The 69353-nt window shown below is 45.2% G+C and overlaps 4 protein-coding genes across 13 annotated transcripts; 1 reads left to right on the forward strand and 3 right to left on the reverse strand.

Moving 5' to 3' along the window:
* Positions 1–269: 269 nt before the first annotated feature.
* Positions 270–11430, reverse strand: MIIP (migration and invasion inhibitory protein). Of its 7 annotated transcripts, none has more exons than XM_062012723.1 (10): positions 11350–11430; positions 6227–6414; positions 5389–5871; positions 4669–4771; positions 4124–4235; positions 3859–3923; positions 3292–3421; positions 2826–2922; positions 1866–1973; positions 270–1582 (listed from the first exon to the last, which is right to left on the reverse strand). In XM_062012723.1, exons 2-10 carry the CDS (start codon positions 6395–6397, stop codon positions 1418–1420), a joined length of 1434 nt encoding a protein of 477 aa, XP_061868707.1. In that variant the 5' UTR covers positions 6398–6414; positions 11350–11430; the 3' UTR covers positions 270–1417. The 7 variants fall into 7 exon arrangements, with proteins under 7 accessions (XP_061868707.1, XP_061868708.1, XP_061868711.1 ...); XM_062012724.1 differs by having other exon boundaries at positions 6227–6438; positions 11350–11417; XM_062012727.1 differs by lacking the exon at positions 11350–11430 and adding an exon at positions 8477–8503.
* On the reverse strand, positions 8524–21031 carry MFN2 (mitofusin 2). 3 transcript variants are annotated; one of them, XM_062012720.1, is made up of 19 exons: positions 20972–21031; positions 20508–20652; positions 20085–20263; positions 19322–19457; positions 18842–19004; positions 18190–18314; positions 17760–17868; positions 17558–17665; positions 16995–17148; positions 16685–16752; positions 16404–16525; positions 15986–16112; positions 15282–15386; positions 14709–14811; positions 13974–14194; positions 13699–13848; positions 12642–12838; positions 12148–12282; positions 8524–11487 (listed from the first exon to the last, which is right to left on the reverse strand). In XM_062012720.1, the coding sequence occupies exons 3-19, from the start codon at positions 20257–20259 to the stop codon at positions 11418–11420; spliced, it is 2268 nt and encodes a 755-aa protein (XP_061868704.1). In that variant the 5' UTR covers positions 20260–20263; positions 20508–20652; positions 20972–21031; the 3' UTR covers positions 8524–11417. The 3 variants fall into 3 exon arrangements, with proteins under 3 accessions (XP_061868704.1, XP_061868703.1, XP_061868702.1); XM_062012719.1 differs by having other exon boundaries at positions 20965–21026; XM_062012718.1 differs by having other exon boundaries at positions 20508–21004.
* Positions 21032–21751: 720 nt separating this feature from the next.
* Positions 21752–38703, reverse strand: PLOD1 (procollagen-lysine,2-oxoglutarate 5-dioxygenase 1). The gene is made up of 19 exons (XM_062013094.1): positions 38446–38703; positions 34059–34150; positions 33830–33966; positions 32474–32637; positions 31960–32072; positions 30234–30297; positions 29501–29598; positions 29076–29177; positions 28829–28960; positions 28439–28560; positions 27685–27789; positions 27125–27250; positions 26184–26325; positions 25550–25663; positions 25217–25282; positions 24766–24870; positions 24238–24384; positions 23815–23940; positions 21752–23528 (listed from the first exon to the last, which is right to left on the reverse strand). The coding sequence occupies exons 1-19, from the start codon at positions 38528–38530 to the stop codon at positions 23373–23375; spliced, it is 2196 nt and encodes a 731-aa protein (XP_061869078.1). The 5' UTR covers positions 38531–38703; the 3' UTR covers positions 21752–23372.
* A 2040-nt stretch (positions 38704–40743) lies between these two features.
* On the forward strand, positions 40744–45886 carry KIAA2013 (KIAA2013 ortholog). Of its 2 annotated transcripts, XR_009820223.1 has the most exons (4): positions 40744–41838; positions 42562–43415; positions 44901–45387; positions 45489–45886. XR_009820223.1 is itself a non-coding variant. In XM_010198840.2 (3 exons), the coding sequence occupies exons 1-3, from the start codon at positions 40863–40865 to the stop codon at positions 44925–44927; spliced, it is 1857 nt and encodes a 618-aa protein (XP_010197142.2). In that variant the 5' UTR covers positions 40744–40862; the 3' UTR covers positions 44928–45886. The 2 variants fall into 2 exon arrangements, 1 of the variants encoding a protein (XP_010197142.2); XM_010198840.2 differs by having other exon boundaries at positions 44901–45886.
* Positions 45887–69353: the final 23467 nt, after the last annotated feature.

Genomic DNA, 69353 nt, shown 5'->3' on the forward strand with positions numbered 1-69353 from the left:
CTCACCTGTTTATGATGAAGGAAGAGTCATAATCACACTTGCAATACTTTCAAAAGTGTAAATGATTCCTAGCTACCAAGAGACAGAGTTCAGCATTGGTTCCATCCTGCATTCACCAGATCTCACGTTTCATCCTCCAGTGCTTCATTTTCTCTGTTTATAAAGTGAAGCAGGTTTGCTGTAATGCATTTCAGGATAAATTCAGAAGAGCTTTATGACTTCTAATGTTTTGGATTTGAAGGCAATGTAGTAAAAACCTTGATTTCAGCTATTTAGTAAAACATTTGACAGCTGGTGTTTTTTATTGACTGCATTAACTTCTTTAAATAAGGATTTTCAATACAGAAATAACATGACCACTTCCATTCCCTTTACCCCACATATGCCCAACCAAAAGCTCAACCAGCCATGCTTTTCCATTCTAAACCTTACATTAAGATTTCATAAACTTGTAATGTTCCTTCCCTTGCTTTAAAAAAGTCTATTCATGCATTTGATTTCATAAGTAATGTAGTTGATCTATAAATAACAGTGAATGCCAAGAAGCTGAAAATATCTGTAGCCTAAACCAAATTCCTTCTGTTGAGTTAGCTCCCAGAAAGAAATTTGAAGCAGGAATTTCTGTTTCAGGCTTATTTGAGGGAAAAGAAAACATCAGTTTTATTGGTTTTAGACAAGGAAAGTGAAATCAGCCTATAAAGTTCAGACAAATCACATTATAGTTTGGTTTGGTACCGTTTTAAAACTCCAAATGTTTTGATTTATCTCTGAAAGAACTTGGAAAAGCAGAGCAAGCATCACTTGCAGACATTTTAAGGCACTGTCTAGGTTTTGATGAATAACATCTCATTTTAACATGGTTTTTCACATTCAGAATGACTGAGGTAACGCACCCTGTGGCTACAGATATTGCACTGAAAAGAAACTGGATCTTTTCTTGCTTTAAATACATTATCGAGTAACTCAAGTTCAAGGCACTAGCAAATTATGCATCATGCTTCCAACACTGTGAAATTAAAATATCTGTATGCATTCCACTGAACCAGGCCACTCACAGGCCAACTCCTCATGGCAGTCAGAGTTCACGTTATAAACCGGTTTATTCAGTTGAGGTGGCAGATGAACTCCCTTGCTACAGCTGTCCTAGTGGTAACAGTACTAGTTAGTCATCCTGCACACATCACTTTATCAGCACTAGGTGGGAAAGCTCATGCACCTGCTTAGAAGTGGCTGCAAAAGGGAAATTAGAAAGGGAAAAACCACAGATGAAGATACAGACTCTGATTTACGTGTACTGCTTGCTCACGTACACACACGACCTCGAGAACTAGGAGGAATCTGTTGAAAGATTTATTTTGATCCCGAGTTGCTTCCACACCTTGCACCCATCTGTCCCCAGGGCAATCAAGTCAGTGCTTCACAGAGTTGAGGCAGTCAGGTTTGAATTTGGAGGTGGTCTGTGGTGTCCCTGTTTGTTTTGCTCCCTCTGCTGAGAAGCACTGCTCAATCTGAGGCGTGTCAAGTGGGTCAGGTTCAGAAGCTGGTCAGTTCTGGTTCCTCCTGACATTCTGGACCCCAGCTTCTGGAATTCAAATGAAAAGAGTATTAATCCAAGAACACCAAAGTGACTTCTTCCATTTTGATGAAGACTGGTGAGCTGATCAAGCTTTTGCCTGTACCCAGCTCCATTTGCACACTAGTTTACACAGCAGTGGAAGGAAAACGTTTCCCTGTGGAGATAACCTTCCAGGCATTTCTGTTTGCTCAGCCATTGGTGATTTTCATACCCTTAGGAGAATCAGGATTGCAATTCCCATCTGTGCAACTCACAGCATCTCCAGGGACTCTCAGCAGGCTGTTCTTACCAGGTGAGGATGGTGAGAAGGCTGCTCCTCCAGGGAAGCCCACAGATCCAGGCTGCTGAGCGGGGGGTTGCTGGAAGGGATGACATTTTCCCAGCCAGCCAGGCAATGCTGTGGAAAGAGATGGGAATGCTGTATTGGAGTGCTTTACCTTTCCATCTGTCCTGGCCTATGAGCTCTAAATAACTTCTGCACAGGGAGGTTTTAGCACATCATTGATTTATGAGGAGTTTTACATGACTAACAGGAAAAAGAAGAAATCTCTGCTGAAGCAAAACTGCATTGTCTCAGCTCTCACCTGCTGGCTAATTATTTCCAAACCAATGTCCTGCTTCATGAACTCAAGCACCCAACCTCTCTGAACCCACCTCAACTGACTCACCCAGCTCCTTAAACCTCAAAACCAGTCTTCCTACCTCCTCCCTGGAAATCTCTAGGCCAGGGCCAGGTCTGATTCAATAATGTGGCCTGCAGCATTGTCCAGTCAATGGAATACAGGACCAACTCTACAAAAACAGTTGCAAATCCACCCTTGCCACTATTGATTTTGCCTGGCCCCTATACACTCTGAATACTTCACATAACCTTGTCTTTTAGCTTCCCTGACATCTATGGAAAGAAACACAGGCACTCTTAGGTATGGTTTACCATGTTGAAAGGTCAATGCCTGAAATAAAGTCAGCTGAATCATACCCTAGAAGTATACAGCTCCATATGGTTCTTTCTTTCCCTCAGTGTAGGCATCTGGAGATACATCCTACACTTCACACCAGTTACTCCAAGGTATGAACTCAGAAACATACACCAACGGTTCTTTTCTTGCTATCTCAGTGATGCAGATCAGAAATTTTAGTGGAAACCTTGCCAGGAGGATGAGTCAGAGATTCCCTTTCCTTGAGCTGTAAAACTGGCCAGCCTGGGCTGTGCCATCAGTATCAGCAAGAAGACTGATCAGCAACTTACCGAAGGTAGTGCCAGAGTGTCAGCTGGCTCAAGGCTCTTCCTGCGATGGGCTCTGTACTTGTAGGCAGGCATAAGGGTAGATCTGGGAATGCTGACCCTGCAGCCACACAAGGGAAGTAACAGCCTACACCTCTGACAAGGCAGAGGACTTGCCTTCCCCACCTCAGAATCCAAAAGTCTAACCCCAAAGTGAACCAAGCAAAGCAGCTTTGGGTGAGGGCAATAGACACTTGACATGTACATTCAGATTCTGGAGCAAACTGAGGTAAAATGTGGATTTCTCAGTGACTTCAAACCCATTTCTGCTCATGGAAAAAACCAGTAGGGAATTTTTAAGCAAGAGACATCTCTGACTTGAGAACAGCAGCTTTCTACAGAGCTATTTTCACGCTGCTTTCTCCTTCACATGGGCATCTTTTTCTTCCCATTGTTTCATTGAGTTCTGCATACAAAGCACAAACTCTACCTGACAAAGGCTGGCTCTTCCAGGTTCTCCAGGGGCTGGTGAGCACGTGGGACCTTACACACAGGGCAGGCAGATGCTGAATCCACAGGGACAGGGAAGAGGCGCCGGTTTAATCGGTAGCAGTAAACACCTGCCGCAGAGTAATGAACCATCATGGTATTTCTGGTTTGTCAGAAGGTTCCTCACCCAGCCAACAAATCTTTGTTCTACCACAGTGCCACACATGTATTCTATAGAAAGACCTGCCTTTCCTGAAATATCTTTTACATTTCCTGCCCCAAAATAAGTTCCTAAAAAGCAAAACCAAAACTTCAACCTCCTCAACTTAAAAAGGCAACATTAGCCAATTACAAGAAACCCTGAGAAAATGAGATGACACTGATTTGAGAGAGGATCCCTAGAGGGCTCAAGCATCTTTGGAGCAGGAAGCTGACCCTGGTTTAGAAGCTGCAGCTCAAAATAACACATTCCTCCTTGTCTTGCACGATGTGGGACTCTCTCAGAACAAGCAAAGACTCCTCAGTTGTTTGTTCACAGAAATTAGATTAGGAAGGAATCTGATCTTACATTTATGGGAACTGGTTATCAAATCTGCTTCTTGTTCAGGAACTGTGTCATCCAGAGCCTTGGGCCTAAAGAAACACACAGACAGCTCAGTTAGTGACAGGGATGTAGGCCCCCTGGATAGCCCCACCTTTTCCAAGCATACATTTCTGATGGGAGGTAAATAAAGGCCTACCAAAGGCATCCTTACAATGTCTCACTCCCATCAGACTACGCTTCTCGTTACCCTGAAGGGACAGATTGCTGCTTCATCCCTTCCCCCACTTACTCCAGGTGTTCCTCATGGATACACGCTGCTTTGTTGGCCTGTCGGAACTCGTGCAACTCAGCAAAATACTGGTCAGATTTTTCTGTCACTGAAGAGTTTGTATCTAGGAGCCCTGAGAATACCAAGGAAACAGAAAAGTTCACTGAAAGCACCAAAGCAAGCCTCACACAAAAGAGCTAACCAAAGGTCTGAAGCACTAACATGGAAGAGCACGTCACCAAGTAAAGACAGAGATTTACTGTGAGGTTTGGGTTTTGTATTGCACTTCATTCCTTTCAGTTACTTTGTGTCTCCTCTTGACTCCATTCAGCTTTGCCATTTGCTGGCCAGATTCCCACACCACTGCCACTTCATTCCAGAAAACCCCAGGTCACCTCTGGCCTGGCCAGGACACAGCTTCAGACAAAACTGCAGCTTCTCTCCTGGGGCCTGCTACATAGGTCCACAGTTCTGTTACAAATCAATTTAAAGGGGGTTTTAACTGTGTTTTAACTCCTCCTCTTACCCCATCACATGGAAAGCTTTGCTTTAGGTTTAAGATTCACCTGCAAACCAGTCATAGCCCAGGAAAGGACGTGCAGACCAGCTGCTGACAGGCATGGTGTATTCTTCAGGGTCAGAATGAGAAGTCTCATCACCAGCTTCCTTCTGGAAAGAAAACAGTTCATAAGGCCTTCTTCATCTAGCAGGCCATCCAAATATATAGCTTAGCAGACAGCTGGCAGCTGTTCAAATGGAACAAGTGTGGCTGGGTTCTATCTATGCCTCTACGAGTAATTTGCTTTGTCTTCTCTGTTCATAAAACAGAAAAGAGGAGGCAGGGGACTTGCCCAGGCTATGGCAATATTCCTCAGGGCTTTAAACAAAGTGCTGACTTCCCTGCATCCCACATCCCCAAACATCAGGCCACCTGTGCTGCCCTGGAGGATGAGCATGGCAACAGCCTGTCCTCTGTGCTGAAGGAAACACACCATCTAGCAGCAGCACCACACCAAATTGCTCTCCCCAAGATTATGAATCCCACATGCAAATAACAAGCAGTCTGACAACAAAGTGCCACAGTTACCTCATCTTTAGGTCAAGGGCTAAGGAAAGCAGGGCCTGAACAACTGCCAACAGCCCCTGGCTGCTGAGGCTGGGAACAGTTCTGAGTCCAAGCTCCAATTTACACAGTAGGAACAGGGTAAGTCATGTTCCCCAGGCCCTTTCTCCCCATCCTGCTATTGACTTATGAAAATAAGCAAAGCATTGGTTTCAGCATTTACCTTTGACTCTTTGGGCTGAGATGTCAGCAAGAATGATTTAGGGGTTGTGGGCTCTCTAATGACCACATGCTTCTTTCTGGTCTCTTCACGCTGTATTCTGTTCAGTGATGGGTCTGGATGAACCTTAAGCTTCTTTTTCTCATGGAAATCATGTAGCAGAGTGGACTGTTTTCTGTTCTCTCCGTGTCCTAAATGGAAGGATTCTTCCTCTGGATTTCCTTGAGCTTCACCATCCCTACCCATTCCAGAGGTCTCTCTGTCCCACTTAATGATTGCAGAGGCTTTCTTCTCTTTCTCAGGAAAGCTGGAATCCAAACCTACTGCTTCCTGCATCTGCACTTCTTGTTGCTGTACCCCTCTGTCACTGTTGTTGTGTTTAAGAGATGAGCAGAAGGTGGCTCTGGCTGCATAAGCTCCAGGTTCCACAGACACCATCATGGCAGAGTCAGCCGTAGACTTCACAACATCAATCTGATGTTCCTTCTGCAAAGACAAAGACTCTCACACCACATGGCATCATTCAGATTACAAACACATTTCATTAGGACATTCCACTCAGTAACAGAAAAGCAGCCTTTCATTCCAGTCTGTTTACTCCTTTAAATTCCTCTGGGGGAAAAAAAGAAGCAAAACCTACCCTTCTTAGACAGGACCTGCAAAGAGACCACATGATAGACAATAAACAAAACCTAGCTACTTTCTAACAGACTCCACATTTCATATCCCACTTTCTATCAGCTGCCCCATGCCCACACATCTCCTTTACCACACCACTCTGCTGCCCAGCATGTAAGTTCCAAGTGTTTCGCAGCACGCCTGGCACAGACACAACACGTACCTCTCTCACGGGCAAGGGGACAGATCTTTCAGCAGCTGTTATATTATGAAGAGATGTTGGCAAGAGTGGCTTGCTGTGAAGTCTTTTTCTGATCTCTTCCTGCTTTATTCTGAGCCTCTGTAGAAGATCCTGGTTGGCTTGACGGAGCTTCTTTAGGTGCTCTAAATCCATCCTATGGAAATATTTTCCTGGGAACCCAGAAGAAGGGTGAACTACAGAAATGGAAGCATTAAGTGAAGAAAGGACTCAAAAGCGCTTTCAGGGGACTTCTCATAAAAACTACCTACAGCTATTGGAGTGTTGGCAGTTTTGACCACTGATCCTCAGAAACAGGCCAGTCTCAAAACTCTTTATGCCAAGAACGTCTCCCCTCCTTTCTCTCATATTTGTACTGTCAAATACTTTGCACTCAGAAACCAGTGGCTGACTGAACAGAGACAAGACACAGAGCAAACAGCACACATGCAAAAGTCCCATCAAAAATCCAAATAAGGGACATTTGATTCAGAGGATGATATTTAGGACAACCTTCTGTAACACTGCTTTAACGTTCTAAGCATCAACATTTATAATAATGCTAGTATGGCCACAATATAAGTTCAAAATAATGATCATGAATGTGTTTACCTCCAAAATATTGAGTCAAAACTGTCCCCAGGCAGGAAGACTTCAAAAGGTTCAATTATGACTCAGAACTAATGTTCAGGTTATTCCAATCCCACATGTTAATCACTAAAGGTTATTGTCCATTTACTAAGGGGGGGCAGGGGGGAAGAACCTAATAAAGAAATAGCTAAATCAAACTTAGTTTGACTTGAAGGCTGTGATGCTGCTCACCATGTTTATAACATCCCAAGCTCCTCTAAACTTGCAGAAAGTGGGTTTAATAAAATCAAATGCTAAGCCTCACCCCTCACATTTTGCCTAGAGTGGTCAATCACATCCTCAAGAAAACTATGTGCTGCTCGAGGATCTTTTGTTCTGAAGGATCCCTAAACCCTTCTTCAAAGCTCAGCCAGTTTGTTATTGTGACTGCTACCTCGGCAACGCGACAGGAGGAATCAATTGCATGGGGTGTACAACAGCACTGGGAGGAAAAGCAGTGCTACCAATCAAAAACCTACAACATTCCTTTTTTGTTACAAGAAACAAGTGAGAGGTGCACTACTGGACATAAACTAGAAGTAGCAAATTAGAAACATCAACAAATACCATTTTATAAACACTAAATCTGAGCTCATTTGAACAAAAGAGAAGTTCTCACGGTATTCACAGGACAAAGCTAACAGTGCCCTCCCATCATTGCTCAGCAGAAAGCACATTAGTCAAGGGACTTTTTGCAAGGGTTTTACCAGATGAGATACACCCTTAGCATAACCTACAAAGAAGATACTGGTCCTCTATGCTCAATCAACCCCAGCGGCTCAAGCTTATGAAACTGCTTTGGTCAGAATCCTTTGTGAAAAGGAGCTTAGCTCCTCACAGCTCAAAGCAAACAACGGCCGTCTCGGGAGCCAGCAACTCTCATCTCTGCAAGAAAGTTGTCTTAAGCACCCACACAGAGCTTCCCAGAGCTGTTTGTACGCAGACGCGCTGGTTGGCCTCTCCCCCGACCACGAGGAAGGGGAGACGGCCACGGGCACGGCAAAATCCCCCTTCCCGCTTCCAAGAGGCCAGCCCGGCAGCCGAGACAGCGGGTAAACCCTCCCGCCACGCTTCGCGAGGAGCCTGCGGACGGTCACAGCCCCCGCGCAGACGCCCCGTTCCCAGGCCCACCTGCGCCGCCCCGCACGGCCGGGGACGCCCCGGGCCCGCCGCAGCCTCCGCCGGGCTCCCCCGCCCGCCCCGCGCTCCCGGCATGCGCGGAGCCCGCCCCGCCCCGCTCCGCCCCGCGGCCCCGGCGGCCTCGGGAGGGCTGCAGCGCCTGCCCGTACAGCGCAGCTTCCCCGGAGGCGGGGAGCGCCGGTATGAGTCTGTGACCTGAACTCAGCCTTTCCGTCTTCCATCACCCCAATTAACCCGATTCGCTCTTTGCTGACCGTCGCTTCCTACAACACTCTCAAGCAGTCGCACTCAATAGCAACGTTTCAGTGTAACTCTAGAAGGAATCTCTCAACCTTTCTCCGAGCTAATTCAGTCTCAAGAGTTTCCCTGTCGATTTCCACAGCAGAACCCAGATAAAGAGGTCAATACTGTCAAACGTGCAATTCACTACACCATGCTGGCAGATCAGCACCTGACTATACTTACACTTGAAGGCTGTATTGTGACATGCAGAACTGAGCAGGAGAAATAGGTTTTTTCCAACTGTTTTATTTTGGTTTCCATTGTTTACAGCATTGATACAGCAATAATTCATGCAAAATTACCACCTTAAATACAGCAGAGAGAAAACTCACTGGTAAGAGTCACTTTCAAAGAGCTCCGTCAACATAACACAAAGAGAAAAAACAAGTAGCAGCAATAAGATAAAGTGCATTTAGCTGACCTTCTTTAATTAGAGCTGGGGGAAGGCTGGTTTTGGAATTGTCTAAGGATGAGCTTAATATTCTTCAGGAAAACTGGAAGAAAGCAGCCTTCCTGCTGACAAGTGTTCATTCCTCCATCACTCTGAATTAAAGAAGTACAGCTGTATTTTCTTTAAAAAGAACTTTAAAGGGCTTCTAGGGACAAAGGTTACACACATACCTAAAAATTCTTCCCTCCCATGTTAGCAGTTCTGCTGTTTAAGAGGTTCAAGTGGTTCTTTCCCCTGTTCTACAGGTTAGGTTTCAGCACTGCAGTGAGAATGCCAACGTCACCAAGATCTCAACGGTGTCAGAAACACACACGCTGGGTTCTAAGAACCCAACAATGTCTTTTCCCTTTACAGATCAGTCACTGGGCTTGAAGATAGCTCATGTGTCAGATTTCCCCTAAAGGCCTGCTGAAAAGATGCTAATACCACATTTTCAAAGCAAGGTCAGCATCTGAGGCAGCCTAGAGCTGCTGAGCAGTAGTGCATCATCACCTCCCTCTACCTGGAACTGACAAACAGGTTCCTGGTCTATCAAGGGGTGTGCTTCATGCTTCAGCTCAATAGCATTGTACACAGCCCATTATAGAGACTAGGATCATGGTCACATAGTACCTGCAGCAGAGTAACAGTGGACAATTCCACTTACTGTGGTATACTTCACCAGAAGCCTGGAGAGCAGATTTCCACAGGCAAGGCATTCTCAGATCTGATCCAAGCCCTACTTATGTCCTGGTGGCTGCCTGAGGAAACTGTCTGCAGCCAATGAAGGTCTCTGATGAAAATGGTTTTTCAGTTTGGGTTGGATTCTAGCTGTCTACTGGAAAGGTTTGCTTGCTTCTTGCATTCCAGGGACATAACAAGAGTCTTATTGCGAGCTCCTATGTGACCAAGATGGTTCAAGCCTCGTTGAAATCTTAGTAGAGTCAAAAGTACTTACTGACGATTTACTATTTTAACTCCCTCAAGTATCAGGCAGCTTCTCTTTTCTGGAACTTTCATGACACATGCAACAGGGAACTTGTCACAGACATGTATATTCACACCTGGGTATGAATGAGAAATCCTACAGCCTGTTGATACCATTCTCAAGTGAAAAGTCTCGTTGTCCATAAGAAAAAAGCTCTACTGCTTAGTAGTTCCAAATCCAGCTGAGCCTTGCTCAAAGACAGCCCAGATTCTCTCAAGTTTGATGCTGAACAGATTTATGTTGTCACTGACCTCAGAACTACAGGATCTGATTCCGGATTCCTCAGGGAACAGAGAGGTTGTACCTGACACATAGGAAAACACTGACCCACCAAATGGAAAAGCAACTGCAACACGGGGACCTGGTACTATCAAAAGCAGAGGGAACGTCTCCTCTAGCAATTCCAACAGGAAGAGACTCAAGTGCTTACAATTCCCATATATTAGAATCCAAATTAAAAAATGCCTCAGGGCAAACCCCAATGATTAATTTCATCTGTTTGCAAATAAAGAATGTCTTTCAAAATTGCTTAATGCTTAATCAACTAATGCCTTAACGCATTCTTTACTGGCATGAAATACAGAGGGACAGGTCTCTCCCCCGACCCTAGAAAGGCTGCACTTGCCAGCTCTTTCTCATCAACAGAAGAGAAATAGCATCAAATCATATTACTGCACAGACTGTCACATCCTATGGGAACTCTACATGAAGCAAAATCTCTTACAGCTTGTAATCCACACGCTGCTCTTGTGGCCAAGTGGTGGTAATGGAATTCCAAAGGCCTGCTTCCAGAAACACAGCTGTGCATTTCCAAAACAAAAAACCCCAAAAAACCCAACAAAGCCACCCCCACATTCATCAGCTTATAAGGCAGTTTGTTACATTCTGTCAACTGTCTTTTCTTCCCTTTCTTCCTCAACAAGATGCCAATTATTAGCACTACCTCTTTCCCAGGAGTTAGTTATCTCTGCACATTTGTTGTCCATGACATGGACACTATTCACTATTTAAGAGCTCATAAAAGGAAGAAGCTAACTCAGAAGACAATAAACTTACCAAAGCAAAACCTTAGTCTCTCTTGCTCTGGCAAAAAAACTGGAGTTTGTTCATAGGTTTACATACTGATAGCAATAAACCTTTCTATGAAGGGACAGAGTGATTCTCTTGGCATGTTCTATAGTAACAGAACATTAACCTAGGAGATAGGCCTGAATGGGCAATAAATACATTGTCAAACCATCACTACATCTGTGTGCATGGGATCTGTGTTTAGACCAACAGCTGCTTGTCAAACAAACATAAACCTGGGGCTTGGAAGTCAAAAATACCATGTTCATATAATAAAGTTAATGACTTCATAATGAGGTGTCAGAAAAGCTTTTAACCTGACCAGCACTTGTGTTTGTTTTACAGTTGTTACTGTACTTGATTTTGCTTCAAAAAGCCCCTTGTAAATGCACGAAGCACACACTCCTTCTGAAGTAGCCTGGTCTCACATGAAGGAAAAAGTAGAGTTATCACCAGCTAGTGTTTAGAGGTGGGACACAAACGAGGAGGCAGAACCCTATTGTTTATACAACAACTGGAAACATAGCAATAGGCTTTTGCTCATTCCCTTGAGGGAATTCCATCACCCACCATGTTCTCTGCAGTAATTAAGAGAGCACTGAAGGAAAATAAAGTGTAGTTTTTCTCTTCTTCCCACACTATCTGCTTTGCTGCAGGTACTGATGGGTGAACATGTTGAGCTCACTGTCAAGCCAACCTGCTTTATTCCTGCAAAGACAGAAAGTCTCTGTTAGGTAAGTAAAACGCAATCTGAGAGCAGCTTTTAGAAGACTAAATCTTTTAGAAGACTAAAAATGGGTGAAGAGCAAGGTATAGAAAGGAGTGCCAGAGGCCCATCCCAAAATGCAGTTGTCATTCCTTGCCCCTTCTTCAGGGAACACTTGCCTGCCAACAGTCTCTGGGCTTTGAGGTTCAAGCCAAGATCTTGGTCATAACTTGACATTGATTTCAATTGTATAGATAAGGAAAGTTTGAAAAATTCTCCCTAACTGCCTTTGCAGAGTGAAGAAAAACTGTGTCCAAAAGGCAAAGGTGAGACTCCCTGCATCATCTGCAATAGCCTGAAGCAGGCTGTAGGAGTAGAGGACTGTATGTTTTGATAAATGGAAAGTAATTGTTGTTCCAAAAAACCAAAACCAAGAAGGAAAAGGTGTTTTATGAGACAGAAGACTTAGATGACTGTTGATAGTAAAAGGGAAAGTACATGGTGAATGGGAATATGGCTTGGTAGGGACAGATGCTGATGTCTGCACATCAAATGCTGTGACAAGAGAGACTGCACTCAAAGATCATCTGAATATCTTGGGGCAATCACATGAAAAACAACTGTATGCACATGTCTGTGTACATGGGATAATAAAATCTCACCTGAGCAGTTTTGCTTTACTCTGCAGTGAATCCAGAACTTCGATTTTCTTATTCATGGCAGAAATTTCCTGCTCAAGATTCTCCCGTGTGACATCCACTTGCTGACACAAATGAGCGAACGTCCCAGCAAGCTCTCTGTGAAACAAGGGGAGATGGGTACAATGAAAGGCAAGATGAAGCATCAAGTTCAAGGAATAAATCCCTTTGATATGTAGTGAGGATGATACTGACTCATGTTCATCTTCCCACTTCTGCACAAGAATATGGTAAAGCATCAGAGCAACCTGAGACACAGAAGTACACTAAGACCAATGCTTAACAGTACTCAAATGCTACATCAGTGATTCCAACAGCCACGATGTTCCTTTCAAACATGGAGATGATTATCTGGAATTCAGTATCCACACTTCTCTTGTTAACAAGGAATATCACTTAAAAACAATCCCTCACCAGCAGCATTTAGGTAAGGTTTTAGCTGAATATAGGCAACTCACTGTTGGACTTGGTGGCTGCAGTTTGAACCGGTGTAGCTGACGATGAGCTGCAGTTTCTCACCAGCATACTCCACAAACTGCCGTTTGAACGCTCTCTCTTTCGCTTTTGTGGTCCAGGTGAGGCGCTCATATACATAAAGGAGCCCATAAAGGCCAAAAGAGAGAGCAATCAGTCTCCAGCCCACAGCTTTCCAGACCTAAAAAAGGCACAAGGGAAAACAAATTGACATGATCTCACCAAGGAATGATGCAAACTCCTGACAGCAGCGCACAGAGCGTTGAACTTACACTATAGGCACATGAAAATAACCCTGACTTGGAAATGGTTTCACTGGTCAGCTTACCCCTGATGTCCAGTTTACAAGATAAAAATACCTAAACTAGTGGGGTTCTGTACGGATTAACCTTTCCAGTACCTTTAAATAGCATCTGCAAATGCAAATGAACTTTGTCTGGCTCAGAGAATCCCTGATTCTGAAGGAAAATATGTTTTTAAGCAATAATCCCCCTCTTTGTCCCCCCAGACACTGACACTAGAATAGCACATGGGTATGAACTGGCACTACAGAAATTTAGATTCTTCATGTAACAGATCTGCAACTTGAGTTAGATCTCTTATGCCTCTGCAGTCTGGGGAGATGTGAGATTCAAAACATGGATGATTTTCCAAAGACAGAAAAATAAGAAGTGCTGATTTTCTCTGAAATAAATTAGGGGTAGTGTCTGAAATTAAGTGCTCTCCTCATCTTCCAGGAAGGAGGACACACATGATGAGAGGCTCTTGGTAGATTTTTCTGTCCTGATTCCTCTGTAGTGGGAAAAGTACTGATTTTTCTTTAATTCTCACTAAGGAATCTGAGACTACTTAATGCTTTTGTAACCTACTTGGAATGGTTCTCCTCACAACAACCCTGGCTCTCAGCCTATCAATCATGCAAAAGGAGGGCAATATTTAATCTCAAATCAAAGATCAAAGGGAACTGCTGTGAACAGCAAATATCTACAAGATTCAGCAGTACAAGCACTTTTCAAGTCAGTGCTCAGATTGCCAACGCACCACGCCTCCAACCACGATGATCCCCATGGAAGTTCGGGAAGTTAACGAGGCCAGTCCAGTCACCATCGACACCATGAGCTCTTCCTGGGTCATAGAGCCCTGAGGCAAAGGAGGCAGACTGGGATTTGCTGGTGTTAAAGGGCGTTGAACCTAATTAGAAAAGCAGGACAAAACAAAAACAAAGGACAGAATAAGTGAAGGCAAGATTCCCCAAAGAGACTTCAGCAGGCACTGAAGTGATCCCAGCTACCTGCTCCACTCGATGAGTCTCTTACCTGGTCGTTATAGCCCATTAAGGCTCTACGGCCATTCTTTGGTCCCAAAAATCTGTTCACCAGCATTGTCCATCCAAGAGAGAAATGGAATTCTATGTCCTCTTGGAAGTCAGCACAAAGCTTGTCACAGTTCAGATCATAGCTGAGCGTGAAGCACTGTCGGGGGATTAACATGTCTATCTGGCCCCGCAAAGTGACTGGGAGAAGGGGTTTTAAACCATCTGCACAGACAGGAAATAAAACCAGTCATAAAATGGCTGTTGAATTAACTGGATTTGTATATTAACTGCATTTGTATTCTGTAATCGGGGTGGTTACGAGTTGTTCTGGCCTCCATGGTTATTTTTCTTCCTACCTTACATTTCCTAAATGCAGGCATGTTGCCAAGTGAGAGATACGTCATGAATTATTCAGTTCTTCAGATCAACTCAGATGGAAATCTTTCCACTGACTCTCCTAAATGCTTAGAGGTAGCTGGTGAAGTTCACAGTTTAGCAACAGAAAACAGAATCTGAAGGCCAATTCTAGAAGTGTTTAGACACCACACTCCTATTCAAACTTATATGCAGGCAGGCACCTAGGTACAAGTCACTCGCATTTTCCTTAGGATTTTGGTCTGAGAATCTCCCAAGTTTCCTAAGTCACAGCCATCAGATTAAAGAGAAATCTATGCCACCTACCTAGTTATTTTGCATTACAGTTAAAGGAAAGGGAAATATTGTGGGCTGAACTGACCTATCATTTCTTGTTGCATGGTCTGCAGGGAAGCTGTGATTGCATTGGAGCAACGATCCGACATGTTACGGCCCAGACCTTCCTCAATGTGTTTATGCAGCTCCTGACAAACAAAGAAGAGGTTATAAAGCTGAAAACAAACTTAGGTAAGATGCAGGCTGCAGGTGCTAGAGCTTACCAGATAAAAACAGGAGCATGCATTCTGTTTGCCTACTGTTTTAACATTAATTTTTCCCCTCCATTCTTCAGTGAGGGAGAGGAAAAAGCACATTAAAAGATCTCACACGTGCTCTGTTTGATCTACACAATGTGACACATCAAATGTGTAGAAATTTACCACTGAGATGATTTTTATAAATCCATTTTTATCTTTCTTTAAGGTATTCACTTTTTACAGAAGCTTTCCCATGCAAGAGACATTCCTACAGATTTTTTTTACAATATGGAAAGCTTAGCTCATATCCTGGTTAGAAGAATGTCAAGCATCTCAAAGAGCTGACATGATTACTGAGAGGAAAAAAAAGGCCTCTTTAAATTGCTTGAGTAAACTCTAAGAAGCAAAACGTCACTTACACTCTTGTAAACCTTAAGAACTACTTGAGATGGGTGGAAGTCTGCTTGGTATTCATCTACCAACACTGAAAGGCGTCTGATTTCTTCTGCCATTGCATTTGACACCTAGAGAAACAGCACAGGACACAGTTTCTACATATTCTCTCCTATGGACAGATAGAAAAACATTACTGAAGACATGTAGTTCTTAGTGAGCAGTACTGTGACCGGGCAGTGCCATGCAGACACTGTGTGCCAACCACAAAATACAACGTTGGTGACATGCAAACAAAGACAGTTGAGAAGTACAAAGATCTATGCTCTGTAGCACAGACAGAAAGAGACTGAGGCAATACAAGACTTGTGAAAAATGAACAGGCCTTTTCTGTGTATTTGTAACACTAAAAACAGTGTTACTGATAGTAAGAAGACTGACATTACCCTAGATTAAAATAATAAGGCAACTTATGTGAATCATCTCAGTATTTTAGGAAGCATTTAAGACTGAAATATAGTGACAATAATAATTCAAATGTTAACTAAAGTCTCACTGTTTAATTTAAAGTAACTTGTATGAGTCTCTGTAAGTTTCCCCCAAGTATTCTACTTCACATTTTATTAACCTCAAGGTTAAAAACAGAAGAGAGTCAGCACTTTGCATTTTTTCCCACCAAGCTGGGAGCTGTTTCAGACAATCCATTTTTCCTGCAGCTACTCCTCCTTACCTGTCTCTCCACTTCTTCTGTGATCTCTTTGATTTTCCGCTTGTAGTCTTGAGTGAGGAGCTCCAGCTGTTTGTCAATGAAACCCAACCGCTCCTGTCGTTCCTCTCGTGTTTCCAGACAGTAAACCCTGGTGGAAAAGAAGCACCCATCAAAAAGCCAAATAAATGCATTTTTGATCTACAGATATCATTTGAATTCCAGAAGCAAGACAAATTCTCCTGCCCAAGAACAAAATTTGTCAGTATTTTGTTCAGGCACAGGACAAAAAAAAGAGGTTCATTTCCCAATACTTTCACTATCTGCTAGAAGCCAGACTACTGGTACACGTCCTCTCCCCTCCCACACAAGCTGTATTCTGCTTTGTATTTTAGATGCTCATATTCCCTTAAATCTCCCCCAGAATACAAGCAGTTCTCACCGTTGCTCCTGGGCAGCCACATGCACAGAATCCATGATGAGACGAACATCTTCTGCAATCTGCTTTGCTCTCACCGTATGCTGCTCAAATTTGGTTTTTACTGCTGACTGTGAGATACATTCCTGGACACAAAAGGCAGCCCGTGGTTAGTAGCAGGCAGAGGGACGCTAACGACTTCTTCCTATTACCAAAATGTGGTCCCAGCCCCATGTTTATAAACTCTAATCCCCAGCCTTTCAGGAGTAAAATCTAACTGGAAGGTTAGTGCACGTAACACTCACCTCAAATCTCCTCTCAAAGTTCTGAAACTCAAACATTCTCACTTGGAATCCATCTGCCAATGCTCCACCTGAGAGAAGGAAAGTATAAAACAACCACTTAGGTTCTGAGAAAGCAATCAGAGGTTGGACATCAGAAAATGCTCATGGCTTTACCTTGAAGCCAAGGCAGAAGTGCTGCTAAGTCATCTCTTTGTTTTTCACTACTCTACTAATAATCTGACCTGCTCTGATTTTATCCATTTTTTGGAACAAGATATTCTCTACTTTCTTCCCTGTAAGAAAGTGGTAAGTTTCTGTTAGCTTTCCTCACCTCCTTCTGGCATTCCTTGAGCCCTCTGAATCCTGGCATTCAGCACTTCTTTGGCTGACACAAAGAAAATTCGATCCCCTGCCTGGGCTCGATCCACCACACCCAGCTCATCTACCAGGAAACTGGTACATCGCTCCATGTGCTGCCGCCGCACCTGAGGATAAACAGGATAAACCCCACGTGCAGTTAAATCCACTTTACTCTCCATCTGGTAAAGGGTAGACCAGGCATCCAGATGCCCTCTGCTGGTCTAAGATACCAATACAAAAGAATAAGGAAAAAGCTTTGCTGGTTTATGGAATCTTCCAGAGGTTATCTAAGTGACCTAACTTCAAAAGGTCCCTGTAAAACTCTTTTATTTCCAGAGTTTTGAGTCAGAAATTTCAGGAGTCACATCCTGATCCCTGGTCTATATTCCCCTCTAGTCTCCACACTATCGTAATAAAAACCCAAACTGCAAAATAATCAAATTTAAAATCACGATTCTACCTGCAAGAACTAGAGCTTCAATGGACTCTGGAATATCCATGCAAAGAGAAAGGGTTTAAAAACACACCACAAACCTCTTCCATGTACTCTGGCTCAGAGGCTGATGCATCCCAGCGGTTATTTAAAATAAAGATATTGGGTCGAGACAGGCGTTCGTTCACCTTGTGAAAGAACTGCTTCTCCTAAGCAGAACAGAATAGAATCTCTTCAGGTTAATAGGTCAGTTTAAAAACCCCCTTTTAGCTAAATTCAGTGAACAAATGGACTAGAACATACAGTTTGCATCAGTGTTGATTCGGAATTCGCCACCAGGACAAACACATCAGCATCAAGACAGAATTTGTCAATCCAGCTGTCCAATTCTGTGGTTACATCAATGCCAGGACTGACAATAAAAGGAGAAGAGACATTATTATGCTGTAGAAACAGCAAAAATAGAATAAAAAGAGTTAATAATAAATGTGTTTCAGCCTTTCGGGCCATTACTTTCCCACATCTGATCTACACTGTTCTGAAGTGACAAAGAGCACAGACTCAAAGGAAGTACTGATCAAGAGAAACTCTGACTGCTAAATACAGCAAAGGACTTTAGTCACTGACCTAGATTAGGACAGGCTTGACTTCCTTGATGTTTGCTAAGTTTGTGTTAAGACATTTCTGTAATCAATCCACGATAAGCAGGAAAGGAAAGAAAGGTATTTCTCACCTGTCCATCAACACCAAGTCATCTTTTAACAGAGGGCATTTGGAATTTGGCCACATCACACTGACGAGGCTGCCAGCATTCAGAAGTTCATCTTGATGAAGGGCATGAGCCAGCTGGTTTACTGTCTATTAAAAAGGTGGACAATTTATAACATTTCCTGTATGCTAAGAACCAATAACACAATGATCCCCCCTTCAGAGCTGTTTGCAGACAATTTAAGATTAAATCCATCTCCAAATCACTTTCTCCTTGGGGGCCTTTCCACATAAAATTTGCTTGAGTATCTTAGTCAGGAACTGCCTAGTTAGAGTTTATGACAAAATGTCCTATTAAGAAAATCTACTGAGGAATTATCAGGAAGCCGGTGCCTTCAACCTGTCACACACAGCTCAGAACTTCCTGAGTCATCGTTCTGGATCCCTGCTACGACTAACGAATACAGCATATCACCTCTTTCATAACACGAACAAGTTCTATCCTTGCTCCATTTTCCCCTTCCTACCTCTAACAAAAACTCCTTCATCTCTCCTCCTTTAATGATTAAAATCCTTAGCTGTAAACTTAGTCATGGTGCTTTTTGGTTTTACTCTTGTTCCTTCCCTTCTTTGGCACTTCTGAAGAGCTCTTTACCTCACACTTAGGGAAATTGTACCTTAACACTTTTCTTTTCCTCTGAGCCTTCAGTAAGCAGGAAAGCTTCATGTCCATCTGTCCCTTCTACACGCAGGAAACAATTAGTGGTGTGTCCAATCCCTGAAGGAAGCACTTTGTCCCACAGCATGGCATTTATCACAGTGCTTTTCCCATTGCTTGTCCTGAAATCAGATTAAAAAAAGGTATAGCTGGGCTTCTGAGATTTAAGTGTGCTCCTTTTCATACTATAGAAAGCAAGTTCTCTAAATCCAAGCAGTAACAATTTAGGTGCCATAGGAAACTCACCAAAAAAGACCTGTCTAGACATTTTCTTGTTTCAAGAAATCGTGCAAATCAAAGAATTATGTGCTACAAGAGGGTTAGCACCAGAGACAAGTGAGCTGGAGCACTAGTGCTTCTATAAATATTTTTTACTGGCTACAATCCTAAAGATACCAGTTACATTTCTGAGTGTAGGCAACGTAAGCACGTGACTCACCTTCCAAAAAAGGCAACTTTCATGTGTCGTCTTGCCAACACTTCACTTATGCCACTGACTTTTGACAGGTAGCCTTTGACTTCCAGTACCTGCTCTTCTGTGGTGACAGGATCGAGCTCTATATTCCTGTGTGTTTCTGAAACCAAAATACACGATGTCTCTGAACTCTACAAGTCACTTGTCTCTTCATGATGTAACATGTGTAACTAAATGTTTGTGTGGGTAACCCTGACACGTGCAATCATGCCCCGAGGCAGTTTCGCATCACCATTTATCAGATGGTCTCTTTTCTGCAACTAATAACCACTCTCATCCTTAAACTGCCTTAAACAGAACTCAGCTAACATTTTAAACGTCAACACCCTTAAAAATCTTCTGTCTTAAGCTGTTAAAGTCAATTACTGGCATATGCTACACATCACTAGCAATGACATGTCTAGACAAGAATATAGGCAAAAAAATCCCTTAACAGTGTTGTAAAGTTTATTATAAAACTCCCAAATGACATAGAAACCAAGCACAGCTCACTAACTACCTCAGGTTGCTAACATGTGAACTTGTCACATATAGCCCCTGGACTTCATCTAAATGCAATCAGTTTTCTGTTCTTATAAATGATGATATATATACACAAATGCAGACACAAACAAGGACAGGTGTTGCAGTTCCATTTAAGTGTCTTGAGGGTTTTCTGGTGCATGTTTAGAGGAATTGTCAGTGGGTCAAGTACTGTCACACGCTTCAGTTCAAGAATTGAGCTTACCTTCCAGGAAAGAGGCACTCTCATTGATGTATGCAGCCAACTGTTCAAAGATACCATTGATCTTCTTCTTTGCAGTGACAAAATGTTTGAGCGGTGAAGCATTTACCTCAGCCATGTGTCTTTTATCCTTCTTCACTGCAACTATTGAGTTGGAACGAGTAAACAACAGGGACATTGCGCTACAGGGAAAAATCCAGCAAATACAGGTGTCTCACCAAGTGCCAACAGCTATTCAGTTAAGCATCCCACCAAGAACTAGGTAAATACATGTTTTTAAACCAATCTTCTTTCCTTCACAAAGAAGCTGGACCTTTCTATGGTTGAAAATTCCTCAGATATCATTAATTTTTTAAAAAATCATCTTAGCCTCCTCCCTTCCAATAAATTTGTCCCCAGGGGTCACTTCTCCCCTCCTCTGCTTACTTTCAGGAGGAGTTCTGTTTTCACCAGTCAGGCATGGTCAGCTCGAGGCCCTCTTGAACGCGAATGACTGCAGCGCTCTTGCTCTCGCCCTGGCCAGACGTCCCGCAGCTCTTTCAACAACGTCGAATCCAACCTGTCCCCGGCCCTGTGGCAAAGGGACCAAGGGATGAGGGGCAGGGGCTGCCGAGCTCCTTCATCGGCCAGGCTCTGCCTCCTCGCCAGCCCAGGGCCCGGGAGATGCACTGTGCAGATGCTCCGGGCGGCCGCCGTCGCCTTCTCCTCAGCCCTCAGGGGACCCGGCGCCAGGCAAAGGGCGGGAAGGGCCCCGCTCCCGCTCCCACAGAGCGCCTCGGCGGGGCTGCAAGGCCCTGCCCAGACGGCTCCCGCCGCTGCCCTGCCCCTGCCGCCCGGCAGCCAACCCCCGGAGCGTCCAGCCCGGCCTCCAGCAGCTCCTCACCTCTCACCTTCACCGCCGCCGTGAGGCCGCCATGTTACCCCCGCGCCCGCGTCATCGCGAAGCGGCGGCGCCGCGTCATGGCCGCGCGACACCCGGCGCCCTCTGGCGGTAGTTGAAGGCCCGACGGGAAGCGGCGGCCCTGAGGCGAACCCCGAGGCGCTGCCTCTGCCCCACGCGGGCCCCAGTTCACCCCCACCAGCGCACAGGCTGAGGCTGATGCCCTCAGACAGGGAAACCCCCACGATGCCTTTTATGGCCGTGTTTTGTGTTTGCTTAAATAACCACCCGTAAGCACAGAGAGACTCAAGGAACCGAGAGCTTCACCATTATCACTATCAAAAGCCAATTACTTTGCAATTATAACTAATAAAAGCCAATTTGCCAAAAAAAAGATGACATAAGCCATATAGATTGTCACACAAATCAAAGTTCTACTAACACACACCAAGAAAATGACCAGCAGAGGCTCGTGAAGGTCCTTGAACCCACTGGAGACCCTCACAGATGAGCCCCAGAGACTCAAGGCACATGCTGAAGAGAGATGCAAATATTATAATTAGCTCCAGGAAATATGAATGTGCAGATGTATGTGACAGGGCAAGATCAGCTTCACATGTGGAAACCTGGCAGTATGCACACACCCTGAGGAGTCATCCCCTGTGTGTCCTGCACTGCAATAAAGAATGCCTGCTTTCTAAAACTCAATATAGAGTCTCAGAGAGTTCAGTACAGTATCAAAAAGAAACAACAAAACAAGTAAAAAAACCACCCAATAAATACATACACCTTTTCAACATCTTCTCAACGATTGGCCCATCAAGTCCCTTTATTTGGTAACACATAGTTTTGGATTTCACTAACAAGATTTATTATTGTTTGACGTTTCAAACTGATTGTCCATGCCTAGATTTTTTTTGGGCACACATTGCCTTGAAACAGACCTAAAAAGCACATAGAAAGTAGCTTTTCTCAGGTCTGTTCGAAGTGTATAAAGTTCCCTGCCAGAATTTGCACATCTAAAACTATTCTGTCTGCATTAACGTGACCAATCCAAGATGAAGGGGCTCTACACCTGACAGTAGAAGCTGGAGACACAGAGAGCTAAGAGGAAGATTTTCTTTTCCTAAGGACAATCATGATGTGAATTTACTGCTTGTGAAACATACTAGTCTGGCAGACCTAGAGCATAACAGTATCCTGTAAGCACAGCAGGTATCTCATAGGCAAGGACAGAAAAGTCTTCTCTCTCTTCCCTCTCTAACCGTGGGTCTGGTCAAAACAGGTTTTTATACCTACCAGTTCACCACAGTCTCTCAGCACTTTCCAACCACTCCTCTCTACCAGCCTGGACCCCACTGGAGAATTGTCTGCAGTGGAGTGTTTTGGTTTGGAATCTCAAATAACAGACACATTGAATAATGACTTCTAAGCACCAAAGAACAGCTCTTAGATGGCCCATTTACGTTAGATGCAGAGAATATTATCCAAACACAGTCTCTAAGAACTAGAATGAGGCCACAAAGACCACTGGAACCTTTGGGTTGTTATCCAGGGATTGATTAGAGCTTTTGACAATCTTAACATGGGACAGAACAGAGACAATTCAGCGGTGAAGTTCTCCTGACTGACCTAGTTAATCTCAGCCTTCCCTTTCTTAGATATGTCTACATATACCCATATGGTGTGAATTTGTCTGTGTATGCACACTCCTCAGCTGCAGTAACAGAAGATAGGGAGGCTCTCTTTTATCTCTTCAGTCTGATCCCAGAGGTAAATAAAGTATCATTAGCTGACCTTCCTTTAGCTAACCAGAAGCACTTATATTGCCACTCATGCTGCTTTGAACATTGTGATATGCTTCTAAAGACTGCAAAGAGGTAAGGAATCAGATGATCTTCAGGCTCTTATTACTGAGTTTCATCTGGTATGATATTTAACTGTTTTGACTCCTGGAGTCAGCTCCCTGATTGGTTTATATTTGGAATAATATCCAGGAATTATTGTCTCATATCCAGTCCCAAATATGCTGTGGATGAAAATGGGCTTCCAGCTACTTGGAGAGAGAGTTGTGACTTGCCTCCAACAAGCTGGATTTCCAGTCCAAGAAAGCATTTGTGTGAAGCCAACCAATCAGTGAAGGTTCAAGTAAATCGCATTTCCCAGAAACAGCGGATGAGGAGCTGAATCAAAAACGAAGGCACAAAATCTCCTTCCAAGTTCTACAGCAATATTCCTAGATATTGCCTGCAGTGTCAGAGGGAGATCTTCCAGTAGTGGAGTCTTAAAATATCGTTAAAAATCAATATCCAAATAGCTTTGATCAATGCCTTAGAAACTCTCGGCAGCATTCCCTGTTTCCACTCAGAGTCAGCAGTGAGCAGGGCCAGGGAAAGACCCTTCCTTTGGCTCTAGGGGTCAACAAAGGACACTGCAATATAACGGGTTCCTTTGGTGGTTGGGAGACCTTCGTGGTAGTGGGTCAGGCGTCCTGGGTGCATAAGGGACCACCCTTTCCGCGGGGCTCGGATGGAGCAATTGTAGCGCAGGAACCGGCAGCCTCCTCCCTGGTGGAAACAGAACAAGAGACACATCAGCTTGCTAAAAGCACCCCAGGGAAAGTGTCTCCACCTTCTCCTGGCAGCTCTTCTGAAAGGGTGAGAAAGTGCTTAAGAAATCTGCTTCAACAATCTCCTTTCTACGCTGGTCTCTTCCAGTTGAAACAATTCTATGATTCTATGATTAACTGCAGTCCTTAGTGAAGAAGTCAGATATGGCTAAGGAAAGGGTTTTCAGCTGCCTGGACTGCTCAACAGGCTGTCCTGCACTCCTGACACACTGGCCCACACTTACCTCATAGTCTATTCCAACTCGGTTCAAAGCAATGTTAACGGTGAAGGTGGAGGCGTCATGATGGGGCATTAAAGAGGGCTGCTCGTCGGGTTTGTAACGAACCACAAAGGCCAACTCAAACTGAGTCTGCAGGACAGAGGAACAAAGTGCACACCTGTTAACAGGGCTCTGTGAGTCCATGGCTACCAAGCTGCAGAGCAGAGCATACTATTTAAATTGCATCCCACTGCTAAAAGCAAAAGGCAGGAGAATGTCCCTGGGAAATGGTGTACCTCCTGATGCACACACTTTCATCACACTCAGAGTCAGTTCCTCCACAGTGGGAAGTAGCATGCACATTGCCAGAGGGTTCTAGGAGACTCTTCACAGAGTTGCAACTGGAGGAGGTGCTGAGCACAGACTTTGATGCTAAGGTATACACACCTTGGTGTAGTATCCTGGGTACAGCTTCTCTGTGATGGGTGCAATATATTCTAGAAGAAACTTATACCATTCTCTTTCAAAGCCAATTTGGTTCATGTGTATGTCAATAGTTGGGACGTTCTCATATCCTCCTTGTATTCTGCTGTCCTGAAATAGGATCATGAAAACACCCATAAAGATGGGAACCTTGGACTTAAGGACTGAAAAGCACTTGTTTCTGGTAATTACAAATACATAGGATGCTTACTGTCAGAATTTCCAGGATGGAAAACTCACTTCAAACAGTAATTAAACCCTAAGGTAAACAATATTACCATCAGAAGGGCTGAACACTGTAGCTTCAGAGGACACTAAAGAGGACTCACAAAAACTAATTCACTTTCAAGAACATGGGCAAAACTCACAGAGTTAATCAGGAACTGGTTTAACTGTGGGATCTAATGCCCTCCCTACAGGAGGCACTGCTACCCCCAAACATGCATAGGTAATGGTGGGGACCAGAAGTCAAAGAGCTCCTGCTTTTCTTACCGTGTTGTCACCTGTGGACCACTTGCCATAATGTTCCATTTCTTCCACCAGCTCATCACAGGCAGTGTCAGTGAATATGGGGAACCAGTAAACATCTGGGCAGGGCTGCAGAAAAGAGACAGGTGAGAACAGCAGAAACTAGGATAAGTGCTTGAGGCAAAAGGAGTGAGGCAAAACTGGAGATTGAGTCGCTTTAAGTGGAAAGTTACTAAAATATTGAGGATAGAAATCTGTCTTCTGATTTATATGGCCCACTTCCACTTAAGAAAGCTGGAGATATACTCCTGGAAGAATAGCTCTAAGAATACTTTCAAGGTCATGTCTCTTCTGAATTTGAAAGACTACAAGGTCATGCTGAACTGCTTATTCCTGAGAATGGCAGTAGTGATGATACAGGCACGGTCCTGATGCTAATCTCCCATTCTGATGGATAAGAGTGATGTTTTCTTACCATTTCTACCAATTTCCCTTTCAGAGCTGCTGTGTAGTTCTCATGGATATACTTTTCTCTCCAGTCCTGCAGTTAAAAGATAAGCAAACCAGTCATTTCTGTGGGGCCTGCTTAATGAGGCAATGCAGGCCAGGCACTCATGCAGTGGTGTTTCACAGGCTTTGAAGGTCCAGAATCACATAAACACCCTCTCTTTACATTCTCTGACAATACTCCTCATCCCACCTGAGAAACATTGTTCCTACAAAGCCTGGACTTTCTTTGTTGGTGAAGTTAGCCATCAGATCTTCATGTGCCACAGTGCTAAGATGCTGAGCATGTAGGTTCTCTCACCTCAGGGTTGCTGAATATTTGCCAGAGGTCATTGTGGAGGTGAGTTGTCTGGTAATTCTCCAGGGACAGTATGTGTCCAAACTGATGCCGATTTGTCAGGTACATAAAGACTCCCTGCAGGACAGAGGGAAACAATCAAGCTTTGTTTCCAGGCCTCACATTTCTGTGAGCCACTATGAAATATAAGCACTAGACATTTCCCCAGTGATGATGTCTCTGACCATGCTATTGTTTTACTCATTCTTCCTCCAGTGGGCCTTCAGTTTAATTTCTACTCTGGATATGAGGAACTTTGAAAGGCTACAGCCAGAGACAGCAATTCTGTACCTCTTGTCAGCCAGGGTCAGAAGCAGAGCAGAGCTACTGCTGTGAGATTAGGTTGTTCCTTCTTAACCTGTCAACCCCATACAGAACAGCCCTAGATAGGCCCAAGAACAAAAAGGTTGCCCATACTTAGTGGTCCCTGGCTCTGTGATTTCATAGCGAGACAGAAACCCCACACTGTTCCAAGCCTGATCAGTATTGAATAATGCCCCCTGCCCTGGAAGAGCTGAATGCCTTGAAACTACTTAATCTGGTCACCTCCACTCTGGCAAGCAGTTCTGCCCTGCCAGCTTCTCTCTCCCTGACTGACCTGATTCCGAACGTTGTGGCAGAAAGCCATGTCAGCATCCAGCTTGCCACTGTGGAACAGATCTTCCTGGTCAAGCTCCGATCGCAGAGCCTTGGCTTTAACCATGTAAACGTTGCTGATGTAGGGAACATTCCAAAGCCCACTGAAAACACAAGGGTAGGAGAGTAAGACTTGAAATACCACTAAGACAGATACTGCTGGACTTGACTGGATGGCAGGCAGCACTGCAGTGTCAGCCAGGCTTGCCTGCAGGAGCCAACCCAGAATAGTAAGGAGAAACCATACCAATAGAGATTGTCATTCCATTGCCCAGAGCTTTCAGCCTGCACAAATGCTAGTCCACTGTGAAAACAATTAATTGTTACTGTGTGTTTTCTCTTGGGACATAATTAATGGCTTGAATCTCTTCCCAGAGAGATCAACATTTTTTTTCCAGTGATTTTAAAAAACCTGAACCAGCCAAAAGTGCATAAGCTGATTTCCAGCATTTACTGCACATACAATAGCCTAAAAAAAAAGGGCCCTTCAAGAGTATGAATGAAATAACAATCACACCTTGTGAATCCTTGAGGATCACTTGGTATTTTATGAAGACAACCTGGTAAAACTAAACAGCACTTGACAAGACTTTAAGAATCACACTAACTATAATCCACAGGTGGGAAAATATGACATGAGTAAGATGAAGTGATTTCAGTGAGGATTTGTTCTCTCAAACCCTTTTTCTGATCATAAGAAAATCTGCCTAAAGTATGTTATCATCTCTGCTCAGTGCAGAACATACAGCAGCTTCCAAATTTGAGCACAGACTTCTTTTCCTTTTCTATACACAAAGACAGTTGTGCTCTCTGGTTCTTTGACATTAGTTTGATGATAATGTGCTGCAGCAGGCTTTGCATTTGCAGGCCTGTATCAGTAAGAAGCTCTCTTTGCATACTCACACCCTCCGCCTTTGAACAACATCCACATAATCTTCTGAGCGGGCGTAGTACCCGTCAGGGCTCAGGGCTCCCCAGAAATTTGACCACAGCTTCTCATGACGACTTACAAGCGGGGCAATCACCAGCCTGAGAGCACAAACAAGAAAGGAATTGAAGGACAGGATGTTACAGGAAGAAAAGGAAAAAAACCACAGGACTGTAAGAGTTGTTGCTTCTCTCTCACAGAGTTGCTGCTTCTGTTAATCCTGATAGAATACAATTCTACATAAGGAAAGGCAAATGTGGCCACAGTCTCCTGTCTCACTGTACCCTGCTGTAGGTCTCTCAGAATCCCACTTGTTCCAGTGACTTTATAAAGACAAAACTCAGGATCACTTACACTCACTGCCTAAAATCCAGGGGTGACAACTACAGTAAAAAAAGACCAGACAGGAGGTGTTTGTCTGACACTCCATATCTGACACATTCTCCTAGTGCCTTACGCATCTGAAAGATAAGAGCTCACTCTGTTCCTTGTGTGAGAGATGACCAGCAAGGATGGCTCAGACCAAAGAACTCACTTGTTCTGTTCAATCAGGATCCTCAGAGTCTCTCTGTTCTTCAGAACTATTTCAGCATCCAGGCTAAAGTAATAGTCACAGTCAGGATCCTTTCTGCATAAATCCCTGTAGCCAGAGAACAAGAAAAGTCACACCTAAACCAGAGCAAGGCAAGGGACCAAACACCAGGAATTCCTTCACCTTGTAGTGTGAAGGTCTTCTTAGGGGTGCTCAGAAAAGCTTAATGTAACAACCCAGCACAGCACAAGCACATCAGATTCACTGTCCACTAGCAGCTGAGACACAGCCAAAAATCACATTTAGCAAATTGTTTCCTCAGCTCAAACTGGAGACATTCCCATTTATAGTTGGCCCAAATCCAGACCTGAGCTCAAACCCACACCTCCCGATCACAGACAGTAAGATACCCTGCTCTTAGTTTTACTACTACTCTGCTCCTCTTCAGAGATATAGGTGCATATTCTTTGTGATCTATGACTCAGCATATAGACTGATGAATGATGGTGGGAGGTGTAGGGCTAATCCTTCTAACAGAGCAAAGGGTCAGTGAAAACTTTGTTTCTCAAATTGCAGAACAGGAGCTGGTACCAAAGCTGCTTTGTTTCCCCAATATACAAGGGTCATGGGGAATTAATGTTAGGAGAATTGAAAGAGAAGAATCCATTTGATAGTGAAGATCCTCAGAAAAAACAGAGTGCCTTAGTTTGGACACAGGCTGATGACATGTGACCATCACGTACGGCTCTTCACTTACATGCCCAAGTTCCGTGCCTCAGCATTCTCCACCTCGTCATCTGGTCCGATCACTTTGACAGCGAGGTATTCCTTGCCATGTTCTTTAACAAAAGAGTCCACCTGCTTCAAGTGATGTTGTTCCTGTGCCAAAAGAAAAAAATAAGGAGAAAAAGATAAGATGGGCTCATCCCAGGCTGCTCAGCCTCCTGCTCTTGAAAACGCCAAACCAGATGAGCAACAGCTCTTCCCACTTCCACATCTTTACAGCTGGATAGAGTGATCTTATAGATGTCATTGCAGGTAAACACTGGGATTACAGAGCCTGGAAGTTTAGTCAAAGGTCACAAAGATGTCTGGAGTTAAATTTTCCCCACATTTGCCCAGACCACCACAGGCCAACTGTACTTACGTGGTTGTGAATGAAGAGCTGGATTCTTTGCTTTGGGTAATTAAAGTTACGAAGCCGCAAGAAAAACTGGGAGAGGAAGGGGGTGGGTTGCTCAATGAAAATGCCAATCAGAATCTTTGGCAATGCCTCATCCTACATTCAGAGAAAAAAGGAGAGAAGTGGTGGCTCATGTACTGTATCAGACACATAAAATTCCATTGTAATAGTAAGACTTGTCTTTAGAGTTATGATAAAACGCCAGCCTTACCTTAAACCCGGTGAGGCTTCGCAGACCTTCATCACACACAGTGCAGCCAGTCTCAAATGTCCATATTTGAGGAATATAGTTTCCCAGGTAGTTCAGCTGGAGCTGCAAAAGGCCATTTGCCATGTTACATCTTACAGGACAGGGGATTTTCTTTGTACCCATCCCCAGTGTAAGATTATGTTTCATCAGAATTTCATTTACTTTCTTCTTGGACTAAAGAATCTGAAAAGCATGGGAGCCTGAAGGTCCACTTACCTGCTGACCTTTGAACCACAGCATCCTCTGCTATAGAACTGTTTCTCACATATAAATGCATGCAAGTAAACTCAATATATGAGAACAGACAGTAACCTGCTACACTGCAGCATAAATGGCCACTCTGCAACAAATACATACCAAAACTTTCTCTCAGAACACTCACTTACCTTGGTGGGTCCATTTCCATGAATCACCACAGGCAGAGTGTCATATAATAAGTTTCTTGCTCTCACTCGTGAGTTTTCAAACTTCAGAACTACTTCATCTGGAAATGACATTGGCATCATGTTGTCAGAGCACAGGAGACAAAAACTACACTGCCATTATCATTTTTTAACTGACTGGAAAGATGGACTGGTGCAAGACTATAAACTGCAAACCTCAGGCAGCAGTGCAGGAGAGTAAATGAATCACTTTTGCCAGGACCAGCGAAATCAATCAATTAGCAGGTCAGGTCAGCAGCTGTGGTACAGTCAGTGAGTGCTCACAGGCAGTATCTGGCTGCATCCCACCTTCTATGGCATTCCAGACACAGTGCTGAAGTGGAAAGACAAGCAAGCCCTAGGCAGGGTTGTGTGTTATTACTTGTGCTGAAAGTCCCTCCCTGTTACAATCCTCAAGGCTAATGCAATCCGACATGCTTAGAGATCAAAGTGGCACAGAGGTGTAAGATGGAAAACCTGACCTGCATTCCCCCAAGTGAAGAGGGAATTGCAATGAGAACCTAGCTGGTCACAGGGGAATTGTAAATAAACCCCAGAAGCCTGGCAGAGGGTTTTTACTGGAGCTTATTCTGAAAAGATAGGAACTTAGGAAACTTAGTCCCTTCAGCCACAACTTTATTCCTGGTGCCATATAGTTGTATCCCAAGGAGAAATGAGCTTCCTTCATCCATCTCACCTAATGCTCCATTCAGATTTTGGAAGATCCGACTTCTTTGGTCTAGACTGATGTTGATACTTTCCTTTAAAAGAATAAGATAACGAGCCTTAATTAGAACAGAAGTGAACATCCATGTTTGTACATGAGACCCTATGCTGACCAAAGGTGTTATCACATTCCTGTAAGCATTTCCACACTCTCCAAGCTCTGAAGCCTAAAACACTCCCAATTAATCTCCATTTTCACTGGAGTCTAGGGCAATTCACCATTTCCTAAGACAATTTAAATATCATATATTAGGCAAACCATGCAAATGAACAGTTTAAAGTCCTGAGGGTGTGCCAATAATAATACACAGCACATTAATGAAGTACATTTGCAGCACAGTCACATAAAACCCACATATAACATGCAGGAATGCATATGAATGAAAAAAGATAGCAAAGACATCTGCTGTAAAGACAGTTTCCTGCCATCTCCCCACAGGGCAAGCATTACCCCAAGTATTGCCCCAAGTACTGGCATCAAACCAGAGCTCAGTAAGTGCAAGGGCAGCTTGTGCAATCTTTGTTTTTATCCCATGCTGCAAGTCACACTCTGACTGGATTTCTGTCAGACTAAAATCCAGCTCTGACTTAACTGAGTTGTGTCCCCTCCAGGCGTCTGTTAAGATTGATTACTGGAAATGACAGCAGGGTGCTCACATCCGCTGCCTGAATGCCAAGTTAGTGGAATTACTCAGCCTTTGTGTGGCACAGGGCCAGGCCAGCAGATGAGAGCATTAAAGGAATTGTTGATGTTCAAATATCACAGGCCATATCCAGATTTGGAGAAGTAATGAAAGTGCTGAAATTTTTACCAGCCATGCTGGTAAAAAAATGCAACTCCTTCTCTAATCAGTCTCAAAGCAGTATCCTATTTCTAATGCTTCCTCTTGAGCTCACTGTTTGACTTCTTAGTTCCCATGCCTGTGTGGTGGGACACTGTGTAGAAGCAGAGAAGCCGAGTCACCCTGTGGGCTGGATGATTTGGCCAGTGCACCACATGGTGCTGGAATGGCAGTGATGCTCCCAGGGTCCATTCCAGGCTCCTGGATGATGTTATGTGGCACGTGGCATAGACTGATGGCTAGGATCTGGAGATCCAGTTTGCTGAAGGCAGTGTCAGCCTCCTTGTTTCAGAATGCTGTGATGTCTATGGTCCCTGACCTGAAGGACAACAGTGGATAATGGGGCTGCAAACCCTTGTCCCTTTCATCACCCCAAATCTGCTCAGCCTTCATCTGCCCCTTTACCCAAAATGTACCTTTAGTGCTAGGTTGGATATCTCTGAGACAGCACTGCACTCTGCAGGGAAGTTATGCTCTTAAAGCCTGGGTTTTACATCCTCTGGGAGGAGGCTGAGGAGTTCTGCCACACTCAGTAGCTTTAAACATCAGCAAATACAGATACTGGCATGAGTTTCCAGTAAGACTTGTTTAAAGACACCCCTCTTCCCATTCACATCTTAAGCTTAGAGATTAAAAACTTCTCATAACAGAACAAGGGGGTAGTGGGTAGAATGTAAACTTTCAGAAGAGAAATGGATAACTAGTCATACTACTGGCCTGTTCCATGTAAGGATGCCAGAGCAGTAATTATGAGTCAATATGTACATGATTAACTTCTTTTACTGTCAAAGAAATACTGCACAGAGGTTTGACCGTAACATTTCTCACATCTTCTCCTAATCTAGTGACACCTACTCTTTTTTCTGGATCCAAGAAGACATTGGTATAGAAGAGCTGATCACTGTCATCATCCTGTCCTTTCCAATCCTCCACAAGCTTCCTCAGGTTTGGAGCATAACCTATGAAGCCTGTGGGAATAAGTATGGAGAGGTGTTTCAATCCAGACAAACAAAAAAGGGAAGTACTGCTGTATACACACACTCTCGTTTCTTTCAGACAGTCTCACTCCTCCCTGTATTGCTGCAGAGGTACAGCAGCTTTCAGCAAAGGCTGAAAAGAGAGAAGGAAAGGAAAAGAGAGAAGTTCTAGGGAGCAGATTCCCATCCTCTAAAGGCAATTCATAACTATGTCCCCTCCTACAGGAGCATTTTTAGTCTTTCTATTATGGTCAGTTTTGCATGGGGTTGCAGTTTGCACCATCTTCCATAAAGATGCCTCCCACACTTGGTCCTTTGGTACTTCTCCCAAAGGCCTTTTAACAGAAAAAGCTGAGAGAGGGTCTCAGCTGAAAGGAGGTTCTGTGTCTTACCTCCAGATCCCAGGAAGCGCTTCCCATCTCGCACCTGAGGGTACTTGGCTTCCAACTTTCTGTCAGGATAGATGTAGTTCTCTGCTGAGAAGACCACCTTGCTCTTGGCTTGTCTGAACTTTGTCAGCAGCTCCGAGGGGCCCGAAGCAAAGAGAACATCATAGCTGGAGTAAAAGACAAAAGGGACAGGAAGGAATGAAGTCAGAGAAACATGTCAGCATGAAAAGTTTCTAGAAACTGATAGTTCTTTAGGAATCTCTTTCTTTCAGTTCTGCTTCACAGTACTACATTTTTGCCCATAATTATAGCTAAGTAAAAGACAACCTTATTGGTAGAGTGCAAGATGCTGCCTTCCACTGCAAAGGATTCCACGCTGGCTTGGAGTAACTTAGGCCCATTCTTACTTACACAAAGTTTTCACTGATGATAAAAACAAATCTTCCAAGCTGCAAAACATGCTGATCTCCTCTTGCTTTTCCCCTACTTGGGACTGTGAAGTCCAGGTGCCCTCATTGTTTGTAAGAACTTTTTACCTACAGGAGGAAGAATGACTTTCCCATTCCTTTCTAGACTAAGCAAAACTATAGGTCATGGTATTTACATCTTTTGTGTGCTGCCCCTCTCCACTGAGCACTCTGCAAATCTTCAGGAGGAATCTATACTGGCCACTAGCACTGGATGTTGCACTCCAGCTGCTGTCTCTTCAGTACTGGGTAGAACTGACTAATTCCCAGGAGACACTCCCAGAATGAGACTTGCATTTTCTGCAAGAGGATTTGCATACTTCAAACTCATTTTGGTGAGAGAAAGAGTTGCTCATCCCAGAGATTAGTCACTCCCAAATCTCTAAACACACGTAGACACTCAGAGCTACAAAAGATGGTCTCCCTGCCATGGGAGCTAGAGACATATCCCAGCCCTACCTGTTGCTGGGCATATAAAAAGACACTGAGACTCCAAACCATCTGTTTCACTCTTCACATTTCTCTGGCAGACTAGTTCTTGGCTCTCAGGATTGTGTTGCAGCCTGCCTCACCTTACAAAACACATAATTCTGGTAAGAAAGGCCTGCCTGGATCCACAGAAATTGTCTGCTCATTCTCTGCAGAGAAAGGCAGCCAAATTCCACCCTGGCAGAAACAGGTATAACGCTATCAACTTCATGCAAGAGTTGGAATCTGCCTATTCGGTGGAGACTTTCCCAACTGCCACGGATGCAGCTCTGAGCAGCTCCCAGGAAAGCGCAGGGGGAAAAACCAATCAACTAAGGAGATCTACTTCACAGTTAATTTCTTCCTAGTGAGAACCTGTCCAAACAGCTGTGTGATTCATGGCAAATACTTTCCAATCCATTACCTTTCTATGAAAAGGATGATCAAGTCTTCCTTATCCGCATACTGCTTCAAAGCTGATTTCAAGAGACGGACCTTCTGTCCACCTCCTGCTGGCTTCTTGTCATCTCCACCCTGCCATTCCTCATCCAGCCCCAGCACCTAAAGAATGACAGAATTCCAGAATGGTGGAGGTTAGAAGGGACCTCTAGAGATCATCCAGCCCATCCCCTGCTAAAGCAGGTTCCCCTCACCTCGACTTTGTAGTTGAAGAATTGGGCTGATCTTCTAAAGCGTTGGAATCCCTCTGTCTGCTTGGTGGCAACAGTAAGGACCAGCAGCTTTTCTGCACACAGGAGAAAGCACAAGAGACATTTAACTCACATTGTTTTCATAACCAGCTGTTACATACCTAAAGAAGAGGCTTTACTGTCACATATTGAGCCAAAGTAGGGATCAATAGCCTTAAAGGTACTTGACAGATTTGACAAATGGAAGTCTAAGCAAAGTGATTGTCCAGTTCTTTTGTCCAGCAATAAAATCCAGGAGTCCAAACATTTTTGCAGACACAGGTTATGTCTGTTTCACATTACATAGACACATCCACATTTTAAATCAGGCAAGGGAGGTAGTTGAGCTCTGGAGCTACTGCATCCCACTGAGAACAACACTGTCTGCACCTCACCCAGTTCTCTCTACACTGTACAACACTAAGCACCTTGGTGTTCTCATTGCCCACAAAGCTTCAACCTCAGGAAGAAAACCAACCTCAAATCCTACTTATTTGCTGCTTGGATTTTCTTGGCACCAGCTCATCAAAGATTCATAGAAGGGAAAAAAGAAAGTATGGACACAGCCAAGGTTTTACTGGAGGAACTACCACAGGGGACAGAACATGGCAAAGTTGCCCTCATATTTCAATGTTTGACTGAAGAATCTAAAACAACCTGCAGCACAAGCAAGACTGTTCCAAGTACTACTTGGTCCTGGGTATAAAATGAGAGATTATATAAAGACACAATTTAATTGTCTGAGTTAGGAGCTAGAAAAAGGAAATAACATGTATTAAGTGGGGCTTTTTTTTCCCCTGCAATTGAAAGCTACAATCCTCTTCTCTCAAATAGAGGATGAAGGAAACTAAACTTGAGGATAAAAAAATAGAACTACTCCAGAATGCCCACTTGGAAGTCATCCATTCAGTGCAACTGGCTTCCTGTTCCCCACAGAGCTGCTTTTTTGCCAGTCAGCATTGACTGGGTGTAGGGATGAACAAAATTAGGCTGAATGTTATTAATCCCTCTCCATGGCTGCTCCAATTTCCTACTGCATTCCTGAGGTGTTTTCCAGACTCTTTAATACATACACAACGTGCATTTAATTCTCTCATAGCTTTCATTGACATTCTCCTCCCAAAATTGCTTTTCATCCCCAGTCCCTTCCAAATGACAAAGCTGAGTCCTGAAGTTCTCTTTCAGAAGTTTCTCTATCATACCACTGGAATATGACTTTTATGTGGAAGCTCTGGTTTCTTCATTGTAATGATAAAACATTCTCTTTCATCTGAATGCTTCTGCTTAAGTAGGAATTTGTAGAGGCTCTGGCAACGGTGCCTCAATGTGAATCCCGGCCGGCTGATTTTAACATCAGAAAATACCAGGAAAAACCAAAAGCACATTTTCTTGGCTTCATCAGCCTTCTTTGGAACAATGAGCTTTTTTCAATGGATGTACCAGCTGCATCTTCCTACTGTACTCAAACTGACATTCTGATCTAGGAGAGGCAGGACCTAGGAGCTGGAGTCAGCAAAAGTTAATTGTAAGATTCCAAGTTAGAAAGAAAGAGGATGCTCCCAAGGAAATTCCTGCATCAGAATAAAAAGAGAGGAGAGATTGAGAACAGTCCATAGGAGCAGAAGGTCAGCTCTAACTGTATTTTGTTAGACAGTCACAAAGGGAGTTATAGATTTTTAGCTGCATGAAGTACATTCCTGATCCAGTTTCTCCAGTGTATTCCAGTTCCTCGTGTCCTGTCCAGTCAGAGGGTGCAAACAAATGAGTAAAATATTTATCTCCTCTGGGAATATGTGAAAGCCACTACAGTTTCTAGCTATACAAATAGCATGCAGAAAACCATAGCAGCTTTATTAGATAACTCTGAGCTTGCTGTTTCTGGGAAGGTGAAGATCACACTGCCAAGGAAGAGGGGGGAAACGGGGGCTTGCCAGAGAGGAATGTAAAGACAAACATCACATTCCAGTACCTGCAAGGAGAGGAGAAAGCAGATGATAACAATAAAAGAAGGAAAGACAACAGTCTGACTGCTATGCAATCATTTCAGCCTGAATTCTCAGGCATCTCACATTAAATAAATCACTAATTCATTCTCAGGCCACCAGTCCAAGGAAGCAACAAACTGTTTACGATATCACTGCCAGAAGTTTGCTGGGCAAGATGAAAGCTGAAGGCCCACAGGGATCAACAGGGAGCAGCGTCCTCTTTCTGAGACAGAAAAGGTTTCCCCGTGCAGCGTGTGAACCCACTGGAGCATGGAAAAGCCAGCACAGGGGCAATTACCCTCCCCAGCAGAATTCCACGTTAACAGATTCTTGTTCCTGTTCTGTGGGGGCAGGACTCAAACAGACATTAAGCTGGGTTTCTGTTCTGAGAAGTCTCTGCAGTAGCGAGAGCTTTCCATCCCAAGAGACATTCCTTCAGGCCAGTACCAGAAGCTTGTGCTGAGCTGTTCAGCCTCCACTCCTTCTCCTTTAACCCCTTTTTCTCTCTTTCTCAAAGATTTTGCTGAACACTCATGCAGCTGAAAGCTGCTTCCAGAGACAGAGCAGTAAACCTTTTAAATTTCACTATCACATGCAGGCATTTAAAACCTCCAAAAGCAGAATTAAACTTCCTTTTTCTTCCATGTCACAGTTACTTTTTGAATGTAGAAATGGAAGCCTGTTCTGCTGAGCTAGGCCTCCTGGGCCCTGAGACTCCTTGGGCCACGCTGACAACTAGAAATCATATAAACACATTTAATAATGGTACGGCTGAATATGAACACAGGACAGTTAAAGCAAGCAGTGGACTAGGAACCAGAGGACCTAGATTGTAGTGCTGGCTCTGCAACAGGGAGCCAACCTTGCTACCCCTCTGGTTTTCCATCTGCAGAATGGTAACAGAGGATTATTTACCACTTTTCTGAGGGCTTTTGAGCACTAGAGATGAAGGATTCTGTAGAGACAAAGCACTGGAATACAGACTCTGATATGAGCTTCACAGTGAGAGGATTTGGTAGATTTCTGAGTTTTTACAAAGAGCAAAACTCAGTGATGAGATGAGTTCAGCAACAAAAACTTTGGGAGTTATGTCCTTGTGCCGTGACTCTACAGGGAAAGCACAGCTGCAGCTGCATTTCAGAACAAGGAGTGAATTTATCCTTAGGCTGTGCTTTGGGAAATCTTTGCCACTTCCTGTCAAGATGGTGTTCAAGAAAATACCATTAATATGGGGATCAAACAGGAAAAAAACAGTGGATGTAATAGTGGGTAATATCATCTCTGCATTATACATTTACAAAACCTTTTTTTAAAGATTCTATGAAGTACAAATGACTGTGCTGAGAGTTTCTGCAGAGATCTAGAAGAGCACACACAAAAAAGATAGGTATTATTATTCTCATACAAGAGAGAAGAAAGGTGTCATTATACTCTGAGGATGCAGAGGCACTGGAAAGGTAAAGCATTTCTTCTCCATGCCATGCCAGAAATAACAGATTCAGAAAGCAGTTAATTCCAAATTCCCTCTTCCTAACCAACACAACTCGTTCTCTTTTCCCAGCACCCAATTTTCTATCTCTAGTGCACTCTAAAATCATACTGAAAACATGGAAGACTTGGAGTGTGTAAGGAAGGCAGGATAACACAGAAAGATCCTAAATGCTGGAAATATAACTAAAGAACTCTCCTTCCAACACTCCCATGGATACACATTAACTGTGTACATACAGTAATTATATCAGAATCACATACTGTGATGGGGAAATATTCTAGCTAACAAGATCTCCTAATTGCCACTTTCTCTAATGAAGACAGAGACAGTTATCCAAACTTCTTGGCAGAGTGACTGTGTGTGAACCTCTTTGCCAGCCTGGATGTCACTCTGTAGCTGCCCTAATCCTCCACTGTTGTACCAACTGCTCCTCAGAGCATCTGCTGACTGTTCATGTGGGCACAGACAGATGTTATTTTAGGAGCACCCCGGATTTCAGGTCCCAGTGTGGCCAGTTTGGGATCAAATGTTCTCTGTTACCTAATTCTTGAGCTGTGGAAGCTCAAAAGCGGGAAGGGCTGACCCAAGTGGCATTGCAATCCAAGGGACTGTGAGAACTTCACCGGGATGAAATGGTGTCCACGGCTCAGACCTGTAACTGCCTGTCTGGCAGCTGAGGCACAGAGGACACCCACGGCAGCCTGTGGTCTGCCTGAACTCCGCAGCAGGCTCTAGACGCCGCCCGGGGGCTCAGCCCCGCAGTGGGCACTGCTCGGGCAATGCCTCCCTGCTGGAGAGGACAGTGAGGATGTGCCCGTCCATCAGCCTGGCCACCAGCTCCCCGTCCGTCTGCCCAGGACAGACCCCCCCTTACCTTCCTGCTGGGAGGCACGGCCGCCCTCCGCCCCGAGCAGCGCCAGCACCGTCCAGGGCAGCAGCAGCAGCGCCGGCGGCACCATGGAGGCGATTTCCCCGCCCGGAACCCGCTCCGGGAGCCGAGGCTGCCTGCGGGACGGCGACGGGCCCGGGCACCGCTCCGCTCCGCACAGACCCGGCGCCGGCGGCTCCAGGAGGCTCCGGGGCTGCCGGAGCTGTGCCACGCACCAGCCCCGCCCGGCGGGGACGGGCGGAGGAAGAGGAGAGGCGGCGGCTCCTCCTCCCGCACCGCCCCGGCCCCGCAGGAGGCGGGCAGGCGGCTGGGGCCGCTCTGGAGCGGGAGGCGGGAGCTCTGCGGCCGAGGCTTGCGCGAAGCGAGGAGCAGCTGCCTTTGGGAGGGACCCTCGCAGAGCCGGTGGGGTTCAGTCGCTGAAGCTGGGGTGCGGGGTGCAGCGAGCCTGGCTGCCGGGGCGTGCAGCGTGCGGGGTACAGCCCCAGCCCCGGACGCCGGCTCTGCAGGGGAACGAACGTGAGCCTGTGTAGGAGCAGAGCGCTCACTTTCGGGGCAGCTCCAGTCAGCGCTGGGCTGCAGCTGGTTGACACGGTCATTAAGTGTGACAAAAGCAAAAAGCATTGAGAGAACACAGAAGGCTCCCTCGTTGTAGTGTTCAGTTTTCACTGAAAAGCGGGCTGTGTGAAGCTGTGAGGCCCAAGTGTGCTGTTTTCTATCAGTAACCTACCAATTGACATTACAGACACCATAGGATTCAGCTTTTCAAAATGAAAATATGACGGTATGACCTTAGAGGAGAAAGAAATGACCTGTTAGAAGAGCCACGCTGCAGCTAACTAATGTTCTCCATCCTCCCAAAGAACCACCAGTACTATTGGCTCACTGAGAATACTCATGAACGTGTTCAAAGCACTTCTGTTTCAATTCCTTCTTCCCAAAGCAGGAATTCCCTCGTAATTACCAGGCAAACAAAGTAGTCTTCATGCTCAAATGATGCACTACAGGCAACGGTCCAAGGAAACACTAGTTCTCCCCAAGATGGTGATTTCAGGAAGCTTCCCTTTGCAAAGCTGTCAGAGGGAAAAAAAACCCATCAGACTTTCACTTTAGATCTCTTCAGCACGCTGCAGGCCCAGGTAAAGCCCCTGATCAATCAGCAGCCTCAGCACTCCCAGGAGCCACAGCAAAGATGTTCAGCCCCTCACCTTCAAACCTCAGCCTGAGAATGTTCAAAATCGCGACTGGTTTTAACAAGGTTCAATCTCTCCTTTCTAAACCAAACCCGTTACTGTGTCGTTGTTTACAGTGCTGTACTCAGCCCGTCCCTGTCTGACAGCTGTTTGCTGCTCTGCCAACCCAGCGAGCACGGGTTTGCTCCTGTTTCTGTTTGTCCTGCTTTGTGCTCTCTGGCTGCGTGTCTTTTTAAACAGAGGCAGCTGCCAGTGCAGATGTTCCAAGGAGTACGTGCAACACGTGCTCCAAGCACAGCTCCAGCTTCCTCAAGTTTAAAAGGATTGCAGAGCCGTTTTAAAAGCAGCCTCAAAACCTTCTCAGAAAACACCAGCCCCACTGAAAAGTGCAAGGGCAGGGTCTCACCCACCCTTTTTACACGTCCCAGTGCCACTGCTCCCCGCCAAAACACACGGCTCATTAAACATCTCCTCAGCTCCCCTTCACTAATCTGGTTCAGGGGCTCGATCTGGTCAGGAATTTCACGCTTCATTTTAACTCCTGCCTGTGATTTCCTACCGTCTTTCGAGAGCTGCGCTGGAGCGCAAAGCACATCCCCTGATGCGCCCACATCACATCACTTGGTCTGTTCCTCTGTTTGCTGCAGAGGGGAATACGGTTTGATCGGAGGGGACGTGTCCCCTCCCGCCAGGCCCTGCCGCGGAGCGGCGGCGGATCGCCTCTGCAGGCACGGGAACCCCCCCAGGCCCGCTCGGCGTTCTTCCATGCGAGCAGTCGCTCGGGCGGGAGACATAAACCCGCAGCCGTGGGCGGCGCGACGGGACGCGTGAGGCGGAGCGGCCCGGAGCCGGGGCTGGGAGAGGCCCGAGGCGTGAGGCGGAGCGGCCCGGGGAGAGCCCCGAGGCGTGAGGCGGAGCGGCCCGGAGCCGGGGCGGGGAGAGGCCCGAGGCGTGAGGCGGAGCGGCCCGGAGCCGGGGCGGGGAGAGCCCCGAGGCGTGAGGCGGAGCGGCCGCAGCTCCCCGCCCAGCGCCTCCTCCCTCAGGGGCGGTGCGAGGCCGCTGTCGCGAAGCGTCGCAGAGCCTGGCGGGGCTGCCGCACGGCGCGGCGCTTCCGGGCGGCGGCGATGGCGGCGTGAGGGTCGCTGCGCCGCGGCGGGGTCGGGGCCGGGGAGTGGCCGCGGGACGGGACGAGGCGGGACCCCTGCGCCGCCCATGTGGCTGCAGCAGCGGCTGAAGGGGCTGCCGGGGCTGCTGTCCAGCAGCTGGGCGCGGCGGCTGCTGCTGCTGCTGGCGCTGCTGCTCGTCGCGTACTGGTACCTGGGCGCGGCGCGGGCGCGGCGGGGCGCGGGGCGGGGGGCCGAGCCCCGCGGCGCCGCCGCTCTCTGCCTGCAGGCGGCCGCGGGCGCCTGGCGGGCGCAGGCCGAGCGCGGCGATGCGCTGCCGCTGCCTGACGAGGCGGCCGGGGGCGGCGGCGGGCCGGGGCCGGGCCTGGCGCTGGCGGGAAACGGTTTTCTGCTGCTGGACGTGGCCGCCGGGCGGCTGTGGGTGTCGGCGGCGGGAGCGGGCGGGGGCCCGGCGCTCGCCACCGAGTACCCGGCGCTGCTGCGGCTGAGGGCGCTGGGCGGGCGCGGCGAGGCGCGGGCGGCGCAGGCGGCGCTGCGGGACGGGGCCGTGCGGCGGGTGCGCTGCGTCCAGACCGGGGCCGCCGCCGCGGACTGCGTGACGGTGCGGGAGGAGGTAGTGGCCCACCGGAGCCGGCCCCATCTCTACCTGCAGCGCATCCGCATCGACAACCCCACGGAGCGGGTGGCCGCCTTCGAGGCCACGGCCCCAGCTTCCGCGCCCTCGCTGGGCGGCCGCTTCGCCACCAGCCTGGAGAAGGTGGAGGAGCGGCAGTTTCTGCTCTCCTCCGGTCGTCTGCTGCTGCCCGGGAGCAACAAGGTGGTACTGATGGTGGTGGCTGCCAAGAAGCTCGTGAGCCGGGTGCAGGTGGCACCCAAGTCCCACTTTGATGAAACCGTACTCTCCGTGGTGTATACCTCAGAGCCCATCGAGGTCTCAAGGTTGGAGGAGACCTTCAGCAAGCTGAGGGAGTCAGCCAAGAAAGAGATGCTGGAGGTGATGCAGATGGGAGTGGAAGATCTTTTCCAGGAGCACCAACAGACCTGGTCTGACCTGTTCATTTCAGGTGAGAAAACTGATGCTCACCTTCCAAAGGGTTGCTTTAGAGGGCAGCTGAAAGTTCAGTGACCTGTAAGGGTGCTGTAAGGGTCTCCAGAGACTCCAGTCTTAGAGAAACCCATTACAAAGGGGCCAGGAGGCATGTTGTGGGATAAAAAGAACCAGCATTCCTGATTTGGAACTTGGCATACTTTACAAAAGCATTCCTTAATGCATAAAGAAAATGACAGGAGAGTATTTCTAATCATAACTCAGGTTGTCCTAACTTTCACGTGTTCAGCTACTGACAGCTGACATGCTGGGCAAATCAGTAAAGCTGGACGCAGAGTTGACCTCTAGTGACGGTATAAAGGACAGATTATTTGTGCAGGTTAGGGACTGTCCTACAAGAATGCTTTTTCTTTAAGATTTCAATGGCCTTGCATAAAAGAGGAGCTGCCCAAGTAAGGTAGAACTTGCACTTTTATAGCCAGTAAGATGTTCCTTTGACAGATAATTCTTGTGGAGTCACAGTCACAGCTCCATAAGGCCTCTGTATATCAAACTAGCTTTGCTTTTAGTGCAAACTTGGCTCCAGGTAGTGGAGAGAGAAAATACAAGGAAACATTTCCCTTCAGTGTTTCATGGCAAAGGTTTTTCAGATGTTACAAAGAATGCCAGTGTATCAAACGATGATGTGCACATTTGCTTGGATGGTCCTCTGACTCTTGGTTGGTTTCTTTTATTACAGGGGTTGAAATGAGAAAGATCACAGATTTGCATACACCATCCAGTGAGACTGTTAACATGACCCTCTACTACGTGCTGTCAACAATGCCAGCTCCTCTGCTAGATCCACTCATTAGTGGTGAGGACAGAGAAAAAATGGAAGCCAGCTTGAACTATGCTGACCACTGCTTCAGTGGCCACGCCACCATGCACGCAGAGAACCTGTGGCCAGCAAAGCTGACCAGTGTTGCCCAGATCTTGCAGCTCTCAGACTTGTGGAAGCTAACTCTCCAGAAACGGGGATGCAAAGGTCTCGTGGCAGCTGGAGTCCATGGACTGATGCAGGGAATGGTGCTCAGTTTCGGGGGTCTGCAGTTCACAGAAAACCATCTTCAGTTTCAGGCTGACCCTGATGTACTTCATAACAGCTATTCCTTACGTGGGATCCATTACAATAAGGACTTGATCAATCTAGCTGTTCTGCTGGATGCTGAAGGAAAGCCCTTCTTGCACGTGTCTGTGAAATTCCAAGACAAGCCAGTGAGACTGTATGCATGTGAGGCAGGCTGTATGAACGAGCCAGTGGAGCTGACCTCAGAGGCACGAGGTCACACCTTCCCTGTCATGGTGACTCAACCCATTACTCCACTGCTTTATATATCGACAGATTTGATCCATTTGCAGGACCTGAGACACACACTCCATCTAAAAGCTATTCTGGCTCACGAGGAACACATGGCCAAGCAATACCCAGGCTTACCTTTCCTTTTCTGGTTCAGTGTGGCCTCCTTAATCACACTGTTTCACTTGTTTCTGTTCAAACTCATCTACAACGAATATTGTGGGCCAGGAGCCAAGCCACTCTTCAGGAGTAAGGTATAAGGCTGCTGCTTTTGGCTGCTGTCCACTGAGTGTTGTCAACCTGATTTTCTGTCAGCTGTGCTTGGGGACGTTCTGTCTTGGGACTGTGAGGATTTTGGATCTTTCTTGCAATAATGATCTGTGACCTCTTCTTGCAAGAAGGAGGATTAGGGCAGGGATTGGAGCGGTAGGGCTCACAAACATGAGAAAAGAGAAATCCATCATCTCCTTCAATGTTTGTAAGGCTGCAGATCAAAGCAGACACAGCTCTTCTGTCCTTTTCCCACATGTTGGTATAGGACATTGCTTGTTTTGAAGCCCACAGTTGCAGCTGTGTCACGAGATGATGTTTCTTATTATGCAGTACTGGAAGGCTTGTGAGAGCTGCTGTACTTGTCTTTACTGCTGTGTGGGAGCTGTGCACGCTTATCTGCCTGCTTGGAACGTGGGAGAGGTCATACAATGGCATGCAAGTGCAGGCCAGTGTTCTTAGGTGAAGGTGCTCACTTGTTGGGACTACTGGTAAATGTTCACAGATTGACAGACACTGCACAGTCCTCTGTCAAACCACACTGGGAGGGCCCTGAGTTAGTGACTCTCTCATTCAGACACAATACACATCTGCATTAAGAAAGTACTGAGTGCTTTTTACTGTGAGTTGAAGGTTCTGACTTCAGGCTCTACTGCATCTCACTTTGATGTGAAGAATTTGAAATTCTTGTGTTGAGTTGCCTTAAAAAACTTAGTTGCTAGTAAAAGCTTGGCACAGAATAGACCATAGGCAGTGATTTCTGCTCTTAGCACTGGTACTTTCTGGTCTTGTATTGATAAGGAGTGGAAATGAAAGCCAAGACTAGATGTGGCTGTGTGAGCTTGCCATATTGTTCAGAGGCATCCCTCCTTAGGGCTGAACAGAGTAGCTTGTGTTTAAAAAAAAAAAGGACATCAAAAGGTCATAGTTAAACAGAGCTGCCAGAGTAAAAGCTTGAGCTTTAGATTGCACTGTTTTTCCAGATTATAAAAGCAAATTAATTTTGGCTAGCTAAGGCTGGACAGAAGGTACTGGTCTAAACCTGACAGTCAGGACATAAGGGGTGTTTGGTGAGCTGGCAGCTTTCCTCTCAGCTTTCTGGCTTTGTAATGTTGAGCACTGGAGATGGAGCCTGATCCCAAGCAGTTCTGAATACGTCAGCTACTGAAAGAATGAGAGTGGAGGGTGCTTGTGGCTAGACAAACTAGCCTAGGAAGAGGTAGGAGAGAGATGTGTAACAAAGACAACTGCAGTTACAGGCATATGATCATGATCCAAATCTTACTGCAAAAGGAGGAAGTGGTGAGGAAGTAGGGTCAGTTACTGTGTGTACCTCTGTGCCCTGAAACATGTCCTTGAAATGCTCAAGTTCACGTCTTTTTTTCCCCTGTTGTCTCTCTGGTTGCCTTTGTCATCCAAAAAACTTGCCTTCTGCCTTTTACAGAATGACTTGTTAACCATTACTACAGGTAACTGTCCCTGACAATAGTGTCTGAAACGCTGAGAAGCTTCACAGCTACACACCAGGGCTGACTGACACCTCTTCCTTCTTGACACTGCAAAAAGCCTTGCAGTGTACAGCAGACAAGTCTGTTGCCTCGTCTTAATTGGACCTCCTTAAAATGAAGATGATGCAGAACTTGATTCCAGAAACAGGGATGAAGTGGAAGCCAGCTGAAGCTCAAAATCTCTGCAGCAGTCAGGGAGATGGATGGTGTTGAAAGAGCACTCTGTTTCATGACTTGGATGGGAACATCCCTATGTCCAGGTGAACTTAGTCCCTGCTTTCAGCCTCCATTTGCACAAGACATCTGACAACTTTGCAGCTGAGAACAAGGACCTTTTGAAAGCAACAATCCTTTTGTGCCTTGTTAAGAGAGGAATCTCAGACTTGGAAGGTGTGGTTATTCAAGAGTTTATCCCAGAAGCTTGTCTAACAGATGTTTCTTTTTCCTTGTAAGCTCTTCAGTTCCCTAAGAGTAATCCATTTGGTGAAAATACTTGAAGATCTACTAAATCCTTTGATATTTTCATTTGCTTTTTTTTTCATTTTACAGGAAGATAAAAGAATGATGATTCCCTCCAGAGTTAACCAGAAAACTTCAGTGTAACTTCCTTTCTGGCAGACATTTTTTAATTTATTGCTTGGGAGGAGGATGTTAATAATTTTGCCTCCACTTCAGTGAGAAGTCAGTTGATTGAACTGTAGCTATCTAAGTGCTGGTAGCAGGGTTTTCAGCCCTTGTAGAATGCAAAACCAATCTAAAGAAGTTGATTTCTGGATTTACACTTGGAAATGTTGATCTGCAGGTTTCCTATTCTAAGCATATTGAGACTTTTGTGCATTGATTTGTTTTGGCTATGGGGGGAGACATCCCACTTTCAAATGATTCAAAGGTCATTTGGTTTTAAAATACCAAAGCTGTTGTTTCTAAATAAACACCTTTCAATCTAATCTGATCACTAAAGTGTGGTTGGTTTGAGTTTTTGGGGTTTTTTGGTCTGTGTTCTCTCCTTCCCTTCCTCCCCACCCAGTTAAAACAAGTGGAGGCAGTACTGACTACAAAAGTGCTTGGATTAAAAGGAAATACACTGTGGAAAACAGTATGTAAATACATCTAAGCTGGGACCTGATGCTGTGGAAGGCACAATAACACAAGGTTATTCTGCTCTCCACATCCCTGGTTTGGGTAACCTTGTTCTATCTTGAGGCATGCAGGCCAGGCTTTAGTTTTAAGAACAGAGTTACTAACCCAGGGGACAATTAAATAGCAGATTTTATGGCCATCCAGCAAGTAATGAATTTGGCTCATTTAATGCTTGCCCTAGCTTTTCATTAAGAGCTTTAGCTTAGGTTACTGTCTAGTTTCAGATGAAGAACCTCCCTTAGAAAAGCAGATTTCATTGTCTGTTACTTGTGTGCAAACCATTCCACTCACTAATTGGTCTCACACAGTTACTGCCCTACGAGGAATAGACTAAAGACAGGGAGGCTGTGGGAACATTATAAATTGTACACTAAGTACACTGTGTATTGACAGAGATATTAGCTATTATACTTGGACAGAACATACCAGAAGCTCCTGCTCTTTCTTACTGAAGTTCCATGAGCTGCTTAGTTTCTGTGAGACATCTGGCATGAAGATGATAAGAGCTTCCAGCAGTTTCCAAGCCACCATGGTATCAGCTGGAGGCTGAGCTTTTTCATGTTTATTTGCACAACTGCCAACAGCATGATGCCCACGGAGTCCAAGAAAGATATCAGCCTCTTTAGACTAGACCTGGAATGGATGGATATGCAGTTGTTACATAAAGCAGGAGTGGAACAAGAGAGAGGAAAAAAAGGAAAAGCTTTGAGAGTGTTTTACATTAAAAATATGATTCTTATGAGCCCCCCATGTAGTAAAATAACTGTTTCAGAGCTCCTTTACAAAGCAGGGGAAAAAGAAAGAACAGGGTTTCTTTATTTGCAGTGTGTGAGACAGCAGAAGGTTAGTGAAATTGCAGAAATACTGACAAAACTAAAATTCCATCTTTACAAGCACACCCTGACCCAGGCAAGCTGGAATAGCAACTCAACATCCCAAGCTGATATTTAATTTTCAGTTGGTATCCAAGGAAAACGCTGGTGGTGTGGAAGTTAAACTGCAAAGCATATGTGGTTTGGCCTGTGGATTCAGACAAGAGGAGAAAACACTAATTCATGAAAAAAAAGCTTTTTAGAATTCCAGTTCTGCACTCAGTTAACCCTGATTGATGCTTTTGTCAGATAATAAATGCAAGATGCCAGAACAGAGCTTGGTTGATTCCGTTTGAAATTGAGAATGCAGCTTTCTCGAGTGCTATTGTTTGAGCAGGGCAATGCATTCTTGAGCAGCAGACAAAAGCAGCATAGCATTACATATTTCTGCTTTCCACATGTGTGCTCCAGGCATCTTTCATCCAAATCAGTACCTACTGCTGAGTGGAAGCTAGGAAAACCAGGCATTTTCCTGCTTGTTAATACTGACATTAAACAGTAGGTTTATTTCATCTTGTTAAAGCCTCTAGTTCGGTCTATGTGACAGTGGGACTGGTTACAAAACTGGCATTATGGTATTTGTTTCCCTTCTAACCAGTTGGCTCCTCATGCATGACCTGGCTTAAGGGATAGAGATACTTGACTTTTAAATAACCAGTAACAGTTTTCCAGGTGAAGGGTGAGCAGATGCAAACATGACAGAGGATGGGGGGGAAAAAAGGAAGGAGGAGGAGACAGAAGGGTAAGTGTTGCTATTAAGTTCTTGATCTCAAATGACCAGTAATGAATTAGGACACTTTCTCTTGTGGCAGCAGCTCTGTGGTGGTCTAAATGGCTGCTCTTGCCTGGTTTGTCCTATTAATGTGAAAGGGTTTACCCTGTTTTCATTATCAAGCTCACACTGCATTATACCCCAGGTCAGCTGATTTGGGGTGTAAAAATGCTCATTTGCAATGCAACAAGAGCCCTGTTCTCTTCCAGGGATCTAACAATTAAAGGTAAATAGGAAAGAAAGTGACTCACTGCCAGTGCTTCTCCATCGGCATGGACGGCTGGTTCTTTATTGCTTGAAACATCTTCCACTTTGAAGTGATGACAGTTTGCTTTACTGAAGCATGGCATGCTAAAACACATGCACTGGAAAAGAAGATCCAGGTTTTCAGTCAGTACAAAGTGGTAGCTGCCATTCAGTCACAAAAGAAATGAGAACAAAATACAATACCAAGCAACCAAAATCACACCAGAATGCAGGTTGGAAGGAGGCCTCTGGAGATCCTCTAATCTAACCCCACGGACAGGTCTCAGTCTATCAGACATACCACCAAGTGTCAGAACAATTCAGGCAACATGTTCCTTCTGAAAACACCTTTGTGATGAACTTTCAGGGCAATGGGAAAGCAAACAGCTGCTACAGATAACATGCAACTCAGGTGACTTTCCTTTTGACCCAGTTCTTTAGTCTGGATCCAAGGTTGATCTGAACTGTTTTATTTAAGGCACTTGTGCATATAAAAAATTCTCCCACCATTACACAAGTTTTCCATTGGTATTAGAATGGTGCTCCATTTGAAATCATGTGTCCCAGAGACAAACAGTAACTTATAAAATGTCTTGCAGAGCCTGCAGCACACAGCTCCCTGGCATCATGCTCGGAGTGCTTTTTGCTGTGTTGGCTCTGGCAGCTGCAGGTATGTATCCCATTTCAGTATGAATTAATACCTAAAAGCAGCTTTTTTAGGGAAATGAGACATTCTGCAACAAAGCTGAAAGAGATCCAGCATAGGCAGTTAATTAAAAAGTTCTCTCAAAAGAGTAATTAGGGGCTGTGCTATTCTGCTTTTATTTAGGGGCTCAATTAGCGTTACTGCTCTCAGCCTTTAGCAGTTCAGTCAGCTTGAATACACTCAAATACAACTAATCCACATCAAATTGTTGCATGGGCTAAGAGCTGCATCTCAGCTGACACAAGAGAATTTGGTTAAGCCAGCTTGATTTGATTATCTGTCAGAGAAATTAAACCAACGAAAGAGGCTTTAAATAACGTGGGTTGGTTTTGACTGATGGCTGGATCTTCACTCGTACCATGTTAAATCACAGCCCACATTTGTACCTTGTGATGTTCTGTACACACACAGTGGATAATTAAAGAAAAAACCCCAGCTCTCTTGCAGACATTTTTTGAACCCTCCTACTTTTCAAACACACATCCTACTTTGTATGTTTTCTAGTCTCTGGCTGTGGGGTTCCTGCCTACCCCCCCACCGTGTCTCGAGTTGTTGGAGGGGATAACGCAAGGCCGTACAGCTGGCCCTGGCAGGTTGGTCCTTTTGTGCTTTCCCTGGAACAATGGGGGTTGTGCTATCCTCACACAACATGGCTAAACAGACCCATTTGATGCATCTTGCCTGTCATGTCTTAGGTTTTTCATATTACATTCTGATGAATCTCAATGTTTCCAGCCTTTTATAGAAAGCTCTGAAGGTGACACCTCTTGCTGATTATGAAGCCTTTGGTGTTCTTTCAGTAGTCTTGGGCACCATCCCACAGTTAAGCACACTGACTGTGACATTCAGTAGAGCATACAATGCCTGCTGGAGCTTAGCTGGAGTTGAAAAATAGTTCTGCAGCAAATGAAATGCTGTGTTTGGGTTAGGCTTAGTGAGAGCTTTGGAAGAAACAACATTCAAATGTCAAACTTTTGAGTGATAGGGAAGAAGGGAAACCATTTCTGTGGCCTGTTGGAAACTTGTTGCTTAAAAGCCTCCTACCATCCTCCAGCAGCTTGTTATGTTCTGGATGCAGGAAGAAAGTGCACCAGTGAAAAATCAGTAAGCAGAAATCTGAGCCTTACTTGATCTGTTGGTCCTAGGCCTCCCTTCAGTACAATTCCAATGGCAAGTGGCGTCACACCTGTGGAGGAATCCTCATTGAAACCAACTGGGTGATCACAGCTGCCCACTGCATCAGGTAAATAACAGAGCTGAAGTCTGTACCCAAGCAGCAGTGCATGGCCTGAGAGAGATGAAGCAGAACCATATTAATGCCAGTTCTCCCTTTCCCAGTTAAGAGCTATGAGGTTCCCATCACATCTTTTGGTTATAATTGGTCAGAACAATGACAACTTTTCAGTTTCTTAAAGCAAATGCAGAGGGGAAGAACCTCCTCACACAATTACCTGAGCTACATACTCTGCATTTTCTGCCAATAACTACAAACATCATCAAACCTTTTCATGTTGCTGTTAAAATGGAGCTGTACTGCCTGCTTCTACAACATATATGGCAGAGGTTAACTAATCAATCCACTCCCTGGAGAAAGAGTCACAAATGTTTTGAACATACCAGTCATTTTCAGTACAATCTTCCTATTATAGGGCAGTATGAGAAAGAAATTATCAGGTACAGCTATTCCATTTCCTCCTCAAAAGTGTTTCCACAAAGACAACCTCATTTGGTTTGGCAGGGTATGTCCCTAGCAAATCAGTCAGGGGCTGCCTCACACGTGTGAGATTACAGTCTTAAGGATATTCTTCCTGAATACCCCAGGTAGTGAAGGTGCAGATGCCTGAGGAGCACTCCAGCAGCTGCATAACTGACTGTTAGACCTTCTCTTGCCCAGTTCTTCTAGGGAATATCGAGTATATCTTGGAAAATACAACCTAGCAGAGGTGGAAGAAGGCTCAGTCGCACTTCCTCCCAAAAAAATCATTGTCAATGAGAACTGGGACTCCCAGCGCGTTTCAGATGGGTAAGTTGGTGCCAAGTATTTTTTCAGTGATTAGATGCAGGGCTAAAATCCAAGTGTCTGAATCCCACCCAGGCTGAGTCATGGCAGGTAATGCATAAATGTTTAGAAGGATACAGTGGTACTTTTAAATGTTAGCTCATAGATGAGAGTTGAGTGTCCAGTTTGTACCTTTCTCCCTCAAAAGAAGATAAATGTCAATATGAATTCCTTAGTTGTGCTTTCAGATGCCATTTTCTATATTCATGCTTGGGTGGGAAGTTCTATGCAATGATTTCTTTCATGCAGTGCAAGGGAATTGATTTCTATAACACTCTTTGAAGTGCTCCTGTGAATGGCATAAACAAAGAGAATTGTTAATCAATGGTGTTAAAATCTCCCTTGCTGAAGGACTCCAAAGCCTGCTGCAGGCTAAGGGCACGAGCAAAGAAAACCTCTCAGTTTCCAGGTCCTTGCAGTTAATCCTAACACATGCTTGGTTTTGTTGAAAAGAACCTCTAAAAGGCAATTTCCATGGTTCTGCAGGGAACAGTCTTCTACTGCATGGATCTGCCCCTTGCTTTGAGGGTGGGAGAATCTTTACTCTTATGCACTGGCCTCCTTTCTCCTTTGCATCTCTTTCGAATAGGCCAAGTGCTGTATAACTGCCAAGTATTCATGCCACTGTGTCTTAATCTACTTGCAAACCTCTTCCCTGTTCTCATCCCCACTCTCACACGTGTACCTATGGCCACAGGTACGACATTGCTTTGATCAAACTCACTGAACACGTCAACTTAACTGACCACATTCAGCTGGCCTGTCTCCCCCCTGCACAGAGCATCCTGGCATCCAACACTGCCTGCTACGTGACAGGATGGGGGAGGCTGCAGAGTAAGTAGTGGAACATTGGCAAAACTATGGGGGGAAAAAGAAACCTTTTGGCACAGCCTTTTCCTTTGGGATTGATCATGAAATGGCTGTTGATGGTGCCCAGGATCCCTCCAGCCTCAATGTAGTGAGGTAGTTTATCAGGCCCCGTTTCACTCACAGTGTGGTATTTTCCTGCCTTATATTTTGCTTGCAATGGGCAAGTAAAGCACTAGAGGGCCCTGTATGAAGCTTTTAGGAGCTGTTGTAACAAATGTTAACAGTATGCAGAGTGGTGAATTTGCTAATCCTGACATACCCTGCTGAATAACTGCAAAGATACAATTGGGAATAGAGGTGAAGGGAAGAAAGTCTCAGAGTCTTCAGCAGAAACGTCAGCTTCACTCAAGAGACAATTCCTAGAGTGATAATTGAATTGCAATCTCCAGAACAAAGGCAGCCCTTTGTTTCTCTAACAATGAGACATTTTCATATGGAATGCAAATTATTAGTAAGTTAAAGCCTTCAAAAATATCTATTTATATGAAAGAATGGAGCTCAGGAGTGGATTATTCAGCCTCCCCTTTAATATAGCCCCCATGGAGTTTCTTATCCCAATGGAGGGATAGTGCCCAGACCCAAGGAGAACCTTTACAATGCAGTTTTGTTCTTTCTTCAGTATCACTTAGTACTATGACTCCTTTGTTTCTATTCCCTCCTAGCAAATGGAGCTCTTCCAGATGAGCTGCAGCAAGGCCTTTTGCTGGTGGTGGATTATGCAACTTGTTCCAGCTCTAGCTGGTGGGGAAGCATAGTGAAACCCACCATGGTTTGTGCTGGTGGGGATGGAATCACCTCCAGTTGTAACGTGAGTCCAGAGAGTACCACTGTTTGGGCTTAAAATAAACACCAAGGAGGAGGTATTCACAGTATGAATGTCATGAACTGTGTTCCCTCTTCCTCCTAGGGAGACTCTGGTGGCCCACTGAACTGCCAAGGTGCTGATGGCAGGTGGGAAGTGCACGGTATCGTCAGCTTCGGCTCTTCTCTTGGCTGCAACTATTATCACAAGCCTTCTGTCTTCACTAGAATCTCTGCTTACAATAGCTGGATCCAGCAGGTGAGGTTCTAGGTGCTTGAGAATAGAGACCTGTAGCTATTTGTGAGTTTCTCACTGATATTTCTGACACCTACTCAGGGAGCTGCATCACTTGATCCAAACACTCCTTTACATACAAATAACCTCAGTAGACAAGTCCTTACCAGTGCAAAACCAGCCTCTGCAGCAAAAACTACAGTATCCTACTCTTAAATGGCTATATAAATTATTTTAAGTGAGCCTTGATATTTAGGAGTGCATTCTCCCTTTATACTAGAGCTATATTTACAGTCAGAAGGATTTTAATGGTATGGCTTCAGAAGTGATGACTCAAATTTGGATGCATCAATAACACTGATTGTTGCAATTGCATCCCAGAAGGTAGCACATGCTGCTTCACTTTGGCACAGCAGGTATTTTCTAATTTAATATAAACTTTCATCTAAAAAGTGATTGAGAAGCAAAAATCTTATTGCAGTTGTTTAAATCCTGGATCTTGGAAGCAACAGACACTACTCACCAATTCCTGTGTCTCGTGATCTGATTCTTCACTTGCTTTACATTTCTGTAGGTTATAGAAGCCAACTAATCCAAAGAGAACTGGATGATAGATTCCAAGAAGAACAGTTTGAATACAGTCATAAACATGACACCTTTGATCACAAAGATCTGGGAAATATGCTTTCAATAACACAAGTATTGCATCTAACCTCACTGCAATAAACACTATTTTTTGCAAGATGAAAGAAAAACACGTGTCCCTGTCACTGCTTCCTGGGTACCACCAGGACCAGAGCCTGTGTTTAGTGATAGTGCTGGAAACCTCTTTCCCCTGCTTTGGGCTGGAGCTTGCAACCCTCACCTGGAGGAAGATGTGAGACTGCTGTGAAGAGGCTGGGCAGTGGGAAGAGTTAGAGGCACTGGAGCAACTCGGAGGAGTGGGGGTGAGGAAGCGAGGCAGCGGCAGGGCTGAAGGCAGCGGGCAGGCAGCTGTGGGCACCCCGAGCCAACGGAGCAGGCAGTGGCAATGCCCAGTGGGGAGGCAGCCCAGGGGCCAGCAGGGCCATGCAGGTGAGTGTGGGAGCACTGCAAAATGATTTTACAGATTGGTTTTTAACAGGCTGTGACCTTGGGACCTAGCAAGAGGAAGGGTGAAAAACAAGCCAGCAGTGAGTGCCGGCAGCATCTCTGCAGACCTGTCTCCTTCATGTCTCCATTGCTCATTTTCAGGTCATTTAGATGCCAGGTGAAAACCTCTGAACAGTCACTGTTGGCTGACAGACACAAATGTGGGGTTTTTGCAAAGCAGAAGTACCACCTTTTAGCCTGGTACTAAAGTAAAGCCCCTATTTATATTTCTTTCACTGTAGTAAAAGGCAAGCAGTATAAAATCCAGGTGGATTTCTGTTGTATTTTTCTTCCTCCTGGCACATATTTAGTTGGATTCAAGAGTAAAAGGATTGATAAAAAACAGAGGACAAGTGAGTCAAAGGTAAGCAGTAGAGTAAGGAAAAGATTGGAAGTTCATTGTGAGAACAGAAAGGCATCTGGGTTCAGAGAATCTTTTCCTAGGCTCGTGGTTCCTTTCCGTCAGACATTTTTCAGTTGTTACCTTTGGGCTGAAAACTTTGGGTTTCTTCCCATTAAATATAACTTCTGTTGAATAAATAAGAGAAAACATGGCTGTTTATTATCTTTGGGGACTGTATTTTATTACTTCTTTTCTACTTCACAACCATTGGCCACCATTCTGCTGCAAATAGCTCAGCGGGAACTTGTTTTGCCTAATATCAACCTCTGCTGAGAAGCAGCAGCCTTTACTGGGGCTTTATCTTATTAGCAATGTCATTTCAGAGCAGGGGATCTGAGGGGGACTTTTTTCAATCACCTCTACTATGCAGAGGAAAAGAAAAAAGGATGAAAACCAAAAAGGACTGAGCTGAGCAACGCAGTCCCTTGGTTTGTTATCAGTGGCAGTAAGGGTTGTCCAGTGATTCAGGAGTTGCCAGCTTCAGCATAATGTCCTGAGCTGTTTTCATGAGCATCATTAATGTAATTAATGAAGGAATGGTTGGAAATGAGTAGTTCTGAAAACAAAACTTGTTAGAGCTTGCTTTGCTGTATGGAGCATGGAGGTCAACTCTGTGCAGCAGAAAGAGGATGGGAAAAGTAATCACGAAGCTCAAGCAGGAAAAAGATGCAAATGCTTCTGTAGAAACTGAAACAAAGCTGAAACCTGATTCATTTTCCTTTTGAAATATTTAGACAACATTGTGGAAATGTCTGAGCTCATTTGAATGTACCAACAGAAATGATGGATCACCTGGGAATTCCTGCCAGGAACAGATTCTACAAGTTTGATTATGAAAATTCCAGAGCTGCAGTTTGTGGTCACTGGGATAAGTAACCCAGTGAATCTTTTCATGGGCTTCCTTGGGATTTGGAGTGAAGTACCACAGAGAATAAAACCTACAGCAAGTTATTTTATCTGTCTTAATACTTACAGAAGACAAGGTATAATTTCATGGGTGTGTTTTTGCAGCTGAGTGTGTCATGGAAGCAGCCTCTTCACCACCCCTTTTCTTGTAAAATAAGATGTCAGGGAGAACAAAATCTGACAAGAGATGTCTTTCAATAACATTCAGCTCCTGCACGTTCCCTGTGCTTTGTTTCAGAATGCACTGTTCAATATCACTGCTACCTCCAGTTATGTTTCCAGGAGCTGCAAGAAACACCCCAGAGATCAGCCACCTTCCCTTTAGAAAACAAAAATAAGTTGTTTTGGGTTTGTTTTTTTCAGCTGTTCTCTGTGCTCCAGTGCTGGTGGTAGGAAAACAGTTGGAAGGATTTTGACAGCATGCCTGGTCTCCATCTGCAGCCTCCTTGGAGCCATTTCTTTTGATTTGAGCAACAGCTTGGAAATCTGGAGAAACGTGGGAAAAGCCCTTCAGGAACTTGGCTCCTGTGAAAACCTTTGGGCTGCTCATCTCATCTATCTCCTGCAGGAGGAAAGGCACAGCTGGCTGTTGCCAGCAGCAGACCAGAGGAATGGATCATTTCATGCTCAGCTATTGGGGAATCTAAACTCCCTCTGTGAGGCAAGCGAAGCAGAGCTGTATTGTGAGGATTGTCAGTGCAGGAAGGAGAAAAACTCTGTCTGTAGCTTCTACATCAGTGACATGAGACAAAAATCAAATAGCACAGGGGATACTGAAGCCAGGCAGGTGCTATCCACAGTGATTTCTCAGCTGCTGGAGCGTTTCAGTAGTCCCCATGAAGACCTCAAAGCTATGAGATACAATCCAGACTGGGCAGATATAGTGGCTTTTAAGCTCATCCTTCAAACAAGGGAAGCTGTGCTTAAAGCTCATGTAATGCCAGCATCCTCAAGCCTTCAAACAGTGTTGCACCCATTCTTTGCTGTTCTGAACTATGCTGTCTTCTCATCAGAGAGTGTACATAAGTGCTGGGTGGATAATGTCAATCTATCACTTCATTTCACCCACTATCAAGGAATCTCTTTTTTCACCCCATTCCTGGGCTCAGATGAGTTTGTGTCCATTGAAACGTTGGTAAAGGAACTGCATCATGCAGAGAGGTGCCTGCTGCAGAAGGGACAGGAGAAGCTCAGCAGGAAATCTAAAGAGATCCTGTCCACAATGAGCCTTAAGATCAGCCTGTTAGTGATAGCCTGCCTCATTTACCCCATAATCCTGATGTCCTTCAAGCAAATGACAGATTGGATACACAATTATGCCAGGAACCTGAAGGAAAAGACAGAGGACTTGAGAAGGGAGAGACAGCTAGCTGAGGACCTCTTACACCAGATGTTGCCAAAATCTGTGGCCAAGCAGCTAAGGAAATACCAAAAAGTTGAGGCAGAAAACTATGACCAGGTTAGCAAATGGAAAGGATGCTGTCACCACAGATAGACAAACAGTCACCTAAAAAGGCACCTACCTTGCCACTGTTGTGAGGAACCTGGTTTTGCACCCAAAGTTGGAGTGTGGATGGAAAGCCAAATAGTCACGATGGGTTTTGGAAAGAGTTGTGCAGTGTGTGGCACATTGGGCTGATGGGGATGCAAGAGCAGCTGAAAGTTCCTGAAGTGTAGCTTTAGATGGCAAAGATCTTCTATTGGCAAGTTGTCTTCTTTGGGCTTAAGAGCCTACTCATGAGAGCATCAGATCACAAGCACACGGGAGCAAGAAATTAGTTTCCTCCTAGTAAAATGGGAAGAATCCCCCAAAAACCACAACACAGGACAAACCTGGTCTGTACTTGTCAGTATAATTCCATAAACATAACTGAGAGCATGGGACTGACAAAAGGATGAAAAGGATGGATGATCTGGTAGCCTCAAGTGTGTAAGTGCAGGGAAGCCTGTCCATATGAAACAAGTGCAGAGTTTGGCCAGGCACCCACTGCCTCCCAGCACACACACTGCTGTCAGTGCTGAATTCAGCAGCTGTGCTGCTTCACTCACAGCCCAAATCCTCATGCTACAGTAATTGCAATTCTATTCACTCCTATTCCCCTGGACACTCTGTTACTTTCAGGTGTGAAACACAATAACTAATGTTTGCATTTCATTTGTAGGTGTCATTATCCAAACAGCAACCTGTAATTGCACAATTAGTTATAATTCACAATAGTCATGACATCAAAAGTAGCTGAACCAAAGCAGGGACTGAAAAGGTGGCTCTTCTGGATTAATTGGTATCAGCAAGGATTAATAAAAGAACAATTTTAGTTCAAACACACAGTTCAGGCAGCACAGAGAAGAAACACTTCTTTGCCAACAGCTGTAACACACACTTCCCCTCCTCAGCTCAGTTGTTATGGTTTCTGGGTTTCTATCTTTTATAAATGTGGGGTTTCTAAAAAGTTAATTCCTCTGTAAATTACTTGATCATAACAAAGATAAACAGAATTTGAAGAGAATTGAATCCCAGTTACTGTTTCCTAACCCAACAAGAGCAGAGGCAGCAGCTGAGTTGTTATTTCTCAGCTTGCTCAGACACCTGGTTTTGATTTCTACCACAGATTAAATCATTTTAAAAGACAAACCAGGCCCTGCTTCTCTAAGAAATCTGTTGATTACTGCTCACAAGATTCAAAGCACTTGGCTTTCAGTCTCCTGAAAGAAGCACCCATGGTAAGTTTGGAGATAAGCATACTTATATGATATTTTACCTGTCAGAGACAACAATTCAGAGCCAGAGCTTGTCAACTCAGGATTGTATCTATTCAGTTCTGCAACACTGCTTCTACATGCAGCCTGTGCCTTAGGTTGTTCTGCTCAGAATTTCACACATCCCCAGACTCCTCACAGGTTCTGCCACTGTTGCCTGGAGACCTCTGCTGCTTATTTGCCTTCTCTCTGTAACAGGTGACCATCTTTTTCTCGGACATTGTGGGGTTCACAAGCATTGCTGCCTCCTGTACTCCCCTGCAAGTTGTTGAGATGCTCAACAATCTGTATGTCTGCTTTGACAGCAGGATTGAGTCTTATGATGTTTACAAGGTGAGTACAAACCAGCAGGCAAGGAACCTGGAAGCTGCTGAAATCTTTCTTACTTTGTTCCCTAGTGAACAGCAAATACACCAGGCCAGCTGGGCAAAAGCCGTGCCATCTAAGACCTGCCACTGCACAGTGACCACATCCCAGCTTGGCAAGTGGTGGACAGCTGAGATATGTTTCATTCTGCTCTCCTTTTGAAAGAAAAGCTTGGTGCCTGCCACTTAGTGACATGTGCCCCTTCCCATCAGGTGGAAACCATTGGTGATGCCTACATGGTAGTGAGTGGCCTGCCAGAGAGGAATGGCACCAAACATGCTGATGAGATTGCCAAAATGTCTCTGGATCTGGTGGCAGCAGTTCGTCAGGTTGTGATCCCTCACATGCCAAGGGGCAGGCTGCAGCTGAGGGCTGGGATACACACAGGTATGTGGGCTGAGGCATAAGAGAGCAGGACACAGCCTAAGTGTGTGAGGAGCAAGGAATTGTGCATTTCTGAACAAGCCCTTGACTCTCTGCAGACCCTCAGGGTAAGAACTTCTCCCAGTTCCAGTAGTAACAGTGGGGTGAAATGACTTTTGCTTGCATCAGTGTGGAAGGGGCTGTGAAACAATTTAGTATTGGCAAAGTGCATCTTTCCCTGTATATCAGCACCTGTAGCTCCAGCTAATCAAACTGAGGGGGCACCATGCAGCCAGATCCTAGATGTGCCAGCTATTCCCAGCTCCCCTTGCTCTCTGAGGATCCAGAGTGATTAGAAAGTCATCTCCATTTGGCATCTCCCTGCACTTTTCCCACTTGTTTCTCAGTGGGGTCTCTCAGTGTTTGTCTGTTTCCTCAGGCCCGTGTGTAGCTGGAGTTGTGGGGTACAAGATGCCTCGGTACTGCCTCTTTGGGGACACTGTAAACACAGCCTCCCGCATGGAGTCCACCAGCCTGCGTAAGTGGCTCGGCCACAACCTTTGTGTTCCTCATGTGCCAGTCAGGCTCCCAGTTGAACTCTGTGTCTCTTAGGTACCTCAGTGAAAGGAAAACCTCTAACACTCCCTCACACTGGGTATAGCCAAGTGTGAAACAAGGTTAGTACAGGAGGAGCATTTGCTGCAGCATATCCCAGGCTGGAGCACTAATAACCATAGATCTAAGAACCAGCACATGCATGACCTGGGATCCTCACTATAGCTGTGCATGTACAGTTACCAAATAAGCAAGAGAAACTCTTGTGTGTTCATGTGGGCAAGTAGAGTCACATCCCTTATGCTATTTCTGGAAGGCAAATGGAAATAAGAGGAGTAAGAAGGTGACAAAAGCCAAATAGCACAAGGTAAGCTGAATTTGATTTTAAACACAAAGGCACTACACATGGCTACAGAAGAGAGCAGTGCATGTTCTCTTAGTCCAGCTTCTTATACTGCCTTTGCTACCAACACCACCTATTTTTCCTGCAGCACCATGCTGATGTGCACATACCCAGTGCAGCACTGCAGTCATGCCAGTGGGTCAGTTAACCTGCTGAACTGCTGCTGGGTTTTAACTGATACTTGTGTACAGTGTCACAGTCTCTTCAACCAGTGTTCAAGGCATCTTTCCTTCCTTGTGCTTCTTCCTCAACCTGACATTTTCCAGAGAGGAGGTGGAAACACTGGGCTGACAAATGCAGGGAGGCTGGTGTGTGGTCTCTGGGAATAGGGGAATCATTCATTTCCAATGCTCTGTTCTGAATCCTAGCACAGAAGATCCATATCAGTTCTGCTACATATGATGCCCTTCTCACAGATGATGCATATGAAATTGAACTGAGAGGAGAAATTGAAGTCAAGGTAACAGCTCTTCTGTAACTTTGCAGCTGTAAAGGCATTTAATGAGATAGGATGGAGATGTGATAGATTTGGCCATTGCTCTTCTGTGAATTGCAAGTCAATTTTTAACCACAGCTCCAAGGTTCTTTTGCTAATTCAGTTGGAAATGTCTATACATTACTCCTCCCAATCAATGCAAATGTGTTACTGTGTGCTTTGAAATACAGCTGCTATGTCTGCACCTGCATGGAACCATGTGAATAGGGGTGAAAGTGTTAGGATTCAGTTAAAGAAACGTGGGTGGAAAGCTGATTTTAAACCCTCAGCAACATTGCCAATGACCAGCAAGGCCTTTCTCTGAACTGAAAGAATTATCAGCACCCAAACTGCATATAAATTACAGTTATTTTCCCAACCAGCAGCCATTTATGAGAGAAGGAAGGACAAGAAATGCAGTACAGGTAGTAGCCCTGGCCATAGTGATTCTGTGTTCTGCTCAATATCCCATGAAAACAGCTTTTTTCTGCTCTTTTATTGTCTCAGGGCAAAGGGAAAATGAAAACCTACTGGCTTCTTGGTAACAAGAACTACAGTGTCCAAAATGACAGCCTGGTGTGTCACTGGAATCCATCAATCTCCAAGAAAAAGAAGATGGAAAGTAGCCAGGGATCCATTCAACAAGTAAGGAGGTGGATGTTTAGCAGAGGGAGGCTTCCTAGATAATGAGCCATTCACTAAGGGTAAAGACATGTAGAGCTTGCATCTTTGTCCTGCAAGTGGAGAGCTCTGCCGTGTACAGATACAAGCTCTAATGTGTGTTCTTCTCTGTCAATAGCATAGTACAGGTGCCTTGGGAGCAGCACTGGCTGAGCAGAGCCCATCGATGTCCCGGGATGAGCTGAGCACTGACAGTCACACTCTCGGCAGTTCCAGACCAGCCTGGACCTCTGAGAGTGCCATCCAGGACACCAGCCAGAAGCTGAGGAATGGCTTTCATCAAAGCTCTCAGCCAAGCCTCCAGGAGAACCTCCTTTCATTGGGCTCACCTGCTTTGGGGGAAGGTGCCAAAGGTGCTAAGGGTGCCAGTTTGGAACACAGGGCACAGCTTGGAGACCATGGTATCAAAGCAGTGTGTAAAAATGAGTTTCTCCCAGGTTTTGTAGATGAGATGTGACAGGATAAGAAATAACTGGACTGCCTCAGGTACACATATGCTTTTTAACTAATGAGTTTACTTGGGAACCTAGAACACCATCAGAAGTTTGGAAAGGTGTCTTTAAATGAGGAGAAGCCACAGAAGTGCAGGTGGAGTTCCATGAGGAGCACGGATGGGAGACATACAGCAACATGACTCCTTTCACTCCCATAAAGCTGCTCCAGATCTGTATTTGTAGGTGACAGAACTGAATCATTGAAGTTAAGACATAGTGAGGATGCTTGCAGAACCTGAACCATCTAATTTCCAGCTAATCCCATACATCTCTCCAGTAAACTATCACTTGCAAGGCATGTGTAAACTGTAGATAACAGGAGGATAGAAGGAGTAATGAGACCCTGATGGAGAAGAGGACAGGTAAATAACTCTTTTTGATCATTGTCTCACAGATACAAATCAAATGGGACCAATATTAATTATTTCTATTAAGTCTCTGCAGCACTTTGTCTTTCCAGCTCTTCTCCATTACAGAGGAATCTCCTCTCCATACATGTATTTCTTCCCTTATCCAGTCACTAAGGTGTTTGGTGGTGACACAGGGATGCAGACTGGCTCTCTGGAAGGCATTACAAGGACAAGTTTTCTCTCATGAAATTGTAATTTGCTTTGCTTTCTCTGTTGGAGGAAAAGGTGCCTCTGCAGCGATGAGCAGAGCACAGGACATTCCTCTTCTGTGTACAACAGAGAAACCAAAGTAAACTTAATTACCTCCTGACATTGACAATTAGTAACTCTACATGGACTTCAATTCATTTAGAAGTGGGCTGCACACCTTTGTTGTCCTGCCAACTGTGGCCTTTGAGCAATTCCAGAGGGAGGGAACCATTCTGATGGCCACAGCAGCACAAGTGCAGGGGAGAGGGATTGGCCCATCACCTCTCCCAGTCACCAGATCCCTGATGTAGAGCATTACTCCTGCATATAGCAGATGCAAGGTCTTTTTAAGGGACACAAGGCAGTGCTTAATGGTTGCAAAAGGCAACAAAAAGAAGGGTAAGCATTTAAGAAGTCAAGCTTGGAAAGCTGCAATTAGTCTTTTTTCCCCTCTTTTATTTTTTTCCTTGTCTAAAATAAAAGGAGCTTTATGAACTTCAAGGGAAGCTGCTCAGGGAACCTCTCTGTCCTTCACTTGGCTAACAAGAAAAACCTCATATAAGCTCTCTTCTTACAGAATAAAAGCTGAGAGCTGCTCCTTTCAGTCAGCTCAGAGAAAGCCACTGTAGGAGTGTCTGTGGAGCTCTGGGTAAAGCAAACTTCACCTGAGGTGATGAGGTTAATTTGCTCTCAAGGGTTGGGTCCTCTGAAGGTCAGCTAAAGAACTATCAGGTCTTGCAGATAAGCCAAAACTGAGGGACAAAACATTCAGTCTAAATGTAATATGAATGTTTCTATATGAAAAAGAATGAACCACAGAACTAACTCTGACACTAGTGTCTTATGAACCAAGATCAGGTGCTCTAAAAACATATTCAACAGTTCAAGCAAGAACTATTTCAAGCAGCCTTAGTGGTTCACTCCAAGCAGGATTTTGCTTCAATCATCACAACAGTCACTCCAGCCTCACAGCTTACACAAAACTACAAAGGTATTTTGCCCATCTCAAGCCCAACTCCCCTTCTCACCTCCTGAAGTGTCAGGACTTGCTTACATGGGTGCAAATACCATTTAATTTCTGATGAAAGATACCTGCACACATGTGGGTAAGGTTTTCCCATTAAGGTGGCTGGTAGGTTGCTCCAATAGTTTCAGAGCAAAGAAACACAAATGTAAATCATGTTACAGCAAGCTGCATCACAGAAAGCCATGAGGAATACTGATCAAACACTTCAGAAAAGCTGCCCTCTTTTAAAATGAGCCTCTTGAATCCAAGGGGATGGTAAGGAGGTTGGTTTGGGGGGTTTTTAAATGCTTGCTAATAGTATTACTGGAGCTGTGTGGGCTCTGCACAGGCATGCTCACACAGCATTAAACAAACACTAAATCACAGGTACTCAAAACCACATACATACATCTAGGCTGATGCCCAGCATGGATACTGAAAGGCTGGAATCCTTTCATCTGGTTCCTGTCAGCACACAGCAAGTAGGATCAAATGTGGAAAAATAAAACAACAGGAAAAGGTTGGGACAGAGATGGATGTTGTGGAAGAGCCACGACTTTCAAGTCAGTGAGGGAAAATGCCTCAGGTGCACAGCTCCCCTCACAAGCAGCCATGAAAGGAACAGCACTGGGGAGAGGGAGAGGGCCAGCTGGGTACCACAGGGCAGCTCAGAGCCACGGCAGCCCCACGCTGCCTCTGATTGTTATGAAAATCCTGGGTCAAGATCAGAGGCAACATTATTTGCATGGAAAATTGAGCCTGTTCTGATCTTCATCTCTTCAGAGGTTTCAATGTGGATTTTTAATTCAGGAAATAGTAGAAAGTGGCTGTGTGCTTGATGATAGACAGCAATTAGTGTTTATTAACAAAACATGCTTTGGTTCAACTCTGAACAATCCCTCTCCAGAGAGGAAGGAGGAAGTGATGAGCTCCTTTCTTTGCATATGGCTGAAGCTTTGATATAGTGGCTTGGTTTCCAAAGCTTTTTGGGTTATCTGTGTCTAACACACATCAAGGTTTGGAGTGGATGAAGGCTGAGACTGTACCAGGTTGGCTGGTCTAACTCCAAGACTAACTTCAGGTTATATGAAACATTTTCTGGACTGAAAACCTGGGTCTGGGTCAGATTAATGCAAAGTCTCAAGTTTCCTCTGTGATGGAACAGTGGATTTCAAACTAGTGAGAGGCACAGAGGTATACCTTCAAGCAGACAAATCCTGCAGGGTTTCCATTGTTGAGTTTGACACACAGAGTCTCCATAGCCAAGGGTCACACTTCATTCCCATAAACATCATGTACACGATTTTAATCATCCTGCTGAGTTACATGGAATGCTGTGTGGAAAACGAACTGTCCTAGTCCTCTCAGCAGACTGAGAAACAAGAATCTCTGCTTCCTCCTTCAGCCAGGCTGCTCATGTCTCAATTCTCAGAGCAGGACAGAACAATAACCAGCATTTCCCCGCCTGAACGCCAGGTGTCACTAGAGACCTGCCTGAGAAACGGTGCGGTCGCAGCGCTCGAAGCATCCTTCTGGGCTGCCAGGAGACGGGCAACACACACTGTCACAGCAGGGAAAGGAGAAGGGAACGTCATCGAGTTGCCACAGCGTTCTCCTCTTGAGATGGAGAAGGACAGAGAAGCCAGAAGAGCAAAGCAGGTCTTTTAAGACAAGCCATTAAATGTGAATGTGCCCTTGAAACCAGAGAGCAGGTAAAAAGGGAGGCAGATAATGAAGATGAAAGAGGAAAGAGCACCTATCCTGAAGTATTTTTCAGCTTGTATCTGCTCCTGATCCCCAAACCCACTCTGGCAGTGATTTTTCCCTGCTCTCACGTATTCTGGTGTAGCTGAGATGATCCCTGTGACCCAGAGGCAGAAAGGGAAATAAAATATTAAAGCTAAGCACTTGCTAACAACTTATTTAATAATTTACATAACCTGTGGGCTCTGCACTGCTTTTCAGATAAAAGTGGCAAAATGAGAGGGCAAAGGGAAGCTGAAGCAAATCTAGTTCACTGAAATTCATCAGCATGACAAAGCTCTTGCCAGATGCATTTCAAAGATCCTGGATGATACAGCTAGAGAAAGAGCAAAATCTGTCTGAGACTGGACAGTGGTTGGAGCAATTCAGGTGCTTACCCAGAATGGAAAAGTCCTCTCCCCAAAGTGCCTTCTGTCCTTCAGGTAATGTGCTGGCATACCCCCAGCTTCTGCCAGGATGCTCAGTACACAAAGCCTTCCTGCCATTTTGGTCTTCATCCATTAGAGCCCAGCTGGAGCCAGGTGCCAGGTGTTTGGACTTTATTCAGTAAGACTTTGCACTCAGCTTCTATGAGTATTTTTAGTTCTCAGCTGAATGATGACAAGCTGGGAAGCCCCCCTGGCTAATAGTCTCACACCCTGCAGAGGCCAGGCCACATACCCAATGACCCTGGCAAACCCCAGGGTAACAACCTCAGGGTTTATTGTTTTTTGTCTCATGTGCCTGCTTTCAGCACATGGACAAGTCAGTGTGGCATCCAGTTCGATGCCCAAGGGCTTTTTGCCTATTTATTCTTCAGGACATGGTGGACTGGGGACTGCAGGGAGGCCATTAGCTGGTCAACTGACCTGCAGATACAAGGAGCTGCTTAATTAGCAGGTTTAAAGGAACAGAAGGGATGTGTGTGTCACTCCCAAGAGAGAAACATAAAGACAACAGCTGCCTGGAAACAGTTTTTTCCTTTCTTATTTAGAGATTTCTATAAAGACATGGGTTTTTACTCTCTGCTAATTAAAACCAGCAGTTCAGGTTTGCATTGATCCTTCAGCACAAGAGCTTGCATATTCAAGCTCATGGAAGCAGCAAAAGGCAGGAGCACAAAAGCCCAGTGATTTTGTGGAGTTTGTGCTCCTTGTCCTCATCTCACAATAATCCCCAACTCTTCTGTAAGTGCTTTTTACTTGTTCTCAAAGCAGGTCACTGCTGCACAGGCCTTTCAAAGGACAGCACAGGCAGATGTGAATTGACTTGGCTGAGGAATCAGAATCACAGTTTATTGACCCCTGAGACAGTGTTCATCTACTTAGGCCCCAAAAAGAAAGGACTTGTCCTAGGCCAGCCACAGAGGCTGCTGAGAAAGTCCATTCACTGTACTTCTAAATGTCACACCTGGCTGCAGCTGGTCTAGAAAACAGTAAGTTCTTTCTATTGCAAAGTCCTTGAAATACAGAACAACTCATCCAATTTGGACCAGATCCATATAGCTTTGTGATGTGCAATCACCTGATTTTCTGCCTTTCTGGAACATTCCTGTCCTCACTCGGCTTAGTGTGGCTCTAACGGTTTCCTCACTGCATGGCTCAATGTTTCTCACTGCCCAAATTTAGGCTGACAGAGGCCTTAGCTGCAGGCTCTAAGGGCTGTGGATTTTGTTTTTAAACTCTCAAGAACAGGCACAAGGCAGGAGAGAGTCAGAGTCTATTTCAGGAAGGTGTTTGTGGTGGTCAGACTAAAATTAGCCCATTTGTTCCTAAAAAGACCGTGTAGAACGACAAGGACTTGGCAAGAGGCTCTTCAGTTGGGGAATGTGACACAGGAAGCGCCTACATGGCTGTTGGCAGTGATGTCACCTGGCTGCCCACTGCTGAGGGGTCCTGGGAAGCTCTGAGAGTGAGCACTGGAACTTGTTCAAGCCACTCTGTATCTGCAGGCGGCTGAGAGCAGCGCAGGGCGCGAGGCAGAAGTGTCGACAGGCTCCGCTGCCTCACGCTCCCCGATAAGGGAATCTGTAGCTATGACACAGAGCTGTTATTCTCGCACTATTTGTGATGGGCTCTTCAGCAAAGTATCAGTCTCCTCTTCCTGTCATGCCCCCATCCTCTTGCTGCTCCAGGAATTCCTGCCTTCTGAACTTTTCTGCCTTCCACACATGGCTCACCAACACTTGGGCTTAGCAGCCTCGAGCTGGCGGGATCAAGAGGGAACAAAATCAGTGGGCACTGGGCCCAGAAGCTCAGCCTGGAGGGACAGGACATTTTGTTGTTTCAATGAAAGTAATTGCTTTGAAGCTAAGTTAAGGGGTAGCAAATCAAGCTCTCAGACCTGTACAAGTAGGGATCTGTTCTGAGGTTTAAAGTACAGTAGTATAATGATTAGAGACGTGCAAAAAATAACCTTGGAAAGCCACACAGTGTTACAATTAGGAAGTAAGGAAGTTTTAAATGCAGCCTCTGTCCTCCAGTGAAACCTTTCTGGTCATCAGACAATTACTGAGCATCTCCAAAAGCTGTCCTTCACTCTTGCCCCCACAATTGCAAAGCTACACAGACAACTACCTAGTTTCAGAACACCCACATGAGATGGGAAGCATCACACACACCGTGCAGGGGGAAATACAAACAGTTGCACAGACTGAAGAAAAGACCGTGAAAGTGATGCACATTCCCACTTCTCAAAGCAATACTTTAATCACTGGCCAATCATATCTCTCATACAATTAGAGAATTAAAGACCCAGAAGCAGCTAAATCTGGGTTTAAATCATCCTGCACTCAATGTTTGACACAAGGAAACAAGAGGAGAGAACTACAGAGGAAGAGGAATGGGCTCTAGCAATTTAAAGAGCAAACTATTTACAAAACCAGCAGCAAGACAGTATGAGATGTGCCTGCAGGTGGGGTCTGTTTGGACTTTAATGAAGGCCTCCTGTACTATAAGCAAAATGAGACTGACACGACCCAGCCCAAAGGTTTGTCTTGGCCCTGACTTCAGTGACAAGCCCCATGGCTGCTGGAACCTTGGAGCAAAACAAACCCTCAGCTTTATAACCCACTGAGCAAGACCTCAGAGATAAATTACCTTACAAACCTCCTTCCCCCACCAGTAGCACCCCCTGCCCTTTTTGTTTCTTAAGCTAACTAGTGCTGTTGTGGATTACATCAGCTCAAAATAATGGTGCCTTTGGAAAAGAAACCATTACATTTTCTAGACATGTGGTTTGCTGTTTTTCTCCTGTTACCACACTCCTTCCCTTCTGCTCCTGCAAAACAGCCACAGTCATTAATATATATCTGTGTCTTTCCTCACTGGTAGCTTTGATGTGTCTGGAGGGAATTATTGCTCTAGCTGTGCTTAGAGACTGGGACTGAGAATTCATTTTAAGGCTCCCAGAGTTAAAGAAAGGTCAGATTTGGAGCAGTCTTGCTGTTCAAGCACATATCCCCTTTACTGTTTATGGTCTAAAGGCAGCTCTGATTTATTAGCATGTCATCTAGTGGATTTGCACCCTAGTTCACCTCTACCTCTCACAAGCCATCCCTCTGCACTAAAATATCATCATGTGCTAAAGTGTGAAAGATGCCCTGGTCCTATTACACTTGTCAGGTGCATCTGACCTATCTAGGCTAAAGAATGTTGCTGTATCATATCCCTTCTCTCCTCCATTCATTCTTCCCATGGCCAATGTTTCAGGCCTTCATGGTCATTTCCTGATCTCCTCTGGCCTCAGATATGATGTCATGGCTCACAATGGTTTTCACACTTCAACACCAGGCAAAAAATGTGTTGTTATCCTCAGGGAGGTGACATAGTAAAACAAATCCTCTTGGTCAAACAATGCAGAAGTTATGTGAAGAATCTCCAGTGGGCAAGGGATACTAAAAGCATTCTCTGCCTGTGGAGTTTTGTGGCCTCTACCAGCTGTGGGAAGCAGAGCCATACTAGCATGTTGGTTTTAACTAAACACAGTTAAAGGTTTACAGCATAGACACCTGCTCACAAGATGGTTTTTTTCAAAGACTCATTTTGAAAGCTCAGGTGAAGACCCTCTGAAGGGTTTTCCCATGTTTCAGAAAGCACTGAAGTGCTCTTTCCTGCAAAAAGGACTAGCAACGTGTCCAACTCAGATCCTGTGGCTGTGTATTTACCCTACCCATCCATTACTGCTTACTGTTGCACACCCTTCCCCCTGAGCTTTCAAAGCAGAGCAGAGGCCAGTCTTGGGGGACAGAGAGAGTGAATACACTGAATAAATTGCTCCCAGGTCAATAAGTTCAGATAGACATGGATCAAACTTACTCTTGGACATGCTACTCACTGCAGTGGGGCACAGCAACGTAACCATGGTGTTCAAATTCAGGCTTCAAAAGGGAGCTCGAGATGCCACCTTTAACAGGCCACAGAGCTGAACCACTCATAGGAGAGTGAGACCAACATTTCCTATATCCTACCAGAGCACAGACATGCTGCACAACCCCTCCATGTGCAGCTGCTACTCAAGCCTGACCACTCCACTGAGTGCAAGCAACTGTGTGTAAAAATGCTGCTTGCTGACTTGCACACATGCAGCTTTCTGTGCACACACAGAGTCTTGTCTTTGTGCAAAGGGCCAAAACCTTCCCTGCCTCAACAGAGTTATAGCATTTATGACAGTAAAGAATTTTGCCCCATATAGGTTGAAAATTCTTCAAGGTCTGGACTGAAACACTTAGAGGGAGACAGAACTGAACCTATATCTGTCCAGCTGGTCAACAGTGCCCAGTCTCATGGATTCTCAGTCTGGTTGACAGTTATATCAAGTAGTGACCTTAACT

The sequence above is a fragment of the Colius striatus genome, chromosome 21 (genome assembly GCF_028858725.1).
Source record: "Colius striatus isolate bColStr4 chromosome 21, bColStr4.1.hap1, whole genome shotgun sequence".
Classification (NCBI taxonomy): domain Eukaryota; kingdom Metazoa; phylum Chordata; class Aves; order Coliiformes; family Coliidae; genus Colius; species Colius striatus.

What these genes read in the sequence shown, in the direction of transcription:
- MIIP (XM_062012723.1), bottom strand. Translation starts at nt 6,397, where the DNA reads ATGGATTTAGAGCACCTAAAGAAGCTCCGTCAAGCCAACCAGGATCTT. An exon ending in GGGCTATGACTGGTTTGCAG is followed by an intron (nt 4,236 to 4,668) that starts GTGAATCTTAAA and finishes TGGTATTCTCAG; the next exon opens with GGCTCCTAGATACAAACTCT. An exon ending in CTTCTCACCATCCTCACCTG is followed by an intron (nt 1,583 to 1,865) that starts GTAAGAACAGCC and finishes TTTGAATTCCAG; the next exon opens with AAGCTGGGGTCCAGAATGTC.
- MFN2 (XM_062012720.1), bottom strand. Translation starts at nt 20,259, where the DNA reads ATGTCCCTGTTGTTTACTCGTTCCAACTCAATAGTTGCAGTGAAGAAG. An exon ending in ACTTTGAGAGGAGATTTGAG is followed by an intron (nt 16,526 to 16,684) that starts GTGAGTGTTACG and finishes TTTTGTGTCCAG; the next exon opens with GAATGTATCTCACAGTCAGC. An exon ending in TGCAGCCACCAAGTCCAACA is followed by an intron (nt 12,283 to 12,641) that starts GTGAGTTGCCTA and finishes CTTGTTTCACAG; the next exon opens with AGAGCTTGCTGGGACGTTCG.
- PLOD1 (XM_062013094.1), bottom strand. Translation starts at nt 38,530, where the DNA reads ATGGTGCCGCCGGCGCTGCTGCTGCTGCCCTGGACGGTGCTGGCGCTG. An exon ending in ATCATCCTTTTCATAGAAAG is followed by an intron (nt 32,638 to 33,829) that starts GTAATGGATTGG and finishes CTTTTACTCCAG; the next exon opens with CTATGATGTTCTCTTTGCTT. An exon ending in GCGCTTCCTGGGATCTGGAG is followed by an intron (nt 32,073 to 32,473) that starts GTAAGACACAGA and finishes TTATTCCCACAG; the next exon opens with GCTTCATAGGTTATGCTCCA.
- KIAA2013 (XM_010198840.2), top strand. Translation starts at nt 40,863, where the DNA reads ATGTGGCTGCAGCAGCGGCTGAAGGGGCTGCCGGGGCTGCTGTCCAGC. An exon ending in GTCTGACCTGTTCATTTCAG is followed by an intron (nt 41,839 to 42,561) that starts GTGAGAAAACTG and finishes CTTTTATTACAG; the next exon opens with GGGTTGAAATGAGAAAGATC. An exon ending in AGCCACTCTTCAGGAGTAAG is followed by an intron (nt 43,416 to 44,900) that starts GTATAAGGCTGC and finishes CCATTACTACAG; the next exon opens with GTAACTGTCCCTGACAATAG.